General features: G+C 42.0%; 1 protein-coding gene across 2 annotated transcripts; it reads left to right on the top strand.

Annotated features, from left to right (window-relative positions):
• Nucleotides 1-32,046: 32,046 nt before the first annotated feature.
• Nucleotides 32,047-60,390, top strand: wash1 (WAS protein family homolog 1). 2 transcript variants are annotated; one of them, XM_060839846.1, is made up of 11 exons: nucleotides 32,047-32,190; nucleotides 34,731-34,890; nucleotides 37,133-37,244; nucleotides 45,401-45,547; nucleotides 46,707-46,840; nucleotides 52,670-52,805; nucleotides 53,414-53,618; nucleotides 54,123-54,278; nucleotides 56,404-56,568; nucleotides 57,513-57,581; nucleotides 58,298-60,390. In XM_060839846.1, exons 2-11 carry the CDS (start codon nucleotides 34,751-34,753, stop codon nucleotides 58,462-58,464), a joined length of 1,431 nt encoding a protein of 476 aa, XP_060695829.1. In that variant the 5' UTR covers nucleotides 32,047-32,190; nucleotides 34,731-34,750; the 3' UTR covers nucleotides 58,465-60,390. The 2 variants fall into 2 exon arrangements, with proteins under 2 accessions (XP_060695829.1, XP_060695830.1); XM_060839847.1 differs by lacking the exon at nucleotides 32,047-32,190 and adding an exon at nucleotides 33,384-33,480.
• The last annotated feature ends 6,626 nt before the right edge of the window (nucleotides 60,391-67,016 follow it).

Here is a 67,016-nt window from a genome sequence, read left to right on the forward strand (position 1 = left end):
ATAGACAAGAGGTGCAGGAGTAGGCCATTCAGCCCTTCGAGCCTGCACCGCCATTCAATATGATCATGGCTGATCATTCCTAATCAGTATCTGCTTCCTGCCTTATCTCCATAACCCTTGATTCCACTATCTTTGAGAGCTGTATCCAACTCTTTTTTTAAATGAATCCAGAGACTGGGCCTCCACTGCCCTCTGGGGCAGAGCATTCCACACAGCCACCACTCTCTGGGTGAAGAAGTTTCTCCTCATCTCTGTCCTAAATGGTCTACCCCGTATTTTTAAGCTGTGTCCTCTGGTTCGGCACTCACCCATCAGCGGAAACATGTTTCCTGCTGCCAGAGTGTCCAATCCTTTCATAATCATATATGTCTCAATCAGATCCCCTCTCAGTCTTCTAAACTCAAGGGTATACAAGTCCAGTCGCTTCAGTCTTTCAGTGTAAGGTAATCCCTCCATTCCAGGAATTGACCTCGTGAACCTACACTGCACTCCCTCAATAGCCAGAATGTCTTTCCTCAAATTTGGAGACCAGAACTGCACACAGTACTCCAGATGTGATCTCACCAGGGCCCTGTACAGCTGCAGAAGCACCTCTTTGTTTCTATACTCAATCCCTCTTGTTATGAAGGCCAGCATGCTATTAGCCTTCTTCACTACCTGCTGTACCTGCATGCTTGCCTTCATTGACTGGTGTACAAGAACACCCAGATCTCTCTGTACTGCCCCTTTACCTAAATTAATTCCATTGAGGTAGTAATCTGCCTTCCTGTTCTTGCCACCAAAGTGGATAGCCATACATTTATCCACATTAAACTGCATCTGCCATGCATCTGCCCACTCACCTAACTTGTCCAGGTCACCCTGTAATCTCCTAACATACTCATCACATTTCACCCTGCCACCCAGCTTTGTATCATCAGCAAATTTGCTAATGTTATTGCTGATACCATCTTCTATATCATTAACATATATTGTAAAAAGCTGCGGTCCCAGCACCGATCCCTGCGGTACCCCACTGGTCACTGCCTGCCATTCCAAAATGGAGCTGTTTATCACTGCCCTTTGTTTCCTATCAGCCAACCAATTTTCAATCCAATCTAGTACTTTGCCCCCAATACCATGCACCCTAAGTTTACTCACTAACCTCCTATGTGGAACTTTATCAAAAGCTTTCTGAAAGTCCAGGTACACTACATCTACTGGATCTCCCTCATCCATCTTCAGAGTTACATCCTCAAAAAATTCAAGAAGATTAGTCAAGCACAATTTCCCCTTCATAAATCCATGCTGACTCTGTCCTATCCTGTTACTACTATCCAGATGAGCCGTAATCTCATCCTTTATAATAGACTCCAGCATCTTTCCCACCACTGAGGTCAGACTAACTGGTCTATAATTTCCTGCTTTCTCTCTCCCACCTTTCTTAAAAAGTGGTATAACATTAGCCACTCTCCAATCCTCAGGTACCGATCCCGAATCTATCGAATTCTGGAAAATAATCACCAATGCATCCACGATTTCCCGAGCCACCTCCTTCAGTACCCTGGGATGTAGACCATCAGGCCCCGGAGACTTATCAACCTCCAGACCTAACAGTCTCTCCAAGACCAAATACTGGCAAATACAGATTCCCTTAAGTTCAGGTCCTTCAGTCACTGTTACCTCAGGGAGACTGCTTGTGTCTTCCCCAGTGAACACAGATCTGAAGTACCCATTTAATTCTTCTGCCATTTCTTTGTTCCCCGTAATATATTCCCCTGTTTCTGTCTTCAAGGGCCCAATTTTAGTCCTAACCATTTTTTTGCCTTGCACATACTTGAAAAAGCTTATACTATCCTCCTTTATATTATTGGCCAGTTTACCTTCGTACCTCATTTTTCCTCTGCGTATTTCCTTCTTAGTAATCCTCTGTTGTTCTTTAAAAGCTTCCTAGTCCTCTGTTTTCCCACCTATCTTTGCTATGTTATACTTTTTCTCTTTTAACTTTATATGTTTCTTAACTTCCCTCGTCAGCCACGGCCGCCCATGCCTTCTTCTGGGATCTTTCTTCCTTTTAGGAATGAACTGATCCTGCAACTTCTGCATTATACACAGAAATATCCGCCACTGTTCCACCACGGTCATCCCTGCTAAGGTATTGCACCATTGAATTTTGGCCAGCTCCTCCCTCATAGCTCCATAGTTCCCTTTATTCAACAGAAGTACTGTCACTTCCGACTGTACCCTCTTCTATAATATTCTTTAGTCCTTAATTTCTCAAATGAAATGTAAAAGAAAATAAAATTTCTTCCCAGACTCTTTGATAGGGTAATCGCTTTTGCCCAAAACATCAACTCACCTGCTCCTCAGATGCTGCCTAACCTGTTGTGCTTTTCCAGTACTACAATCTCAACTCTAATCTCCAGCATCTGCAGGCCTCACTTTCGCCTAATCAAAATCAATGCCTACCTCTGAAACTGCCACTTGGGATGGTATACCCTTTTGTCGTCAGTTGATTAAGCAATCTTCCTACCATACAAGTACAGGTCATGCTGTTATAACACATGTTTCGTTAATGTGAATTCACTACAACACGATTGCTGAACTCGGTATATTAAAGTGTGAACATTTAAAGCATGTATTGGTTATAACATGATTCTGGCCCCATTAGTTTAAATGGTGCTGCTATTACGTGATTTTCTTGTAACAAGAAAACAAGCATTGGAACAGAACTACTGCATTACAACAGAACCGACTGTCCTTGTGTAATTAAATACCATATATGATCATTAATGCCACTTTCTCAACATGAGAGTCATTTTGCCATGACTTTGTTAACGCACGTGAAACATGTGCTCCAGACTTCTTCATACTATCTTCCACTATTTGAGATGAAGATTGCAGGAAGGCACGCTAGGAGCAGCACCAGGCTTACCTAAAAATGAGATGCCAACCTGGTGAAGCTACAAAACAGAACTATGAGTGCATCAACAATGTAAGCTGAGTGATAGAGCTAAGTGACTTCACAACTAATGGATCAGATTTAAGGTCTTCAATACTGCCATAGTCAGTCACAAATGGTGGTGGACAATTAAACAATAGATGCTCCACAAACATCCCCATCCTCAATGATGAAAGAGCCCAACACATCAACACAAGAGATAAGGCTGAAGATTTGCAACAAGCTTCAGCCAGAAATGCCCAGTGGATGATTCATCTCAGCCTCCTCTGGAGGTCCCCAGCATCAGAGATGCTTGTCTCCTGCAAATTTGATTCATTCCACATGATACCATGAAGGCTATGCACCCTCGCCTGGCAATAGTCCCAAAGATGTTTTTTCTACATTTGTGACTGCCCTTGATATCAAGGCAACATTTGTCAGAGTATAGCATAAAGGAGCCCCAACAACATTAGAGCTAATGGGAATCAGGGGAAACTCTTAGCTGGTTGGAGTTATACCTGGCATGAAGGAAGGTATGTGTGGATATTGGAGGTCAGTCATCTCAGCTCCAGGACATTTCAGCTGGAATTCCTCAGAGTAGTGCACTGCACCCAACCATTTTCAGCAGTTTGGTCAATGACTTTCCCTATATTATAAGGACAGATGTGAGGATGTTTACTGTTAATTGCACAGTATTCAGCATCATTCTCAACTCTTCTGAAGAGTCCTTTTCCAAATAGAACAAGACCCGGACAATATCCAGGCTTAGGCTGAAAAGTAGCAAGAAGCATTCATGTCACACAAGTACTAGGCCAGAACATATCCAACAAGACAGAATCTAACCATCGTCCCTTGACACCCAATAACATTACCATCACTGAATTCCCTCCTATCCTGGGAATAACGTTGACCAGAAATGGAACTGGACTATCCATGTAAAAGGATCAGGTCAAAGCCTAGGAATCCTGCAACAAGAAACTCGCCTTCTGACTCCCAAAGCCACCATTTACAAAGCATACGTCAGGAACATCAGGAATACACTCCACTTGCCTTGATATACGCAGCAAATAACACTTAAGAGGCTTGATGCCACCCAAGACAAAGTAGCCCACTTGATTGGCACACATCACCAAGCATCCACTCCCTCCACCAATGATGCACCTCAGCAGCTGTGTGTGCCATCCACAAGATTAACAACAGATGTTCACTAAGGCTCTTTAGATAGCACCTTCCAAACCCATGATCATTCCATTTAGAAGGACAAAGGCAGCAGATACATAGGAACCTCGCCACCTTCAAGTTTCCTTCCAAGACACATTTCACCTGAAGTTGGAAATTTACTGCCTTCCATCAGTTTCCACTGAGTCAGAATTTTGAAACTCCGTTCCTAACAGCATTTTCTGTGATCCTCCACAAATTAACAACAACTCATGATGGCAGCTCACCATCACCTTTTTTGAGAGCAATTAGGGATGGGCAATAAACATTGCCCCAGCCCTCATAAATGAATAAGAGAAGCAGCATTCTTTTCACTTCACTCGGTGCCTGTTGCATGATGCTCTGGGATACAGAGGAACAAGTAGTCACCCCAAATGTTAAACACTTCATGCTGCCACAGCCTTTAATGTATGTTTGAATAGAAAGTTGTTCCTTGTTCTTGTCAGTTAATTCTTATTGCAAATCTTCATTGAACTAATCGATTTTACTGAACACCTTTCCAATTGCTAAATTAGAAATCAATCCTTCACATGAAAGCAATGGTATCGATTTCAATCATTTTATTTACCATTTGAATATAATCTCCATAAATGATTGCTGTCTCATCGACCTTTCTGAAGTCCATTCATTGCTCTCCAACATCTTAATTGTTCCCAATCTTTCTAAAATGTTTAGCTCTTAACTTACTGTTTCCAATTGTGCATCGGCACTGGCTTAACCTTGCAGAATATCAGCTGTACTTTATAGGACATAGAATGTAGAACATAGAACAGTACAGTGCAGTACAGCCACTTCGGCCCTTGCTGTTGTGCTGACCCTTTATCCTACTCTAAGATCAAACTAACCTACATATTCTTCATTTTACTACAATTCATGTACCTAACCAAGAGTCACTTAAATGTCCCTAATGTGTCTGACTCTACTGCCACTGCTGGCAGAGCATTCCATTCACCCACCACTCTCTGTGTAAAGAACCCACCTCTGACACCTTCCCTAAACCTTCTTCCAATTATGCCTCCTCGTGATAGCTATTTCTACACTGGGAAAAAGTCACTGGGAAAAAGTCACTCTACTTATGCCTCTCATCATCTTGTACAACTCAATCAAGCCACTCCTCATCCTCCTTCTCTCCAAAGAGAAAAGCCCTAGTTCCCTCAGCCTTTCTTCATAAGGCATGCCTACAGTCCAGGCAGCATTCCGGTATGTCTCCTCTGCACTGTCTCTAAAGCTTCCACATTCATCCTATAATGAGGTGACCAGAACTGAACACAATATTCCAAGTGTGGTCTAATCGGGACTTTATTGAGCTGAGCATAACCTCACAGCTCTTAAACTCAATTTGCCCTGCTCATGAAAACCAACACATCATATGCCTTCTTAACAACCCTAACAACTTAGGTGGCAACTTTGAGGCATCAATGGACATGGACCGCAAGATCCCTCTGCTTCTCCACACTGCCAAAAATCCTGCCTTTAATCCTATAATCCGCATTCAAATTCAACTTCAGAATTTTCCAGGTTGAATTCCATCTGCCACTTAACAGCCCAGTTCTGCATCCTATCAATGTCTCATTGCAAATTACAACAGCCCTCCACACTATCCATAATTCCACCAACATTTGTGTCATCAGTAAACTTACTAACCACACCCTTCCAGTTCTTCATTCAAGTTTTTTATAAATGTCACAAATAGCAGAGGTCCTAGAACAGATCCCTGCGGAGCACCACTTGTCACTGAGCTCTAGGCTGAATACTTTCCATCTACTACCACCCTCTGTATTCTACAGCCAACCAAGTCTGTATCCCACCACAACAGGATTTTGTATCAGATAGGCCAATGGGCCAAGGAGTGGCAGATGAAGTTTAATTTAGATAAATGTGCGGTGTTGCATTTTGGAAAGGCAAATCAGAGAGAACTTACACACATAATGGTAAGGTCTTGAGGATTGTTGCTGAACAGAGAGATCTTGGAATGCAGGTTCATATCATTGAAAGTGGGGTTGCAGAAGATACGGTAGTGAAGAAGGTGTTTGGTATGCTTTCCTTTATTGTCAGAGCACTGAATATAGGAGTTGGGAGGTCATGTTACGCTGTACAGGACATTGGTTCGGCCACTTTTGGAATATTGTGTACAATTTTGGTCTCCCTTCTATCGGAAGGATGTTGTGAAACTTTTAAGGGTTCAGAAAAGATTTACAAGGATGTTGCCAGGATTGGAGGATTTGAGCTATAGGGAGAGGCTGGGGCTAACCTTACAGAAATTCATAAAATCATGAGGGGCATAGATAGGGTGAATAGACAAGGCTTTTTCCCTGGGTTGGGGGGAGCCCAGAACTAGAGGGCATAGTTTTAGGGTGAGAGGGGAAAATTTTAAAAGGGATCTAAGAGGCAATTGTTTCATGCAGAGGATGGTGCATGCATGGAATGAGCTGCCAGATGAAGTGATGGAGGCTGGTACAATTATAACATTTAAAAGGCATCTGGGTGGATATGAATAGGAAGGGTTTAGAGAGATGTGGGCAAAATGCTGGCAAATGGGACTAGATTAGGTTAGGATATCTGGTCGGCATGGACGAGTTGGACTGAAGAGTTGGTTTCCATGCTGTATATCTCTATGATTCTATGATTCAGACAGCCAACTTTCCCTGCATCCTATGTCTTACTACTTTCTGAATGAGCATTCAATAGGGAACCTTATCAAATGCCTAGTTAAAATCCATGTACACCATATCCACTGATCTAACTTCATCACCCCACACAAAGCCATACTGACTATCTCCAATCAAACTATGGTTTTCTAAATAATCATAAATCCTGTCTCTCAGAATCATCTCCAGTAATTTGCTTAGCAACAATGTAAGACTGACTAGTCTGTAATTCTCAGAATCCATCCTATAGTGAGGTGACCAGAACTGAACACAATATTCCAAGTGTGGTCTAATCGGGACTTTATAGAACTGCTTTTTTGAAAAAGGGAATAATATTTGCCACCCTCCAATCATCTGGTACTACTCCAGTAGACAGTGAGGATGCAAAGACCATCACCAAAGGTGCAGCAATCTCTTCCCTTACTTCCTGTAGTAACCTTGGGTATAACCGGTCTGTGGGGAAATTGAGGACTGCAGATGTTGGAGATCAGAGTCAGGAGTGTGGTGCTAGAAAAGCACAGCAGATCAGGCAGCAGCCATGGAACAGGAGAATCGATGTTTCAGGCATAAGCCCTTCCTGATGAAGTCTGTTCCAGGGGATTTATCTATCCTCATGTTTTTCAAAATTTCCAACATATCCTCCTCCTTAACATCAACCCGTTCCAGCATATCAGCCTGTTTCACACTGTCCTCACAAACGACAAGGTCCCTCTCACTAGTAAATACTGAAAATATTCATTAAGAACCTCTCCTACTGCCTCCAATGCCAGGCACAAATTCCCTCCGCTATCCCTGATCAGCCCCACCCTTGCTCTGGCCAACCTCTTGTTCCTCACGTAAGTGGAGAATACCTTGGGGTTTTCCTTAATCCTACCTGCCAAGGCTTTTTCATGCCCCCTTCTAGCTCTCCTATGCCCATTCTTCAGTTCCTTCCTGGCTACCTTGTAATCCTGTAAAGCCCTGTCTGATCCTTGCCTCCACAACATTAAGTAAGCTTCCTTCTTTGTTCCTCTTGACTAGATGTTTCACATTTCTTGTCATCCAAGGTTCCTTCATCCTACCATCCCTTCCTTGCCTCATTAGGCCAAACCTATCTAGCACTTACAGCAAGTGTCCTTGAAACAACCTCCATATTTCTGTCGTGCATTTCCCTGAGAGTATCTCTTCCCAATTTATGCTCCACAGTTCCTGCATAATAGCATTGTAATTCCCCCTCCCCCAATTAAATACTTTCCATACTGTCTGCCCCAATCACTCTACATAGCTTTGGTTTTGTGATGCCTACACAGAAACCACACAGATGAAGGAACTGCATGGATTATGATCGCTTTTAGCTGACAACATTGCTCTCTGTCTTTTGTACTATGATAAAACTCAGCAGTCATCAACATGAAACAGTGTGACTGGAGAAATTCCCCTTCCACACTTTCTGCAATCATATTATTTAGCTCTGTCAAAATATATAACACAGGGCTATGCAAGAAGATGCAGAGAAAATTATGTGACCATTTCACGTGGAACTCTCCAAAACAGATTCATGAATTGTAATTCAAACTGTCATTGAAAGAGAATGAGAGACCTAAAAATAAGATGTGAGCAGATCATATAAAAGTAATTTATTGTTTTAAAAGCCTCTTGCTGCTAGCTTCCAGTGTTCAAGTTCAAGAACAACAATAGTTCCTGTGACAAAAACAGAACTTGCTGGAGAAACTCAACAGATCTGGCAGCTTCTGTGTAGAGAAAACACAGTTAACATTTCAAGTCCACTGACTCTTCTTCAGAAGTGGGGGGGGGGGGGGGTCACTGCATAACTAAGCATTGCTGCTCCTTTGGATTATACAGTTAATACTGGGTGATTACTGAAATAATTCCAAAGAGGCTACTATTCCGTCATCAAGTCACCCTTTATTTACACATGCATAGTATTTGACACAGGTCTGGCTTCCTCAGAGCCAGCTCTTATAGTGAAAAGAATCTCTGATACTCCTGTTTATATCTGTCAGCCAAGGCTCCCTGATTGCACCAGGTTAACAGCACCAATCAGGGAACTTGCATTATCTGAGGTCCACTTGGCTGACCTACAACTGCTGTACCTCCATGAGCTGAATACTATAAGTTCTGTTTCAACTGCTTTTTCTTAAAGTGTTTCATAGTTGAAATGACAGTCTGGTAGATCCCAATATTCTAACAATGCTGTTATTGCTTACAATTAGCTCAATATATTTCTGTGCTTTGTGCATCTACAGTTGAGCTAGGAAGGGAACTCTGTGTTGGAAGCTCTCTTACCCACAGAATCAACTGGTAAATCTCGTGAACCTTGTTAGAGTATTGCTCTCAAACGGAAATGTAAAACACAGTGACTTTCTTTCAGCAACTAAACAAGGTCATTCTCAGTCCATTTTTTTCATTCTCTTACTGATCAGCCATAAATTAGCATAGATAAAGATTTTGACTTGTGTCTAACCTCAACAATTGGAAGGAAAGAAAGCATTTGCATTTCCACAAAATATAATATGTATTACAACCACAAATGCTGCCATTCCACAACTGCTTTATGTGTCATTCCATGTATTTGAAAGGTGTGAAAGAAAACGAGTTTGAATAAAACAACTCAGGATACGTCTCTGGTGGAATATTTTGATGTCTTTGATATTTACCTTCCTCTCTCCTTCACTGCTCTCAATGCTCATCCTGATTAAGTCACTCACAAGAGTACACACTAACCGATGTAGATTGGTTTATACTGCTGCCAGAGAGCAATGCCTTACTTCTTTGCATGCTGCTGCCTACACCTTGTGTGAGCATGGCCAAAGTCAGATTTCACTACAAAAAGAATGCCATGTTCTGATGTTCTGCCTCTCCCACACACCCTCACCCTCAACAAAACCCAGTGCATTGCTGTGACAGTGCCACTTTAACAGAACAGAATATATTACCTTAATGACTATCCTGGTAAATATACTTGGAAATGTGATAATGAGTCACATCAATCAGGACAGTCTAAGCTGTGCATTCACTGATCTCAGCATGGGATGGGGTGAAGATGTTACTTTTTTTATTGCCAAAAGGTAAGGGAAGAGAATGATCCACCAAATTTTCCACTCCTATTGCTATCCAATGCCACCCGCTGGGACGTGTGTTCCTAGGGATCATATTTGATTGTGAAGTGATTTCATTGAATAATCTACATGAAGATTGACCTGTTGAATAAAGTATTACAGGACAGCTGACATCTTTGGAACAAAAGAGAAAATATGTTCCAAATGAAAAGATGTGGGTGTACATTTTGCTAATAATAACACAAATAAGCGACTGACTAAAAGTCAACCAATTTAAATGAATCCCTTCAGTGTCTAACTATTGTCATTGACAACACATGACCACACAAACCCATTCTCCACATTTCAATTAAACAAACTGGTGACGACAGTAGAATCCAATATCAACCAAACGCCTGCACCGTTCTGAGCTGAGAAGATATTGATGTTTTCTAATAAAGCTCTACACAAGGATTAATTTGCAGGGCTGAGGTATGAGTGAATCCCAATTACCTTTGAAGTAGAAACAAGCAGCTGATCACAGTCACAGTTTTTTCTGTTTCTCTCACATCCTTTCATTTTACATTGAGTCCTAGTTTTACCCTCCCCCGACTAACATCTTTAAGTCCCATCTCGTGGTGGGTCATGCTTTTAATCGAGTACATTAACGACTCAACTAATGAGAACATTAAATGCAAAACCATATCAATCATGACAAATTGTTCATGACAATTCTGCAATAGGCAAATTCTTGGTTCTAAATGAATTACATCATCGATCAGCCTTCTTGACCCAGATCCTTATTTTAGGTTATGAATTAGAGAGTATACTTATAAGAGGGAGGAAGCAAGATGGAAGCTGGATGTTTAAAAGATGGAAAAGGCAAATGAAAGGATGAGCTGTACTTCAGCACCATCTGTGTACAACTGGATCATAGCAACAAGACCTGGGACAGGTCATAGCCATCATCTCAGCAAGATGTGGAGACGCAACTGAAAAGGTGGAATTTAAAGAAATTCCAGAGAAGTGAGTAATGTACATTTGAAACAGTGACATTTCATAATCTGTTTATAGACCTCAGCTAATATTTCACAAGTAAATTCTTGCTACAAGTATTTCAGCTCCACGGTTTCTGGGCCTTTTTATCATTTTCTACATGTTGGGTATTACATTTCTGAGCAGCCTTGTAGGACATTCTCCTGTCAGCTACAGATCTATGTTGGGAATATTTACAGGCTTGATTTCTTTAATAGTGCGTTAATAAGTGAGTTGCAATGACATATGATGCAGGATCAGCATACAGAGCAGTTCCTCTGTTAGGAAGTGAGCCGCAACAAGGTACTTGAAATCTGTGAGAAAACATTTGTCCATTGGTGAAGAGACTGTATCAGAACATACTATCCAGGTATGTTATGCAAGTAAAAAGATAATGATTTGAACAAATATCTTTCACATCAACACAATTTCACAGAATTGTTCTGTCAATTCCTTCTGAGTCAATTTGCACAACTATAAGACCATAAGACCATAAGACATAGGAGTGGAAGTAAGGCCATTCGGCCCATCGAGTCCACTCCGCCATTCAATCATGGCTGATGGGCATTTCAACTCCACTTACCCGCATTCTCCCCGTAGCCCTTAATTCATCAAGAATTTATCAATCTCTGCCCTGAAGACATTTGGCATCCCGGCCTCCACTGCACTCTGAGGCAATGAATTCCACAGGCCCACCTGTGGCTGAAGAAATGTCTCCGCATTTCTGTTCTGTGGTCCTGCAGTCAAAAACTGAGATAAATAGCTAGTTAATTTGTTTGCAGGTATTTGTTGAGACACAAATATTGATCAGGAAAACTCAGTCCTTCTTTGAACAGTGCCATGAAATCTTTCACATCCACAAACGGATAAATCACAAATTAATTTCTGGTCTGAAAAACAGCACATTGAACAATCCAATGGTATCTCAGTATTTGACCTAGTTTTGCAGTATGTGCAACAATTTAAAGTCTTTTGTGGGTTGTGAGTGCTACTGGCTAGTCATCCCTAATAAATACACATGTGACCCAAAAACTTTGCGTTTTTTGGTGTACTCTTGCCATAATTGTTCATGTATATTTAACAGCTGGTGAATTAATCTGAGATTCACCTACGCCTGACTTCTGTTGTTAAATTACTACTGGAGCTGCTTGAAGCTGAATCTATAGTATTCCAAACATTGATCTCTATTATAACATTGGAGAGTCTCTTAGACTCCAATCTGGGATAAGGAAGACAGGATCCCAAGCACAAATGGTGAGGCACAATTCCAGCATGAGAAAGTCCCTTAGGAATTTTGTCCCTTTGGCTTTAAGATATAAATTGGCTAAATCCTTTTTTATTGTCTTGCCCTCTAGTAGTATGTATTCACTATGGTTACTCAAATAATGAACTTACACAGTCTCAAACAAAAATACAAAGTGCTGAAGAACCTCTGCAGGACTGGCAGCATCTGTGGAGAGAAAGCAGAGCCAACATTTCGAGTCCAGTAGCCTTCTTCAGAACTGAATCCAAAACATGAACTGTGCTTTCTGTCCACAGATATTGCTAGTCCTTCTGAGATTCTCCAGAACTTACTGTTTTTGTTTCAGATCTCCTGCATCCACAGTTCTTTGTTTTTGTTTCCCAGTCTCAATATGTTTTGACAGGTCAACAATGAAGTATCCTAGTTATCAGTTCTTTTTCTGCTGGTATCAAGTGCCCTCAGCTGTTCATGCCCGTGGTCCTTTTAAGGTCTGCTGTGTAACACTAAAGAATGATCTTTAATATAATGAATTGCATCACATGGTTATCCTGCATACTTGCCTTCTGCTGTAAAGAAATCTTCCAGTTAATGTTTGCTTTTAATTCTATTGACCTTTCATCATATCCATCATAGACATAGTGAGTTTACTAGCAAACTATAACATCATTATTCTGATTCTTGTTCAATTGCGAGCCTAAATCTTCTGCTCTTCAGATTATTGGAGATTGACTATAGATCCAAGAGGCCAGTCAGGATTCTGCAGAAGTCCTGATGCACTGACCTCCGCAGCAATTGCCTGAGAAGTTTAAACTTCTGCGGAGCAATTCCCTTACTCCCCAGGTCTCTCTGTAAATGTCTCTCACTCTGAGTTAGGTCTCAAGACTTCCCAGTTTGTAACGGGTACATCAATTGTGCCAAGAAAATATTTAATTCCACGGGAAGTACTCAACTGAGCACCCCTTCTCCAAATCATACACACTGACCCCCACAACTCAATGTCCAATCTCCCAAATACCCTCTAAACCTCAAATAGCCCTCTGCAACTACACATGACACTTAATAATTCCTAGTCCTCTGATTATCACCCTGACCACTTGCTATGATCACTGAACTACCCTCTTACTCCAATTACCCTCTGCCCTAACCTGACCCGACTACACCTAAAACCATCCAACTGTTCCTTCCAGTTCCCTCATTATGTCCAGCCCCTCAGACTATCCCATTACTTGAGTACACTTCCTAATGAATCAGTGATAGCCCTGACCCTAGCTTCATCCATATGACCAGATCTGACTGGGCCCTAAACAGAGTAACCTTTTGACCCGACTAACACAACCTATCTACCCACTTATCTCACCTGCTACCTCATCCACTGTTGCCTCACCTACCGTCACCTAATCTACTTATCACCTCAGCCACAAACAATCTCATCCACCTTACACTGATGATTTCACCCAATTATAATTTCACCTACCTACCACCTTATCCACCTACAATCTCACTCTCCCCACCCATCTACCCATAATTCACTGATATCACTTACTCACCTTATCCATTCATTCATCCATCCATTGACCTATTCACTAACATTCACACTAGACAAAGGGTAGGGGGGCATTATCCTCTTTCTCTACTCACTCTATAGTGCTGTTATGAAGCTTCCCATTCGCTGCCAAGCTCCATATTTCTCGTAAATCCAGGCTTGGACCAGTGGGTAGGTAGCAAGACAATGATTGCTGCTTCAATGTAGATCCGAGCTAATTTGCACAAGACCTTCCAGTTAGTCACATGTAAATCAGTCAGGTCTTCCTGATAAAACTGTACAATGCTGATTTATGCATGAATGATGAATGATTAAAAGTTGACAAGAGTCAGTCAAGGGAATAGTGTTATGTAAAGAATTGCTGACAAGCAGGACAGGTCAGATCATTAGATGACAGGGTAGACTAATCCAGGAAGCAAAAGAACAGTTTGTGTGGTTAAATGAAAATGATCGCGAGGAAACATTTTCTCTGTTTTCTGAAGAATGCTAGAGCATGTTTCTCAAGCAGAAGTCTTCAGTACTATTGCCAGAATGTTGGCATCTGTGATGCTAAAAACCCTGGGAAGAAGCTGAGATTTTTTTTAATTTCAAAAATGTACTTTATTCATAGAAATCTTTGGTACCTGTACAGTTGATGATGCTATTCAGATGTATATTGGCTTTACATTCAGAGAACAGACTGAGTCATTGGTATTTACAATTCTGTATGTTAACCATCCAGTCTCTTAGCATTTAGCTGAGGCGTCAGCGGAGTCCAATTACTGAGTGGAATCTCCCTTTATTCTTTGGCAGAAGGACCTTACATGGTGGTCTTTCCCCACCGAGCCTTGGCAGCAGCTGTCCCAAGCTTCAGCACATCCCTCAGCACATAAACCTGGACCTTGGAATGAGCCAGTCTGCAACACTCAGTTACGGTCAACTCCTTCAGCTGGAAGATCAGCAAGTTTCAGGCAGACCAAAGAGCGTCTTTGACCGAGTTGATGGTCCTCCAAGCACAGTTGATGTTCATCTCAGTGTGCATCCTGGGGAACAGACTGTACAGCACGGGACAAACCTCGACAAATACCACTGCACTCCTCTCCAGACTTCCTTTGCATAGGCACATTCCAGAAGGAGATGTGTGACAGTCTCATCCTCTCCACAGCCACTTGGAGGGCAGCGTGTGATGGTGCAGAAAGTCTGAGCAGACATAAAGGATCTCACCGGCAGAGCCCTTCTCACCACCAGCCAAACCATGTCTTGGTGATTGTTGGAAAGTTCTGGCGATGAGGTATTCTGTCAAATGACTTTGACCGTCTGCCCAGGGAACCACGGAATAGGATCGACCCTCTCCTTTTCCTGGAGCGTCTCAAGGAGAATACGTGCTGACCACTTCCTGATGAATTTGTAGTCAAAGGTGTTTTTCTTCACAAATTTCTCCATGAGGGCCAGGTGACATGGAACGGTTGAACTACTTGCAACACTGGGGATAGGTACAACCACAGTATGTAGTGATGCTTAGTGTTTGTGTACTGGGGTTCCAGGCACAGCTTGATGCAGCCACACACAAAGGTGGCCATCAGGGTGACGGTCGTATTGGGTGTGTTTTTGGTGTTTTTTCCCCCTTTCTCTAGCTCTTTCTACATTGTTTCCCTTTGGACATGGTCTTCTTTGATCTCCACATGAAGTGTAAGATGGCCTAGGTGACTGCAGTGGCGCAGGTTCGGGAAATAGGCCAGACCTGTGGTAAAACATAACAATACTGAGAGTACTGCACACCTGATGATCAGGCTTTTTCCCGCAAAGGAGAGCAACTGTTGCTCCTATCTACCCAGTTTCTGCCTCACTTTAGTGACATGGTTCCCTCAAGACATAATGCACGCCCCAGCCTCGCTGAACCAAATATCCAGCACCTTCAGGTGGTCTGTCCTGACGGTGAAGGGGCTAGAGATTGGTCAGCCCAGTTTCTGAAGAGCACTGGCCCCCGGGACCCTTCAAACTAGTCACAGATGCACATGAGTCTGTGCACTGACAGCAGATCTGAGCAGAAAACGGTGATGTCATCCATATACAGGGAGGTTTCCACCTGTAGGCCCTTGCTGCCAGGAATAGTCACTCCTCTCAGGCTTGCATCCTTCCTGATGACTCAGCAAATGGCTCTACACAGCACCCAAACAAGGCAGAAGAGAGAGAGCAGCCCTGCCTGACTCCAGATGTGACTGGAAAGCTTTCTGATTCCCACCTATTGATTGAGACTGCACTGACAATGTTGGTGTAGAGTAGTCGGATCCAATTGCTGATACCCTCCCCAAAGCCCATTTTGGAGAGAACATTTCTCATAACCTGTCAAAGGCTTTCTCCTGGTCCAGGCTCATGAGGTAAGTGTCCACCCACCTGTCCTGCACGATGGTGATCGTATCCCTGAGAAGCACGAGACTCTCAGCGATCTTCCTACCCAGTACAGCGTCGGTTTGGTTGGGGTGAATCATTGATGCCAGAGCAGACCTGACCTGGTTGGCAATGCCCTTTGACAAGATTTGTAGTCCACATTTAAGAGTGAGATTAGTCACCAATTTTTAATTTCCTCTTTCTCCCCCTACTGCCTCTAGATGTAGGTGATGATGTCTTTCCTCATGGATTCACTCATGGTACCTGCCTGAAGCACACTGTCATACACAGCCAGCTGGTCCTGACCAATCAAGTCCCATACAGCAGAATAGAATTCGACCGGTAAGCCATTGCTTCAGGAGTTTTATTCTTTTCAAAGTACTCGAGAGCCTTGATCCAGCTTCTCCTGTGTGCTGTCGTCTAAGACCTCCGTGATGGAGGACAGGAACGACTGGGAGGTTGCGCTATCTGTGGGCTTCATGTCCTAGGCTTGCATAGAAGGATTTACTGATCCTCATGATGTCAGCCTGAGATGATGTTACTGAGTCATCTTCCTTTCTTCAGGCTGCCGAGCACAGAGCTCACCTTGTGCATCTTCTGGAAGAAGAAACGTGAGTATGGGTCATCCTGCACCATGGAGTGGACCCTGGACCAAAGGCAAAGATCGAGGCTTGCTGGCACTTCACCACCTGGAGGTCCTCCGTGACCTTGACCTCCATCGTCTGCAGCTGGAGCAACTTCTGCATACTTCTGGAGTTTGGACAGTTTCCCCCACCTCTCTCTCACCTTCTGAACAGCTTTGAGGATGAAGAACCTCTTGATGTTCCCCTTTACCTTTTCCCAATCAGTCCACTGGAGACTCAAAGAGGGGTTTCACGGTTCTTCAACCTGCGTAATACCTCTTGAGCTCTTCAATGTTTTCTGGGGTCAACAATGTGTTCAGTTTCTACGTTCCCTCACCAGCCCGCTGCTCATCCTGTAGTGGTCAGAGAAGAACACCAGCTTGACATTGGTGGATCTGACCAAGCGTGCTCGGGACACAAACAGGTAATGTATCCTTAAGAGGATAGACCCATCTGCCCGCAACCAGGTGTATCTGTCTGCAGGGGTGCTGAAGATGTCATGCAGCTTGGTGTTTTTGATCGTTTCCATCAAGAACCTGTATGTGATGTCCTGTTTGCTGTCTCCCCACCGGATCATCTGTCTGCATCAGGGATACATTTGAGGTGTCTGGCCAAAATGACCAGCCTGGACATAGCCAGGAGCAGTGGATGCTGCTGCAGGACAGGCAACTGCTCCCTCTTTCCCACTGGAGCATAGACATTAATTAGTCTCAGGGGAGCGTTTATGATTATAACATCAGTCACAAGGAGGCTTCTGAACCTCAGAGATGATGAAGTTGCCTCCTCGCAGTTGGATACCCAGGCTGGAGGAGCAGTTATCATTGCCTCCTGATCAAACTGACAGTCCATGGGCCCAAAAACTCGACCACCTCCTGTAGGTGCTGAGGTGCAGCATCCCACACTCCTGTAGAAACTGCTTTGATGTTGACTAGGAAAGCCAATCTGGAAACACATTGAATAGCGGATTTAATGCTACGCATATTAATACTTGCAATTTTAACACCCATTTTTACAGTTTACGAGGTTATCATTGTCCATTCACCGATGCTCCTATCCCTGGGGCAGCTGCCGGCATCACCGTGGTGCAGGCAAACTGTTATACCCTCGCAGGGCTGAGGTAGCTGTCCAGCTCCTCACTGGAGTCATTTCCCCATTCTGGTGCCATTGGGCCAAGACCAGGGTATGCAGAGTCCAGGGAAAGACAGAGGGGCTGCCAGAGGATCGCAGCTCCCAGTTACCTGGAAATGTGGGACAGTAGGTTCTCACCAGGTAGGGGCTGGGCTTTACCAATCCCCTCGGAGGGTCAGTACTTTTCAGGTTGGGGACCACTCCCGTCCTTTCCCCCTCAACGTGCTCTGTCTCTTCTTTTGGTGATGACTATCCTGCCGCCCTCTTCGCCATCTGAGGAGTTTCTGGTGTCGTCCTCATGCAGCTATCACTTCCTCCTTTGCTGTGAGGCTTTGGGGCCTGGTGAGTTTTCCTTTTTCTGTATTTCACCAGAATCCATCCCCCCACCTCCTTGGTTTCCTCCTCCTCCATTGCCACCGTCTGTCTAGCTGGAGCTTGGGTCTGTTGTTGTGCCTCTACAATGGCTGCCCTCTGTTCCACTCCAACCTGTCCTTCCTTCTGAGTGCTGCCTGACTCCATTCCCTTGCGGGATGGTGGTGTCTTGCTGACCTTTGGGGGTCTCCGACTCACACTGCCACCTTCAGCCATCTGAGCGTATGTGCTCCCCCCTCCCCCCACCCCAATATTGGGCAGGTCTTGTACATGTGGCCCACTTCTCCACACAGATTACAGCTCTTGGATCCCTTACAGTTCTTGGCCAGGTGACCTACCTGTTTGAAATTCCTACAGATGGTCACCTTACAGTGTGCTGCCATGTATCCAGACCTCCCGCAGGTTCAGCACACTCTCAGCTGCCCTGCATACATCAGGTAGCCCCTGCTCCCTGAAGCTGGAAGGTGAGTGGAGGATGTTCCCACTGGCGTCCACTCTCAGGGCCACCTTGACCTGCCGCTTGCCAGTCCAGATTCCAAATGGGTCCACAACATTGGTACTGTCTCCCTCCACCTGCACATTACTTCCCAGGAAGGTCAGGACATCTCATTCACTCAGCAATGCTTCAGCCTTGTCTTTTCCACTTAAGAACTGGGTTCCCCCATCATAGACGATGTGGACATTTTTGGAGACACCACCTCCTGTTAGTATTTAATTGCATTTAATGTAGTGTTCAATCCATGATTCACATGGCAGGACTGCAGCTCTTAAGTCTTCACCAACGATTGTGGGATCACTAAGTTAGAGTCATAGAGATGTACAGCATGGAAACAGCCCCTTCGGTCCAACCCATCCATACCAACCAGATATCCCAACCCAATCTAGTCCCATCTGCCAGCACCTGGCCTATATCCCTCCAAACCCTTCCTATTCATATACCTATCCAAATGCCTCTTAAATGTTGCAATTGTACCAGCCTCCACTACATCCTCTGGCAGCTCATTCCATACACATACTACCATCTGCGTAAAAAAATTGCCCCTGAGATGTCTTTTATATCTTTCCCCTCTCACCCTAAACCTATGCCCTCTAGTTCTGGACTCCCCGATCCCAGGGAAAAGACTTTGCCTATTTATCCTATCCATGCCCCTCATAATTTTGTAAACCTCTATAAGATCAGCCCTCAGCCTCCAACGCTCCAGGGAAAACAGCCCCAGCCTGTTCAGCCTCTCCCTATAGCTCAAATCCTCCAACCCTGCAACATCCTTGTAAATCTTTTCTAAACCATTTCAAGTTTCACAACATCTTTCCAATAGGAAGGAGACCAGAATTGCACGCAATATTCCAACAGTAGCCTAACCAATGTTCTGTACAGTCACAACATGACCTCCCAACTCCTGTACTCAATACTCTGACCAATAAAGGAAAGCATACCAAATGCCTTCTACACTATCCTATCTACCTGCGACTCCACTTTCAAGGAGCTATGAACCTGCACTCCGAAGTCTCGTTGTTCAGCAACACTCCCTAGGACCTTACCATTAAGTGTATAAGTCCTGCTAAGATTTGCTTTCCCAAAATGCAGCACCTCGATTTATCTGAATTAAACTCCATCTGCCACTTCTCAGCCCATTGGCCCACCTGGTCCAGATCCTGTTGTAATCTGAGATAACCCTCTTTGCTGTCCACTACACCTCCAATTTTGGTGTCATCTGCAAACCTACTAACTGTTCCTCTTATGCTCACATCCAAATCATTTATGTAAATGACAAAAAGTAGATGGCCCAGCACCAATCCTTGTGGCACTCCACTGGTCACATACTGTTTCTGTCTTTTGCCATGCAGTTAGTCCTATTTGATAGCTTTACCAAGTTGAGCTCATTGTTAGGCTTGCCTGGTGCTGCTCCAGACTTGTCTTCCTGCACTCTTCATTAAATCAGGGGTTGATCTCATGGGTTGATTGTTATGTAGAGTGGGAGATGTGCCAGGCCATGAGGTTACAGGTTGTGGTTGAACACAATTCTAGAGATGCTCAGTGCCTTATAGGTGCTTGGCTTTGGGTTGCTGGATCAGTTCAAAATCTGTCCCATTTAGAGAGGTGATGCTGTCGTTCCCATTTAGGGATAATAGTTTGGAGCCTGCAAGGTTACTCATCTCGATGAGGTAGGTAGCCAAGTGGGATTTTATAGTTGGTCTCCAGTTTCCTGAGTTTGGTGTGTTGAGTTGGTGGGAGTATACAATGGGTGCGGTTTGATTATCAGGGGTGTCACTAGAGGCAGGTCAGTGGGCCACATTTCCCAGTAGGCTCAAGCTGCCCCTTTCCTCGCCCCTTCTTCCTAAACAAACCCCCCCCCCCCTCACTCTACCATCACAGCAGTGGGCTGGTTGCTCTTTCTATTTTTGATTCATTTAAAAACATTTGTTGAGAGGGCACCTTTTGTTGAGACACACCCTCAGTTACTTATCCCCTATACTATAGGTCAGTGTTCCTTTGAAACCGGGAAGCTGATGATTGAGCCTCCAAATTCAATAGCCCACCTACCAATCTAAATTGGACATGGAACTTGTCTCCATGCTCATTAAAGAAGCGCTCAGTCAAAATTGAAACTAGTTATTGTTTTTCCCCACTCCAAGGACGGGGTCTGGACTCAGAAACAGCTCATAATTCCTATTACAAAAACAGAAATAGCTGGAGAAACTCAGCAGGTCTGTGGAGAGAAAGCAGAGTTGATGTTTCAGATCCAGTGACTCTTCTTGAGAACAGGTGATGTCAGACCTGCTGAGTTACTCCAGCTATTCCTGTATTTCTTTAAGATTTCCAGCAGCCGCATTTCTTTTTTTTTTGATTTCCTTAATTCAAAAACCCCACGTTCTTGATGTGAACTGTAGCCCATTATGAGTGAGCGTTTTCAGGAAAGCAGAGGAAAATTCAGTAAGTACTATTCTTTTAAAATTATGTACGGTCAAGGCAGTGGGTGAAATGATGGTTCTTAATAACTGCATTGTGGTGTTTAACAAAATGCAAGAAACATACTGCATTAACCATAGTCTCCTTGATTTCAAGTAAATAAAAGTACCAGCCTGGAAAATATTCGAAATTGCTTTTATGGTACAGTTACTCTTAAGATAAAACTCACATACAGTGTTTAATGTAACTAATGGCATAGTTAAGTATGAGGCAGTGAACTGGATAATTCAAAGTCTCTAGAATTCTACAGTTTGCTTCCTCCTGAGGAGCAATGTTTGCTCTCTCAACAAAAAGAATTGAAAGCTTTTTTCTACAAATGGTCTTCAATATTTAATATTCAGGAAAGAAAAGATAGCAAGGGCAACTCAGCACAGCAAATGCATAATCTGCTGACTACATTCTTTAATTGGTCCTAGTCAGCAGGAAGGAAACAAGGGAAATGCATGGCATTGCCAGCTGGGCACTTAATTCATCACCGGCATCATTTTGACTTATGTCTTGAAAATATTTTTAGGAGCTGGTGGGCCATTGTTCTGTAGTTTATTAAAATAGTGAAAACCCAGTAGGATCAAAAAGTATACAAAGATAAATTAAGTGAGATCCTGATGTCCTTAAATACATGGATTGAGGTGCTACTAAGATGTATTGATTGCCCTATACAAATTTAGTTGAGCGTTCTTACACCTGCTAATTGCTAATGAAAGAGCAGTACATGGAGCACATCTATGTGTAAATGCTTCGCAGGCTTGGCTATATGGATTAGGAAAATCTCAAGTTTAATTACAGTGTGATAAGTTGATTAATTAAGGAATGGTTTTAGATTTGTATTTATATTTAGACTTTATTGTTAAGTTTACTCAAGTACAAAAGTACAGAAGGACAGTGAAAAGTTTTCAATGTCATTGCACACAGTGCTATCTTAGGTACAAAGACTTAGCTAAGAAAACTTAAGAACAAGGTGGAAAGAAATAAGGAACAAAGTTAAAAGTTAAACATTACAGTCACTCTTTTAAATAGATAATATCTTGCCATTTGCAGTTATTGGATCTAAAATACTGTTTTTTTTTACTGAAGTATCCCGAACCACCATCAAAACCAGTCATCTGCCTTCATCGGGATGAGGTGAATGAATTTTCTGATCACTTGGGCTTGTATTTTCACTTAGGGAAAACAAAATTCAAAGAAATGCAGATTCTGGAAATCTGAAACCAAAACAGAAACAGCTGGAGAAACACAGCAGATCTGGCAGCGTTTGTTCCCAAGAATGGTCACTGGACCTGAAATATTAACTCTGCTTTCTGCCTCCACAGATGCTGCCAGACATGCTCAATGTCTTCAGCTTTTTCTGTTTTCATAACAGGAATCATGATCGGTTCCTGAGTCCTGACCCTGGTTTTGGGAAGGAAAAAGTGACTGGTTTAATGTTTGTCCATGTACCTCCTAATGAGCATGGAGACAGGTTCCATATCCAACTTAGGTTGGTGGGTGGGTTATCAAATTTGGAGGTTCCAATCATCAGCTTCTCAGTTTCAAAAGAACATCGACCTATATTAAAGGTTATAAGTAACTGAAGCTGTGCTTCAACAAAGGGTGACCTCTCATCAATTGAATTAATGAAACATTTTTAAATGAATCAATAATAGAAAGAGCAACCAGTCCACCACTGTGGTGCTGGAGTGAAGGAGAGTTTGCTTTGGAGATGTGGCTGACTGTATTTTGACTGTGCTAGCGAGATTCCCAATAGTCAAACTGTATCCTTCCCACATTCCCACCAACTCCCCACCCCATTGTAACATGATTACTCACCCCTGTTTTCTGAAAGTGATTCCTATGATCAGAGAGATGATAAGATTACGATGTTGACCTTGGTTACTTTTTTTAAATCAAAGAGGAAACAAGGTTTGGTCTTAGCACTTTTGTTACCAGAAAAATGCAGGATAAGAGCAAAGTTTTCTTTGGAATTAGAGCCTATTGATTTGAATGTCGATGAAAATTTAGACAGATTGTTAACTTTTGATCTAAAAATTAATCTAAAAATGATTAACATTTAATCTAAAAATGATTTATTGACTGCTTATGAGGAGTTGTTGGATTTTGACAAATTTAGAAAGACTGAGGATAGTACCATGGAAGAGTATGTAACAAAACTGTTAGATACTGTAGAAATCTCATTGCAAATTTTCTAAGCAGTGCTGGAGCATTTAAGTTATTGGACTGTGCAAGAGACAAAATGGTTCATATAATTTTGGCATTTCAGCCAAGCTGCAAGTTATCAGGCAAACTAAGGCTGCACAAAAAGATGCAGCAGCTTCCAAAACAGAAATGAAGGAATTGTAACGTCTAATTGGACATCTGAATTGGTCAGGCAGAAGTCAATTTTGGAGTATTAGAGTGGAGTACAACTATGAAAAATCCCAAGGAGGAAGACATTTTTGACTGAACAAAACATTTTTAAAAATCTAAAATGGAGGATTGTGTTTTCAAATTTCCAACAGTGGAAGATGCCAGGAAGAAAAGGCTTCTTGTTTTGAGTGATGCTTCTTATGCAAATCTCTGTGATGGACACTCAAGTGTAGAAGGGATTATAATTGTTTTTTTTCAAGAAAAGGAGGTAAATTTTGCCTTTCTGCTTGGGCTGCTGAAAAGATCAGAGGACTAATAACAAGTACTTTAACAGCAGAAACTGTCATTCATGGTGAGGTGTTAGAAATCGCATTTTTCTTGGCAAAAACATTGGAAAAAATTCTAAAAAGGGCTTCAGCAGCAAAACCCATTGAGTGCTATGTTAATAAAAGGTCACTTTGGGAGAAGATACACTTAAAGAAATGAGAAAAGGATGGATATTGCAAGTTTAAAACAGAAGCTGGTGAACTAAGTAATCTCAAAATTGAAATTGGTAGATGGTATCAGCGATCTGATTCTTTTACAAATAAACAAGCTCCAAGAAACTGTTGAACATATTCAAAAATGATGCTTGAAGCTGTTATATACAAAGAAACCAAAAAAATATAAAATGTAATTTTGTACATTCCATTTTGTTTGTATTTTTATTATACATTTAAAAATGTAAAAAGGGAATCTCTTTGTCACATAATAAGATCTGAAGGAGAGCCTGAGCTGTAATGGGATGAAATAACTCATGATGAATATATTAATTAAGAGTTAATTGAGTGAGAATTTGTGTGAATTTAGGGAATTAATAATCAATGATACGTGAGTTTTATGGAGTGTAGTTAACTGAAATACAGCTCTCATTAAAAGTGTGCATTTGGACTCAAAATCACTGATCTCTTCATATACTGTATAACACATGATCCTCCCATGATGGACCCCTCAACAGTAGAGCTACTAGATCTTCAGTGAGCTTTCATTTGCCAGTTTTATTACTGGTAACTCACTATTTGGAATGCAATGATGCTCAACCATGAACATGGTTCAATCCTCCAAAACTTTAATCAAGTAACTGAAAGAGGGGAACAACGAAGCATACAGTGGCAGACAGGGAAGGAGTGGAAGAGGAGCATCAGAGACAAGGAGCTGGGAGGAACTGGAGGAGTGTTAGGGTAGTAGTGAATGGGAAGCAATGGAGGTGAGGTGTGGCATGGGAGGAGGTGCAGAGGTGTGGGGAGACACAAAGAAGTGGAGCACCGAGAGAGAGAGAGAGAGATGGAGGCACATACACAAAATTCACAGGTGACAGAGGAGAAACTAGGTAGGGCAGAGGATGTACAGGGAAAAAGTTGGATTTCTGAGCTTTTGTTAATAGCATTGTTTCAGTCACTTAGGTTTTTTCACCAGATAATGGTGGACGCTATCAGACAGGAGTTGGGAAGTATAGATTGGGAGCAATTGTTCTACAGAAAGGGCACAGCAGACATGTAGAGACTATTTAAGGAGCAGTAGTTGTGAGTGATGCACAAATTTGTTCCTCTGAGGCAGGTAAGAAGGGGTAAGATTAAGGAACCTTGGATGATGAGAACAGAGGAACTTCTTGTCAAAAGGAAGAAGATGTAAGGTGGAGGAGGCAAGGATCTAGCACAGCTTTAGAGGATTACAGGCTTGCTAGAAAGGAGCTCAGAAATGGACTGAGGAGGGCCAGGAGGGAGCATGAAAAAGGCTTGGCAAGAAGGATTAGGGAGAACCCAAAGGCATTTTACTCACACGTGAGAAATAAGAAAATGATCAGAGAGAAGGGTAGCGATTAGGGATAGTGGAGGGAACTTGTACGTGGAGTCTAAGCAGAAAGGGGTAGCCCTAAATGAGTTTTTTGCTTCGGTTTTCACTAAGGACAGGGAACTTATTATAAATAAAAACTTAGAGGAGCTGGGTTACAGTCTTGACCAGATCAAGATTGATGAAGCTAATGTGCTAGAAATTTTGGAAAACATTAAGATTGATAAGTCCCCAGAGCCAGACCGGATTTATCCTAGGCTGCTCCGGGAAGTGAGAAAGGAGGTTGCTAAGCCACTGCCGAGGATATTTGCCTCCTCATTCTCCACGAGAGCTGTACTGGAGGATTGGAAGGAGGCAAATGTTGTTCCTCTTTTCAAGAAGAGTAATAGGGAAATTCCTGGCAATTACAGACAAGTTAGTCTTATGTCTGTGGTCAGCAAAGTTTTGGAAAGAATTCTGAGGGATAGGATTTATGACTATTTGGCAAAACATAGTGTGATTAAAGCCAGTCAGCATGGCTTTGTGAGGGGCAGGTCATGCCTCACAAACCTTATTGAGTTCTTTGAGGAGGTGACAAGGCAGGTCGATAAAGGTCGAGCAGTGGGTGTGGTGTATATGGATTTCAGCAAGGCATTTGATAAGGTTCCCCCTGGTAGACTCATTCATAAAGTCAGGAAGTATGAGATATTGGGAGAGTTGGCTATCTGAATTCAGAATTGGTTGGCTGACAGAAGGCAGAGAGTGGTTGTAGATGGAAAGTATTCTGCCTGGAGGACGTGTTGAGTGGGGTCCCGCAGGGCTCTGTTCTTGGGCCTCTGCTCTTTGTAGTTTTTATAAATAACTTGGATGAGGAGGTTCAGGGGTGAGTTAGTAAACTTGCAGATGACACAAAGGTTGGAGGTGTCATCGATAGAACAGAGAGCTACCGCAGGCTGCAGTGTGACATAGACAGGATATAGAGCTGGGCTGAGAAATGGCAGATGGAGTTCAACCTGGATAAATGCGAAGTGATGCATTTTAGAAGGTCGAACTCGAATGCTGAATATAGAATTAAAGACAGGATTCTTGGCAGTGTGGAGGAACAGAGAGATCTGGGTGTGCAAGTACATAAATCCCTCAAAGTTGCCACCCAATTGGATAGGGTTGTTAAGAAAGCATATGGTGTTTTGGCTTTCATTAACAGGGGGATAACAGCCGCGAGGTTTTGCTGCAGCTCCACAAGTCCCTGGTGAGACCACACTTAGAATGTTGTGTCCAGTTCTGGTCAGCCAACTATAGAAAAAATACAGATGCTTTGGAGAGGGTGCAAAGAAGGTCTACGAGGATGCTGCCTGGACTGGAGGGCTTGTCTTATGAACAGAGATTGACTAAGCTCAGACTTTTCTCTCTGGAGAGAAGGAGGAAGAGAGGTGACCTGACCGAGGTATACAAGGGAATGAGACAAAGTTAAAAATCACACAACACCAGGTTATAGTCCAACAGGTTTAATTGGAAGCACATGAGCTTTCGGAGCTTAGTGTGCTTCCAATTAAACCTGTTGGACTATAACCCGGTGTTGTGTGATTTTTAACTTTGTACACCCCAGTCCAACACCAGCATCTCCAAATTAAGGGAATGAGAGGAATGGATAGAGTCAATAGCCAGAGACAGGACAGAATTGACTGGCACGAAGAGTCATAGTTTTAAGATATTAGGAGGAAGGGATAGAGGGGATGTCAGAGGAAGGTTCTTTACACAGAGAGTTGTGAATGCCTGGAATGTGTTACCAGCGGTGGTGGTGGAAGTCATTAGGGACATTTAAGCGACTGCTGGACATGCACATGGATAGCAGTGAATTGAGGGGTGCGTAGATTAAGTTATTTTATTTTACATTAGGATTAATCCTCAGCACAACATCGTGGGCCAAAGGGCCTGTTCTGTGCTGTACATTTCTATGTTCTATGTTCAGATTTTCAGCTGTGGCTGGTTTTCCTCAGGGCAGGGCCCTTAGCAACACTAATGGACTGCTGTCAGAAGCAATACTCATGAGGAATCATTTCACAAACCCAAATCTGCTGAATTACACGAGTCTTGTGAACAACCATCACTCGCATATGCCACCTCCTCCCCAACCAACACCCCCCCCCCACCCCCCACCCACACCCCTGTCAAATAATATGTTCTCTTTCACTATCAAACAAATCAATATATGACTTATGATTGAGCAATGAAAAATAGGCAAGCTAGTAAAGAGCCAAAAAGAAGAACAATATGTGAATGCTTTAACTAAAACTCCACAAAGTTAACCTCAGGAGTGGGGCTGATTTGACATCGAAATGGAGATTTATATAGTGAAGCAACAGCATAACTAAGAGTCTAAATTAAATATTCAATTAATATTTTCTATCTATCTTTACCAAGGAAGAAGATGCCACTGAGGCTATGATGACAGAGGAGGAAGTTCAGTCACCAGAGGGATTTTAAGTTGATAATAAAGTAGTATTGTGACAAAGCAACAGGACTGGATAAGATGCTTCCACGGATACTCACAGAAGTGAGAATGGAAATGTCAGATGTACTAATATTAATTTTTAAGTCTTCATCAGACCTAAGGATGTTACCAGAAGACTGCAGAATTGCAAACACTATTCTATTGTTCAAAAACAGACATAAGGATAATTCAAGTCATTACAGACTTGTCAGTTTGATTCCAGTGGTTAGGAACCTCCTGGAAACAATAATAATGGATAGAATTAACAGTCACATGGAAATATACAGGCTGATTGAGGAGTGCCAGCATGGATTTCTGATAAAAAGTTATGACTAACTTACATCCTGGAGTTTTTTGAAGAGGTAGCAGCACTAATGGACGACCATGTGATGCACATGAACTTCCAGAAACTAGTTGATACAATATCATACAACAGACTTGTGAGCAAAGTTGGAAATCATGGAATAGAAAGAACAGTAGCAACCTGATACAAATCAGCTGAGTGACAGGAAGAAAGAGTAATAGTTAACGGATGATAGTTGGGCGTGGAGATAGTTTGTAATGGAGATCCCCAAGCCTCAATGTTGGAATGCTGTAATTCCCAACATCTACAAATGATCTGGATCTTGATATGATGGGTGCAATTTGAAAACCTGCAGGCGATACAAACTGTGAGGTGGCCAGTAAGCAACTTCAAAAGAAGAGGGGCAAGTTGGTGGAGTAGGCAGAAGGAAGGCAGCTAATGTTCACTAAGGAGATCGGTGATGTGATACATTTTGGCAAAAAATCCTGTAGAAACAATATAAAGGGCATAACTCTAAAGTGGGAACAGAAGCAGGGGGACCTCTGTCTCAACACATAAATTATTAAAAGTGGCAAGATAGGCTGAAAGCATGGTTAACAATGCATACAGTACCTCTCATGTTATTTATAGGACATAGAGCACAACAGCAGCACAGTTACATTGAACTTATGTAAGATACTAAACATTGCTTAAAGGATATAGAAAGATGAAGTTCTTTGGCTTGCACTCATCAGAACCATGACACAGAAACAGACTTGAGCCATGGGACACTATGTTATACAGCATGCAATGAGGGTGCTGATTAGTTTTCTTGTAGATATGTGTGTCATTGCCCTTGAACCTCTTGTTTAAAAAAGGATAGAGTTATCTTTGGGTCCAGTCAATAGTTATCCTCCATTCCTGAAGAAAGGCTTATGCCCGAAACATCGATTCTCCTGTTCCTTTGATGCTGCCTTACCTGCTGCGCTTTTCCAGCAACACATTTTTAAGCTTTGATCTCCAACATCGGCAGTCCTCACTTTCTCCTAATAGTTATCCTCCAGTCAAAATCAAAATAAAAATAGCTTACATGGTCATTATCACATCACTGTTTGTAGCAGCTACCTGAGCGCATATTAACTACTGAATTTTCATTTAATAGTGACCTGTACTTCGAAGTTATAATGTGCTGTGAGATGACTACTGGTCATGACTGTCATCTACATGCAAGTAAATTGAAACATTGGCAGGAGTAGTCTATAGGAGAAAGTGAGGACTGCAGATGCTGGGGATCAGAGTTGAAACTGTGATGCTGGAAAAGCTGGCAGCATCCGAGGAGCAGGAGAATTGACGTTTCAGGCAAGAGCCCTGCATCAGTAGTCTATAGGCCTCTTAAAAGTAGCTATACATTGGCATACAGAATAACCCAGGAGATAATGAGGGCATATAAAAAAGGCAGTACATTAATCTTCATGTAGATTGGGATAGTCAGATTGGTAGAGATAATCACGAGGAAGAGTTTATATGGAATATTCAGGACAATCAGGCATTAGGCTTTTTGGATTGGTAATGTGCAAAGAAGTAGGTTTAATAAATGATGTCAGAGTAAACGCTCCCTTCTTTTATCATTAACCATATTGTGGTAGAATTTAACATTAAGTTTGAGAGAGAGGAACTTGGGTTAAAAACAACTGTGCTAAACTTAATAAGGGCAATTTAAAAAGAACAAGGGTAGAACTGGTTTGAATGGACTGGGAAAGGAGTCTAACAGCAAAGATGGATAAACTACAATAGATTAGATTACTTACAGTGTGGAAACAGGCCCTTCGGCCCAACAAGTACACACCGACCCACCGAAGCACAACCCACCCATACCCCTACATTTACCCTTTACCTAACACTACAGGCAATTTAGCATGGCCAATTCACCTGACCCGCACATCTTTGGACTGTGGGAGGAAACCGGAGCACTCGGAGGAAACCCACGCAGACACGGGGAGAACGTGCAAACTCCACACAGTCAGTTGCCTGAGTCGGGAATTGAACCCGGGTCTCAGGCGCTGTGAGACAGCAGTGCTAACCACTGTGCCACCGTGCCGCCCTCAGACATTAAAGAGAGTAGTTCAGGCTCACAACAAAGATGTATCTCAATGAGGGTAAAAGACTCTAGGAAGGGGATAAGCCAACCATGGTTAACCAGGAAGGTTAAGGAGAGCATTAACTTGAAAGTAAAATTTAAAATGTGGCAGTAAGCCAGGGGATTGGGAAAAACAACCAACAAAAGTAAAGAGGAAAAAGATAAACTTTGAATGTAAACTTGTTAGGAATATCAAGATGGGCAGCAAAAGCTTCTCTAAATATATAAAAAGGAAGAGAGATGCCAAAGTTAACATAGTGCCCTTGGAGAATGAGGCTGGGGAAATAATAATAGGGACCCAGGAGAGGTCAGAAGAGTTTAATAAGTATTTTGCATCAATCTTCATGATAGAAGGCACTAACAGCATTGCAAAATTACTAAATAGTCAAAGGAAAAAAAGTGGAGAGGAAATAAATACAGTAAATATGACTAGAGAAATAGTATGAAGGAAACTAATGGGATTAAATATTGACAAGTCACTTGGACCTGATGGGTGGCATCCTAGGATATTGAAAGAAATAGTGGATACACTAGTAGCAATCTTTAAAGAAACCTTACATTCTAGGAAAGTCCCAAGGATTATGAAACTGCCAACGTAACAGCTAAACTTAAAAAGGGAATGAGACACAAACAGCTAACTATAGGCTAGTTAGCTTGAAATATAACATGACTTCGGAAGGAAAAATAGTGGAGCTAAATATTAGTTAAATGGAGAGGCTAAAGGAAGCTACAGAACAAAGGAAATTGGATGTCCTTGGGCATAAATAAGAATAATATAGAATTCAAATTCAACAGGTAATCAGGAAAATAAGGGGAAAATGGTTTCTATTTCAAAGGAAATACAATCTAAAAACAGGGAATTCTTGTTAAAATAATAGGCCATTATCAGACAACAATTGGGGAATATTGTAAATCGTTTTGGGCTTCTTATCTAAGGAATTGGAGACTGTCCAGAGAAGGTTCACTAGGCCGATATCAGCTATAGAGGGCCTGTCTTATGAGGAGTGGTTGAGTAGGTTGGGCCTGTAGTGCTTGGAGTGTAGAAGAATGAAATTCTTAGGAGACTTGACAGGTAAAGTCACCGGAAGAATCTTAAAGTAGGGTTTCTCCCAGTTAGGACAAAGATGAGAAATGCATTCTGTCAAGGGATAGGGAATCTGTGGAATTCTTTACCTTTGGCTACTGAGGCTGGGTCATTAAGTATATTCAAAGCTTAGACAGTCAGCTTTTTAATCAGTAGAGGGAATCAAGGACGATAAGGAAAAGGCAGAAAAGTGGAATTGAGAGTGATCGGATCAGGTATGATCTCATTGAATGGCAAAGCAGATTACATCAGCTAAATGGCCCAATTCTGCTCCTCTATCTTTTGGCTTTACTGTTATTCTACACAGTTTGTAGTTGTGTACAATCACAGGGAGCAACTGAAAAGACAACCAGATAACTGAGAGAAAAATAGGGGCTAACTCCGTAAAGTGAAATGAAGGGCAGTTAGTACGCAGGAATGTAAACACACCGGGTTTTGACTTGTAGCACTGCCTGAGTCAAAGGGCCTGGGTTCAAGTCCATGTCTGAACAGGCTGATGACAAGTAATTACGAACACGCTGGGGGCGGGGCTTTGCGGTGGGCGTGGCGTGTTGTGATGGGTGCGGCTTGCTGTGGTGGGAGTGGCTTGTTGTGATGGGCGCGGCTTGCTGTGGTGGGCGTGGCTGGTTGTGATGGGAGCGGCTTGCTGTGGTGGGCGTGCCTGGTTGTGATGGGAGAGGCTTGCTGTGGTGGGCGTGGCTGGTTGTGATGGGAGCGGCTTGCTGTGGTGGGCGTGCCTGGTTGTGATGGGAGAGGCTTGCTGTGGCGGGCGTGGCCTACGTTGATGGGCGGGGTTGGTAGCGCTCGTGTGGAAATACGCATGTGCATATATCGTCGTTGATGCGCAAGCGCCAATGTCTGCCTGTAACTGTTAGGGCTTAAAACTTGTATCATGGAATAGGAGGTTTGTGTTTGAACAGTGAAGAATGAAAACATGAAGGTAGAGTATTAGAAGACGAAATTGGTGTTAATTAATTAGTTGCTTTATTCGGGAGTTTCGCAAACAGTGGTCAGTATGCACATGCGTAAATCACCGGTGTGCTGTGCGCATGCGTGGGCCGAGGTCCCCTGACAAGGGAAATGCAACAGTTTGTTTTTTAAGCTGGAAGCAGCTTCAGCCACCTACAGAGACTGGGAGACACAGCTTCAGCCACCTACAGAGACTGGGAGACACAGCTTCAGCCACCTACAGAGACTGGGAGACACAGCTTCACCCACCTACAGAGACTGGGAGACACAGCTTCAGCCACCTACAGAGACTGGGGGACACAGCTTCAGCCACCTACAGAGACTGGGGGACACAGCTTCAGCCACCTACAGAGACTGGGAGACACAGCTTCAGCCACCTACAGAGACTGGGAGACACCGCTTCAGCCACCTACAGAGACTGGGAGACACAGCTTCAGCCACCTACAGAGACCGGGGGACACCGCTTCAGCCACCTACAGAGACTGGGGGGACACCGCTTCAGCCACCTACAGAGACTGGGGGGACACCGCTTCAGCCACCTACAGGGACTGGGGGACACCGCTTCAGCCACCTACAGGGACTGGGGGACACCGCTTCAGCCACCTACAGGGACTGGGGGACACCGCTTCAGCCACCTACAGGGACTGGGGGGACACCGCTTCAGCCACCTACAGGGACTGGGGGACACCGCTTCAGCCACCTACAGGGACTGGGGGACACCGCTTCAGCCACCTACAGGGACTGGGGGACACCGCTTCAGCCACCTACAGGGACTGGGGGACACCGCTTCAGCCACCTACAGGGACTGGGGGACACCGCTTCAGCCACCTACAGGGACTGGGGGACACCGCTTCAGCCACCTACAGGGACTGGGGGACACCGCTTCAGCCACCTACAGGGACTGGGGGACACCGCTTCAGCCACCTACAGGGACTGGGGGACACCGCTTCAGCCACCTACAGGGACTGGGGGACACCGCTTCAGCCACCTACAGGGACTGGGGGACACCGCTTCAGCCACCTACAGGGACTGGGGGACACCGCTTCAGCCACCTACAGGGACTGGGGGACACCGCTTCAGCCACCTACAGGGACTGGGGGACACCGCTTCAGCCACCTACAGGGACTGGGGGACACCGCTTCAGCCACCTACAGGGACTGGGGGACACCGCTTCAGCCACCTACAGGGACTGGGGGACACCGCTTCAGCCACCTACAGGGACTGGGGGACACCGCTTCAATTGTTTATAGAGGCTGGGGAGGTGAGAGCTGGCTGGACATAGCTTCAGCTGTCTACAAGATACCAGTAAACCTTGGGGTTCATGGTTCTTGAGCATCTTTTCTTTATGGTCAACATAACCTTTATCTGTTTACTCATTCTCAGACATGATCAAAGTATGTCCAGTTAACCCATAAAGGTCAATACTAAGTGGTGTTCAAAGGGAAGTAACTTGCATTAATTAGAAATAGTTAATATATTGTTTTCAAAACAGTTAAGTATCTCTAATTCAATTAGAGATTCAGATCTCCTATAAAACATGGGTTGTAGTCTGATTGAGTTCATGTGGCCTTTTAAATTTGTACTCTGCATCTGTTTGCAAATGCATGATAAGAGCAAATTACTGCAGATGCTGGAATCTGTGCTGAAAACAACAAATGCTGGAGATCATAGCAGGTCAGGCAGCATCCATGAGGGAGAGCAAGCTAATGTTTTGAGTCTAGATGACTTTTCTTCAAAGCTGGAAGGGGCAGCATTTATGCTATAGTTGGTGGTGGCGTGTAATGTGCTGGTGGAGAAAATATGATGATGGTTCAGATGAATGGGAGAATGGCAGAACAATGGTAACTAACTGCCAGACTTGAAAGAGAAGACAGGCCTATTGGGGTGGGGGTAGGGGGAGAGAGGATATGGTGACAGATACAAAGTAAAGCTAAAAGGAAGGGAAGAAATGGGAGTTGAACTCTATATTAAGTCCAGAAGGCTGTAAAGTGCCTAGACTGAAGATGAGATGTTGTTCCTCCAACTTGTGTTGTGAGGAGCACTGCAGCATGCTGAGGAGAGGCAAGTGGGCATGCTAGCAGGACTCTGTGTTGAAATGACCAGCTATGGGAAGGTCAGGATCATGCTTGTGCACAGACTGGAGGTGTTCTCCAGTCACCCTGTCTGTGTTTGGTTTCTCAAATGTAGATTAGGCCAAATTGGGTGCAACAAGTACAATACACAAGATTGGGGGAGGTACAGGTAGAATGCTGCTTCACCCAGAAAGACTGTTTAGGCTCTCGGATGGTGAGCAGGGATGATCTGAAAGGGCAGGTGTTGCACCTTCTGCAGTTACGTTGGAAGGTGCTGTGGGAAATGCAGTTTGTGTTTTTAGTCGTGGAATGGACTAGGGTGTCCCGAGGGAGCAATCCCTGTGAAATGCCTTATATTCTGCTAATCAGTTTTTCAGTGAAAGATTGTCATTAGTTCCTGTGAAAAGTAAATTTTAATCATCGCTGCCTTTTTTTCCAGTTTACCCACATTGAATTAAAATGATGCAAAAGTACTTCACTGAAGGGCAGGTATACACCGTTCCAATCATCCAACCAGACTTGCGACGTGAAGAAGCCATTCACCAGATCAGTGATGCTCTTCTATATCTCCAGAAAATCTCCAATGATGTTTTCACTAGGTATGGAGCATAACGGACATGAATTTTGAGAAATTTAAATATTGAGCAGCAGTGTTTAATTCTGTAATTGTCTGAGTACTGTCATTCTCAAGAATTAACAAAAGTTTATAAGTTCAAAATGAAGCACAGAATACTTGAAAAAGGAAGTCCATATTAATCTATTTAATAACTTGCACATGTAAGCCCTTCTTCTTTCAAGATAATGTCTCGAAGCATGTGATAGGAAATGAATTGCAAAAACTAAAAATGGAAGTGATCAAAGTGAAGGGTTTAAGGAGGTTTTTAAAGACCAAGGAGGAGTAAGGCAGGTTTATTTATAGAGGGAGTTCCAGAGAATGAAGGAGAGTAGATTGTGCAGTCTTTACAGAGGTAGATCTAATGTGTGAAATGCGTGGGCAAAGTAAGCGATGAAGCCTAATATTGAGAAACAAGAGTAAGAGAACTGGAGTTATGCTTTTGATCCTCCTTTGGCTTGTTGCACATATTATGTTGCAAACTTCTCTAGAAGGCTGGAACTATAGTAAATGCAAATAAATCCATTAAATGAAAATGTGGATGTGCTGTGTAGTTGTTTGTCTTATGGTGTGCCTTCATCCTGAAAAAGATGGGAGCCACTGCGGTGGACTGATCCTGTATGGTACAACTGTCTTAGAGGTCGAATGGGTTGGACCTGTACTCATTGGAGTTTAAATAAATGAGGGGTGACCATATTGAAGCATACAAAATTCTTAGGACACTAACAGGTTAGATGCAGAAAGGTGTTTTTCCTGTTGAGAGATTCTGTGATTAGAGGGCATAATGGATATTAATGGAAATGTAGTCAAAGGTTTCATTCGTATCAGTGGACCAGTATAGGATTGGTTCCTATAGCTCTCAAGTACTGGCTTGGACAAATGTTGCCCACTGACCTACCTATATAACATGCAACTTGGATGTAACAATGATGCCATTGATTATGTAAATTAGACACTCTTACATTCTTCTAACATCACTGTATCAATCCTATTCCTAATCAGAATATAACTTTTACATTTTAGCAAAACAAAGTATCAGCTTACCATCAGCGTCACTGGCCCAGATCTTTGCTCTCTAGATTGCTGGAGACCAGATTTACAATCCAATGTGTGACAGTGACCTGTGGAAGTCTCCAGGTCTCTGCAAATGGCTTTGACTGTGTTAGTCTCCTTCAGGCCATTACTGGGTTCTTAACCAGAATACATAGGCAGATCAAACTGTAGTCTGACCTCTGGATAACTATAGGATACACTATAGTTATCCAGAGGCCCAACAGTTTGTCTACGCCCTTAACTTGACAACCTAATTCACCCTCCACCAAAACCATATCTGATGATATCCCACCATCTGACTATTCCCAAATTGATCCAACTGCCCCTCTTGACCACAATGACCCCTACAGCACTTTAGTCCCATCACCTTCGACATGACTAACCCCAAACCAATTATACACACTACTCATTCATGCACTTCCTTATTCACACTGGAACTTTAATTTGACCTTGTGGCAGCTTGTACCATGGACAAGGGACTGCCCTAGTGCTACAGTGAAGCTGTCATATTTATTTTGCATCTCTGGAGAGACTGGGCTCAAAAAACCCAGCCAGAGATGCAGAGCTACATCAGAGTGGGGATAGATTTGAGTGAAGTGGCAATCTGATGATTGTTATTCTGGAATGATGTAGGCTAATGTGTTTGGTCCATGTTTTATTATTTCATCTTGATAATATCACTTTATAGCTTCCATTTGGCCTTATAGACAATACTATTTAGTCTTGCACTAATTCCCATTCTAATTCTGTTCCATCAAACCAATGATGTTTGGAGCCACTTTCAAAGACTCTTAACCCTTACTCTGTTTTGCTCTTCTAACCAATAATGAATCTGTTTTCTACCCTCCCTTTTAATTGCATACACCCTAACTGAGTGGTGGCAAAAAGTAAAGAAGTGGAGACTGGTTAGCTCAGTTGGCTGGGGTGCCATGCAGGGTTCAATTCCCACACTGGCTGAGGTTAATATGATGAACTCTCTTTCTCAACTGCTTCCCCTCACCTGAGGCATGGTGACCCTCCAGTAAAACCACCACTGGTTATCTGTCTAATGAGATAGCAGCCTTATGGTCTGGTAAGACAGTGGTGACTCTACCTTTCATCTTCTTGGCAAAAGTATTTTTATATTAATGCTTCATCATTTAAACAAATTTTAACAGCGTAATATCTTGTTACAGGGTTTCCCAAAACGTAGCGAGCAATCAAACTCGCTTGCAGTCCATCAATGACCGGATCAACTTGGCACAGGCTAAAATCAAGAAAATCAAAGGCAGCAAGAAAGCTACTAAAGTAAGAGTTAACTTTCCAGGACTGTTTTGGTGTGTGCAGTTCTGGACCGTTTCTGCATAGTGTGTGAATTCAAAACAGAGTTCCTTCTTTGTGACACTGGCCCTGTTTTTTTCCAAGATTTGAAGTTAAGTGATCTGACTTTGTCAATGCCAAATAGTTGCACTTCAATTTCAGTTGACTCAGGTCTTTTTCCTTGCTTTCAGCCAAAAAGCTATTTAACCTTTTGATGATTGAGGGGGAGAATGGCAATTTTTGAATTAAGTGAGAGTTGGTCTTTGCTGTAAATGTGATAGCACATGCTTCCTTTTGCCTGTAATGTTCAAAGTAGATTCTGTAACCTTGATAGTAGAGCAACTGCTAAAACGTGAGTCTCTGTCTCTTGTAAAATTTGAGTGAACAGCCTGCACCAAACAAAAGGAGAAAAGCTCAATCACACAATGTCAGCATATGTTATGGAATGGTACAGCTTACATAGAACATATAACATTACAGCGCAGTACAGGGCTGTCGACCCTCTATGTTGCGCCGACCTGTGAAAATAATCTGCCCATTTAACCTATGCCCTTACATTATTATTCATATGTATGTCCAATGCCCATTTAAATGCCCTTAACATCAACGAGTTTACTACTATTGCAGGCAATGGAGAAACTACCCCTAATATCTGACCTAATATCACCCTTCAACTTAGCCATGTGCCCTCGTATTAGCCTTCGGCATCTGAGGAAAAAAAGGCTCTCACAGTCCACCCTATCTAACCTTCTGATTATCAAATACATCTTGATTAAGTCACCTCTTAACCTTCTTCTCTCCAACAAAATCAGCCTCAGTTCCCTCAGCCTTTCCTTGTAATACCTTCCCTTCATACCAGGCAACATCCTAGTAAATCTCCCCGAACCCTTTCCAAAGCTTCCACATTCTTATAATGCAGTGGCCAGAACTGCACACAATACCCCAGATGCGGCCTTACCAGTGTCTTGTATAGCTGAAGCATGACCTCATGGCTCTGAAACTCAATCTCCCTATCAAAAAACGCCAGCACACCATTTGCTTTCTTAACAACCCTATCAACCTGGGTGGCAACTTTCAGGGATTTATGCACCAGCTCAACAAGATCTCTCTGTTCATCTACACTGCCAAGAACTTTACTATTAGCCCAGTACCCTGCATTCTTGCTATTTCTTCCAAAGTGAACTACCTCTCACCTTTCTGCATTAAGCTCCATTTTCTACTTCTCAGCCCAGCTCAGTATCATATCTATGTCCCTCTGTAATCCACAACATCCTTTGGCACTATCCACAACATTGCCTACCTTAGTGTCATCTGCAAATTTACTAATCCATTCTTCAATGCCTATATCCAGATCATTTTATAAAAATGACAAACAACAGTGGCCCCCAAACAGATCCTTGCGACACACCACTGGTAACTGAGTTTCAGGATGAACGTTTACCTTCACCCACCACCCTCTGTCTTCTTTCAGCTAGCCAATTTCTGATCCAAACTGCTAAAACACTTTCAATCCTGAAACTTCTCATTTGTACAATAGCCTACCATGTGGAACCTTATCAAACGCCTTACTGAAGTCCATGTACACCACATCAACCTCTTTACCTTCATCCACCTGTTTTGGCACCTTCTCAACGAACTCAATAAAGTTAGTGAGGCACAACCTACCCTTAACAAAACCGTGTTGACTATCCTTAATCAAATTATTCCTGTCTAGATGATTATAAATCCTATCACTTGTAATCTTTTCCAAGATTTGGAGATGCTGGTGTTGGACTGGAATGATCAAAGTTAAAAATCACACAACACCAGATTATAGTCCAACAGGTTTATTGGAAGCACTAGCTTTTGGAGTGCTGCTCCTTCATCCTTGTGGAGTATAAGAATGTAAGATACTCTTAAATTGTGTCCTACGATTTTATACTCCACAACCCCACCTGATGAAGGAGCAGCGCTCTGAAAGCTAGTGCTTCTAATTAAATCTGTTGGATTATAAGCTGGTGTTGTATGTTTTATTTTCCAACACCTTACCAAAACCGAAGTAAGGCTCACTGGCTTATAATTGCTAGAGTTGTCCTGTCTCCCCTTCTTAAATGAGGGAATGACATTTGCTACCTCCAGTCTTCTGGCACTACTGTTGACAGTGATGACATAAAAATTGAAGCCAAAGGCTCTGCAGTCTCCTCCCTGGCTTGCCAGATAATCTGAGGATAAATACCATCCAGCCCCGGTGTCTTATCTGTATTCACATCTTCCAAAATTGCTAAAACCTCCTCTTTGTCAACCTCCATCCCATCTAATCTTGTAGCCTGTGTCTCCCTATTCTCACTAACATTTTCCAATGTGATTACTGAACAAAAATATTGATTAGGCACTACCTCTACGTCCTCAGATTCCCCACACAAATTTCCTCTACTATCTTAGATTAAAGGTTAATCATACACTAGTCATTCTTTTATTCCTGATATACTATAGAAGGCCTTGGGGTATTCCTTGATCCTATCCGCCAACAACTTCTCATGTCCCTTCCTGGCTCTTGCCCTCTCTTTAGATCTTTTCTGGCTAACTTATAACTCTCCAGCCTCCTATCTGAGCCTTCATGCCTCACCCTCACATAAGCCTCCTTCCTCCTCTTGTTAAGAGCTTCAACTTCTTTAGGAAACCATGGCTCTCTCTTGACAACTACTTCCCTGCCTGATGAGTATCTACTTATCAAGGACCCACAGTATCTGTTGCTTGAATGAGCTCCACGTTTCAAGTCTGTCCATCCCCTGCAATTTCCTTCCCCATCCTATGCATCTTAAATCTTGCCTAATCACATTATAATTGCCTTTCCCCAGCTATACTTTTTTCCCTGCAGTATATACCTATCCCTGCCCATTGCTATTGTAAATGTAACTGAATTATGGTCACTATCGCCAAAGTGCTTATCTATCTCCAAGTCTAACATCTGGCCTGGTTCATTCCCTAGTACCAAATCCAATATGGCATCGCCCCTTGTTACAGATTAATGTTAAATTTTTGTTTGCAGGGGCATTAACAATCTTTATTATTTAGAGTCATTGAGTCACAGATGTACAGCACGGAAACAGACCCTTTGGTGCAACCCTCCAAACCCTTTCTATTCATATACCCATCCAGTTAAATATGTTGCCTTATGACAATCTTGTGAAGCACGTTACATTCACATAGATCCATATCGAGTCATAGAGATATACAGCACAGAAACACTCTTTGGTCCAACTTGCCAACTTGTCCATGCCAACCAGATCTTCCATATTAATCTAGTCCCATTTGCCAGCTTTTGGTCCACATCCCTCTAAGCCTTTACTATTCATATACCCAGCCAGATGCCTTTTAAATGTTGTAATTGTACCAGCCTCTATCACTTCCTCTGGCAGCTCATTCCACACATGCACCACCCCCGCGTGAAAAAGTTGTCCTTTAAAATCTTGACCTTCTTACATTAAACCTATGCCTTCTAGTTTTGAATTCCCCTACCTTGGGCAAAAGACCTTGGTTATTCACCCTATCCATGCCCCTCATGATTTTATAAAGCTCTATAAGTCACCTCTCAGCCTTGAACGCTCAAGGGAGAACAGACCCAATCTTCTACTCATCTCTGTATAGCTCAAAATCTCTAACTCAAGCAATATTCTTAAATCTTTTCTGAACCCTTTCAAGTTTCACAACATTCATCCTATAACAGGGAGACCAGAATTGAATGCAGTATTCTAAAAGTAGCCTAACCAGTGTCCTGTACGTGACGTCCCAACTTCTATACTTAATGCACTGACCAATGAAGGCAAGCATATCAAACCCCGCCTTTGCAGCATAATAAACACAAGTCGTTGTTGCTGTGACTGAGCCATCCACTTTAGCATAAATACTGTCATTCTTAAACTACTTTTCTACATTTTCAAAGGTTATGCTGGATCCAGCGTCTCCCGCATTTCTGGATGGTTTCCATTAGAACTTGACCTTGCGTACGTCAATATTGAATCTGATTGAGGAAGACTGAACCAGCTGGGGCTCCTTTCTCTAGAAAAGGGAGGACTTTGGGGTGACCTGACATCACTTTAAAACTCTGAAAGGGCTTGACGGAATAGGTAATCATTGGGAGATCTCAAGGAGCCAGGAATTCCCCTCGCAACATTCCAAGGACACTGCTAGCAACAAGGATAGGTGGTCAGCTTTCAGAGACTGGGAATGCAGATGGATCTGCCTGAGATTGCCCATAACCACTAAACTCCACCCCTGGGTCGTCAGCACACTACATAGACCATTCAGCCCATCACATTGACTCTCTAGAGTGCTAGTATTATAATCGGTGGTACAGCAGGGAACAGACCCTTTGGTCCAATCAGTCCCTGCCAACCATAATCCCAAACTAATCAGTTCTATTTCCCTCATTTCCATGCCCTTGCTTCAATAAGCTTGCTTCTCTCAAATGACCATCCAACGTCCTTCTGAAATCATTCGTCAGCTCTGCTTGCATGCAAATTACTCAATGAAATGCTTACGTTAATCAGAGAATGAAAAACATATGAATGCAGTGCTGTGCAGAGGTGATGTGGCAAATAGCATCAGGGCAGCTGAATGAACATTAAAGGCTGAAAGTTGGGGATCCTGAAGCGAGTCACTCACCTCCTGACTCCTCAAAGCCTGTCCACCATCTACAGGGCACAACTCAGGAGTGTGATTGAATACTCCCCACTTGCCTGATGGGTGCAGATTTAATTACACTAAAGAAGCTCGACTCCGTCCAGGACAAAGCAGCCTTGGCACCACGTCCACAAGCATACACTCTCTCCATCACTAACGCTCAGTAGCAGCAGTGTGTGCTATCAACAAGATGAACTGCCAAAATTCACCAAAGATCCTTAGAAAGCATGTTCCAAACCCACAACCACCTTCGTCTAGAAGGACAAGGGCAGCAGAAATATGAGAACTGTAGCCCCTGCAAATTCTCCTCCAAAACATTCGCCATCCTGACTTGGAAATATATTTAGCCATTAACATTTGACTTTTTGATGCAAGCTAAATGATCAGTTTTAAGCTTAAAAACGATCTGAATTTTACATATAGTCAGAGATATACAGCGCAGAAACAATCCTTTGGTCCAACTTGTCCATGCCGACCAGATATCCTAAATAAATCTAGTCTCATTTGCAAGCGTTTGGCATTTATCCTTCTAAACCCTTCCTACCCAGATGCCTTGGAAATGTTGTAATTGTATCAGACTCCACCACTTCCTCTGGCAACTCATTCCATACACGCACTGCTCATTGTGTGAAGAAATTGCCCCTTCGGTCCCTTTAAATCCTTTCTTATCTCTCCTTAAAATTATGCCCTCTAGTTTTGGATTCTCTATAGCTGAAATCCTCCAACCCCAGCAACGTCCTTGTAAATCACTTTTTGAACCCTTTCAAATTTCTTAACATCCTTCCTATTCGCAAGGAGACCAGAATTGCACACAGTGTTCCAAAAGTGAACTCAATGTCCTATATAGCTGCAACAGGACCTCCCAACTCCTAATCGATGCACTGACCAATAAAGGCAAGTATACCAAACACCTTCACTATCCTATGTACCTGTGACTCCACTTTCAAGAAACTATGAGCCTTCACTCCAAGGTCTCTTTGTTCAGCAACACTCCCCAAGACCTTACCATTTTGTGTATAAGTTCTGCCCTGATTTACTTTTCCAAAATGCCTTTGCAACATATAAATACTTATGGTCTCAGATATAAAGAGCAGATTATGTCTAGACTGCATTTATGTGAAGGTTTGGACAATGTGATTCTCCAAGGAAAGCACTTCAGCTGGAAAGGAGGTTGGATACACTTCACATTAAGGAATGTGAGACATATTTGGATCATTTAGTCCACACTTAGTCGCAACTGTGTTAAAGTGACTGCTAGCATGCAGCTTATGGAGAACACAGGTTAGAAAGAGAACAGTGGGACAGAATTCACGTGCTTACTAACTGAAGGTAGGCTAAAAATAGGAATAGTAGAATCCTGACCCTGGGAACTTGGAGCAGGAGGCTGCCCAAATGAAGGAAGTGGGGAAATGTAATATGGTAGTTGTAGATTTAACATTTGAGGAAAATGATAGCCACCTCCTAAAGAGAAGTGAGAAGCTTATTGTGTTTACCTTGTCTCGGGTGACCAACATATTAAAGTAACATCAAAGGATATTGGAGCAGGAAGGTACATTTGTTGTATTTATTGGGATCAAAACATAGGAAAGAGCAGGTAAGAGGTTCTGTTCAGAGTGTGGCAATTAGCACCTCTAGGTTGGTTTATAATCATTACTTGAGCCCGATTTAAAACGGTGTTTAAATAGATTAAGGAACATGCATTTGAGAGTGGTATGTCAAAATAGTCTCTCATTATATGGGACACTGGCACCAGTATTGGAACAGGAAAGAACTGTTCCCATCAGACAAGTGCCAACTGAAGCAGGCTTGGATCAGTGTCCTAGCAGAAAGGATGAAAACAGTGACCACGTGTAAACCATAACGGAGAGTAGAGTAATAGCTTGAGATTGTGTGGTGAGCCTGAAATCTGAATGTTGTGAAGTGATTAAATCTGCAAACAGGAGTAGGGTACATGAGAAAATATTGAGAACAAATGGACAGATTTGGGTTACTGCCTTAAATTAAAATGAAATCACATGAATAGAAGCATCAAATTGAATCAATTGCACATGCACATATAATTTTATGGGTAGAACATAGCAGTCATTGCTGAATGCTGAATCTCAAATGGTCAAAATTGGACGTTGACTATTCTAGTTGTAACAAATATAAAAATGAAAGGGAATGCAACAACGGGGAAGGAATATCCTTCATAATCATAGACTTGCATCTGTGTCAATAGAAGAAGTAGATAGGCAGCGGAGATTGCATTGGTAAAAGTAGAAAACCATTTAAAACTAGGAGTTGTGAATTGGCCCCTTTTTAAAAGTTTATCTGTAAAAACGTGACTAAGAGTAAAGTGAACCTATTACACACAGACAACTGAGATAATAACATTATAATTTAATGTAAGTTGACGTAACTATTTTGCATAAATGTTTGCAGTTGAGAAATATAGTGCTTTCTTTGGATTCTTTAGCATTGGATCAAGAATGGACTTTGCCAAATAACAAGCAAATTAAGAGTAATTAAGAAAAAGATTGCACTGAGGAGTAAAAAATTCCTCAGGCCTGAATACTTGCTTCCCAGAGTTTTAAAGTTAGCAGATGGGGGAAAAAAAATTGATATCCTCATGAAGATCTTCCAAAATTACTAGAATCTTTTAGTTAAGGATGAGGTCCCAGATATTTCCAGCTCATGGTACCACTGGATGAGTCAGATCCCAAAATTAAACCTGGCCTGAGATTTTCTTTTCTTTTGTTGTCTTGTTTAAACATATTCAAATGAAGCAGCAAGTATTCTTTAACAAAAATAAGTTTTTTTTTAAAGTAAGTTATATGCATATATGTAGAAAGATCTTGTCACAAGCATTAAAACAATGTTTCACCCTAATTCCCAATACATCCATTGCTGGAGACACAAATCCAAAACAATTATACTTCTGTTGCAATTTTTCATGTTCCTGCTTATCCGACTTCTTCCAGTCTCTCTCTTTCTCTCACTCTCGTTTGAAATATGAAGATGATTTTGATTCCTCAACTTGGATGGCGTGAACATTTCACTGCTCTAATGACCTTTACTACTTCAATGCTGTGATTTCTATCCCAAATCTTCTGATTTGGTAATTAATTATCATGACACACATGTGGCTGAGTTTCTCCAGCATTTTCTGTGAGACTTTTCAAACAGACTTCGTGGAGTCAAGCCTTGTCTTTTTTATATTAAAAAATTCTAATTCCGCAGTGAACTTTAAAAGAGGTCAAAGAAACCGATCCAGATAAATCCATAAAACTGGAAATATATTTCTTTTTTCACAATCCTTCAAAGCTGATATCCTTCAAGCATTATTAAATGGAAGCTATTTCTGTTGATTTGGAGAATCTAGGGCTCAGGGGTATCTGCTAAAAGTAAGAGAAATCATTCAAGAATGAATTTAGGAAACTCATTTACATGCAATGTATGATTGACCTGTTATTTGATTCCGTGATTCTCTTTCTGTGCAGGTTTTTTCCAGTGCAAAATACCCTGCGCCTGACAAACTTCAGGATTATGTTTCCATTTTCAGTGGGGTCGATGATGCTGCTTTACAGAAACGCCCACGCTATAAGATTCACAGCAAACTGAAACCACTGGATGAAAAGGCAGTGCAGGTATGCGACCATCATAGCCTTGCCATCAGCCCACAGGATTTTCCTTGTGAATTGTGACATTGAATTAAACACATTATAAGCAGCTGATTTTCTCCTTCAGTTTTGTTTTTGCCATGATTTTTGATCCTGTTGCAAGCTGTATAAATATCAAAAGCTGTTCAAATAGAAATGGCTAAGAAAAAATACTGAAATGCATTTTGGGTTAGCCCACTACAAATATCAATCTATTTGTGCAGTAGGGTATTTATTTACAATGCAAGGTGCATTGTTCAATTAGTTTTCTTGCCTATTCATGATACATTGTTCAATCAGCTCCGAGTTTTGTCCTTCACCTTCTTTGAAAATAGTGTTTGCGTTGGACTTTCCATCCCTTTCCCTGGAGACCACATTTTGCAGCAATGCACAGCCTGTTTGTATTGCTTCTGCTTTATATTTAAACTGAAAATTGTTCTGAAAACATAAGTATTCTATACATCTTGTTGAATAGAAAAGGTAGCAGGTGATCCACACATTCTTTACCTTGTGTAGAAAAGTAATCTGCAGAACACATTCTTCATTTCTGCTCCATCCAAGTCTTTATATTTTAACTTGGTCTCTGCGTGCCTATGTTATTTCCATCGTATAAATAATACTTCTAATTGAATATATCTATTTGCTTATATATTTCCTCTTCTACATTTCTTTGCCCCCCCCCCCCCAACCCCCTTTCTCTCAACACCTAATTATTTTATTTTTGATTATTGACATGGTCCCTGATGAATCACTAACTGTATTTTCAGATGTTTGTTTCAGTGCTATTATTACAGTCTTATGATATCCAATATCTAATCTTAGCTGGGATTTCAGTGAAGCTTTAATGTGTTAGAGTCAGGGAGGAGAAATCTGGCTAGATTCTGTTCCTGATCACTGTCTAGCGAACCTCCTTCATTTTGAAAGAACATGTGGACTGATGGTCTGGTATATGTCCTCTGTCACTCTGCTGAAATTCATTGGCAGGATTAACCATGGATACTGGGCAGATTGTTCATGTGATTCCTTCTTTGCATTCGGGATACATTTCTTGTAAAATATACATCTGGAGTTAAAGACATTTCTATGACAAACATTTCCTGGCTGAGATTTTCAAACTGAACCAGTTGAGATTTTTCTTTTCCTCCAGGAAAAGGCAAAGCATTATCCTGTATGTCTGAACACCAAGTCACGTGAGGAGAATGAGACAGAAGGATTGGGAAGCCTTCCCCGAAATATCACCTCTATCAGTTCTCTACTACTTTTCAACACCACTGAAAACCCGTAAGTATCATTAAGAGGAATGAATTTTGTATATTTTTCTTGTTTATGTCGAAGTTATATATAGACGTACCATTTGCCAGTGTGGTCTGTTTATGAAGTGAATGCAAGATGACGTTTACAGAAGATAATGAACTGTAACCTCATACCAACATTTGTAGAATTACATCTTGCAGTTTGTCTGGAAAAAGATGTTCTTGGTGTTTTCAGATTCTGTACGTGAATTATAAATATCATAGGTTTATATGTAATATCACTTTTTAATCCAAGGAGAAATATCTCAAACATGTATGCTTTAAATGAGGTAAGTAAATTTTAATTGAAAAGGACTCCAAAACTACTTTTACACTACCACACAGCATCATGAAAGAATGAAATATTTATCCTGTAAATTTGATTGAGAAGGCAGTTGGAAACATGGTTTTCATGATATGAACTTCTGAGTTAACTAACTGGAAAAATATGAAAATACTGTTAGCAAGTTAGATATTAGGGGATCATGACATTTTAAAAAGGAGGAAAATGTGGTCTGTTGTGCCTCCCATACTGTAGAATATTCAAAGCTAATCTTGGTCTTCAAATTAATTTTCCTGCTTACTCCCCATATTCCTTGATTCCCTAATAGATTAAATTTATGGTGGGCGGCACGGTGGCACAGTGGTTAGCACTGCTGCCTCTCAGTGCCAGAGACCCGGGTTCAATTCCCACCTCAGGTGACTGACTGACTGACTGTGTGGAGTTTGCACATTCTCTGCGTGGATTTCCTCCGGGTGCTCTGGTTTCCTCCCACAGTCCCCCCACAGTCCAAAGATGTGTAGGTCAGGTGAATTGGCCATGCTAAATTGCCCGTAGTAAATGTAGGGGTATGGGTGGGTTGCGCTTCGGCGGGTCGGTGTGGACTTGGGCCGAAGGGCCTGTTTCCACACTGTAAGTAATCTAATCTGAATATTAGATTAGATTACTTACAATGATGACAACATCCATAATGGTCAGGTACTGAATTTCAAAGACTTGCAACCCTTTAAGTGAAAAAGATCTCTTCTTTATTCGGTCGTGTTTTAGATGAGGTCATTTTCAAAACACTTTAACGAAGTAGCCCAGACATAACATTTTTCTTATTTTAAAGGCAGATGTAAAGTAGACATTCCAGGAGTGGGCAAACCACTCTGCTTAGAATCATAGAGATGTACAGCACGGAAACAGGCCTTTCAGTCCAACTCGTCCATGCTGACCAGATATCCCAACCCAATCTAGTCCCATCTGCCAGCACCTGCCCCGTATCCCTCCAAACCCATTCTTTTCATATACCCATCCATATGCCTTTTAAATGTTGCAGTTGTACTAGCCTCCACCACTTCCTCTGGTAGGTAATTCTGTGCAGTTACTGGGCGTGAAAAAGTTGCCCCTTTCTTTCTCCTCCTAACCTAAACCTATGCCCTCTAGTTCTGGATTCCCCCACTGCAGGGAAGGGACTTTGTCTATTTATCCTATCCATACCCCTCACGATTTTATAAATCTCTATAAAGTCACCCCTCTGCCTCCGACGCTCCAGGGTAAACAGTCACAGTCTATTCAACCTCTCCCAGTAGCTCTCATCCTCTAACCCTGGCAACATCCTTGTAAATCTTTTCTGAACCCTTTCAAGTTTCACAACATCCTTCCAATAGGAAGGAGACTTGAATTGCATGCAATATTCCAATAGTGGCCTAACCAATGTCCTGTGCAGCTGCAAGATGACCTCCAACTCCTGTACTCAATGCCTTGGCCAATAAAGGAAAACATAGAATGCCTTCTTGACTATCCTATCTACCTGCGACTCAACTTTCAATGAGCTATGAACCTGCACTCCAAAGTCTCTCTGTTCAGAAACCCTCTTTAGAGCCTTGCCATTAGCAAATCCTGCTAAGATTTGCTTTCCCAAAATGCAGCACCTTGCATTTATCTAAATTAAACTCCATCTGCCACTTCTCAGCCCATTGCCCCATCTGATCAAGATCCCACTAATCTGAGGTAACTTTCTTTGCTGTCCACTACGCCTCCAATTTTGGTGTCATCTGCAAACTAACTAACTAACTATACCTCTTATGCTCACATCCAAATCATTTATATAAATGACGAAAAATAGAGGACCCAGCACCGATTCTTGTGGCACTCCGGTCACACGCCTCCAGTCTGAAAAACAACCCTCCTTAACCCCCTCTGTCTTCTATCTTTTGAGTATTCAAATGGCTAATTCTCCCTATATTCCAGAAGGTTTAACCTTGTTAACCAGTCTCCTATGGGGGATCCTGGTCGAACACCTTACTGGAGTCCATATAGATCACATCCAAAGAGCAGGAGAATCGACCTTTCGGGCATGAGCCCTTCTTCGGGTCACTTTCCTCATTCCTGAAGAAGGGCTCATGCCCGAAACATTGATTCTCCTGCTCTTTGGATGCTGCCTGACCTGCTGCACTTTTCCAGCAACACATTTTCAGCTCTGATCTCCAGCATCTGCAGTCCTCAATTTCTCCTCTATATAGATCACGACCACCGCTCTACCCTCCTCAATCCTCTTTGTTACTTCAAAAAAACTTTGAGAGACTTGGTTTCCCATGCACAATGCCATGCTGATTATCCCGAATCAGTCCTTGCCTTTCTAAATACATGGGCAATCTGTCGCCAGGATTCTCTCCAGCAACTTGCCCACCACCGACATAAGGCTCACTAGTCTATAGTTTCCTAGATCTATCTTAAATATTGGCGCCAACCTCCAGGCTTCCGGCACCTCACCTGTGCAAATATCTCAGGAAGGGGTCCAGCAATCACTTCTCTAGCTTCCCACCGAAGTCTAGGATACACCTGATCAGGTCCTGGGGAATTATCCACTTTTATGCATTTCAAGACGTCCAGCACTTCCTCCTCTGTAATATGGACATTTTTCAAGATGTCACCATCTGTTTCTCTACATTCTAGATCTCCCATGTCCTTTTCCACAATAAACACAGATGCAAAATACTCGCCTAGTATTTCCCCCATCTCCTGCAACTCCACACAAAGGCCACCTTGCTGATCTTTGAGGGGCCCTGTTCTCTTCCTAGTTACCCTTTTGTCCTTAATATATTTGTAAAAACCCTTTGGATTCTCCTTAATTCTATTTGCCAAAGCTATCTTAAGTCCCCTTTTTGGCTGCCTGATTTCCCTCTTAAGTATACACCCACTTCTTTTACTCTTCTAAAGATTCACACAATCTATCCTGTCTATATCTGAAAAATTCTCCCTTTTTCTTAATCAAACCCTCAATTTCTCTAGACATCCAAAATTCTTTATACTTACCAGCCTTTCCTTTCACCCTGACAGGAATATACTGTCACTAGACTCTTGTTATCTCACTTCTGAAGCCTTCCCATTTTCCAGCCCCCTTTACCTGTGGACATCTGACCCCGATCAGCTTTTGAAAGTTCCTGCCTAATACTGTCAAAATTAGCCTTTCTCCAATTTAGAACTTCAACCGTTAAATCTGGTCTATCCTTTTCCATTAGTATTTTAAAACTAATAGAATTATGGTCGTTGGCCCCAAAGTGCTCCCCCACTGACACCTCAGTAACCTGCCCTGCCTTATTTCCCAAGAGTAGGTCAAGTTTTGCACCTTCTCTAGTAGGTACATCCACATACTGAATGAGAGCATTTTTCTTGTGCACACTAACAGATCCGTCTAAACTCTTAACACTACGGCAGTCCCATTCTATGTTTGGAAAGTTAAAATCCCCTACCATAACCACCCTATTATTCTTTTAGATAATGGAGAACTCCTTACAAATTTTTTTTCTCAATTTCCCTCTGACTATTAGGGGCCTATAATACAATCCCTGTAAGGTGATCATCCCTTTCTTATTTCTCAGTTCCACCCAAATAACTTCCCTGGATATATTTCCAGGAATATCCTCCCTCGATACAGCTGTAATGCTATCCCTTATCAAAACTGCCACTCCCTGTCCTCTCTTGCCTCCCTTTCTGTCCTTCCTGTAGCATTCGTATCCTGGTACATTAAACTGCCAGTCTTGTCCATCCCTGAGCCACGTTTCTGTAATTGCTATGAAATCCCACTCACATGTTCCTAACCATGCCCTGAGTTCATCTGCCGTCCCTGTTAAGCCTCTTGCACTGAAATAAATACTATTTAATTTAACAGTCCCTTCTTGTTCTCTGCTTTGTCCCTGCCTGCCCTGACTGTTTGACTTGTTTCTTTTCTCAACTGTACAAGCTTCTGGTCTCTTTCCTCACTATCTCCCTGGGTCCCACTCCCCCACCTTTAAATTCTGCCAAGCAACTCTAGCAAATTTCCTTGCCACAATATTGGTCCTTGAAGCAAAACCAATTTTCTTTACACAGTATGGTTGAAACAGTAACAAAAAATAGAATTTAGAATACCTTACAATTTGGAAATCCAACCAACTTGAAATCACAGCTTAACGAAGGAGCTGTTCCAATATCCACAACATCCCAAAAACACACCCCTTGGCAAATGGTAAATTCAAACTCTGGTTCTTACAGACAGGAGAGATTGCAGAGAGGAGTCTGGCAAGAAACATCTGTTGAAGCGTGGACCCTTTTTTTTCACAGTAGCAACTTACTGCTACCAGCAGTTCCTGGCTGCCTGTAAATCAAACTAAAGTAGAAAAAAAACCTGAACTGGGAGAACTGGCCACTCCCCTGCCATTGTTTAAAGTAGCCACTTCCGGTTATATTGGCACCTCTGCCTTTTAGATGTCTCTTGGGGGGGAATAAAAGGACAAAATAACCTTGTTAAAGGAGCAGCATCGTCACAGCCCAAACTGTTAAATCATGCTTGTATTTTAGCTTGCCTACCTAGTGAAATCAATCTCTTCATATCAGCTCCTTTACAGTATTGAATGCCTCAATAAAATCTTTTTTTTTGAAACACCAAAGAATATTGACCTAGTTTATTCACCTTGTTGTCATAACTGACAAACTTGTCATCCTCCGAATCAATATAGTGATCCTTTACTATTTTGTATCTCGTCAAATATATCATGAAATGTGGACACCGAAATTTACTCAGTACTTTAGCTGGGTCTCACAAAAACCATACAATTGTAGCAGCATTTATTTATTCCTGAACCTGTCACCTTTTCAGTGAAGGCCAATATACCATTTTCTAATTGTTTGCTTTAATGGCATGCTAACCTTTTATGTTCCTGCTGGGTCCCTTGCACAGTCAAGTCTCTGTGACATTAACATTTACAAGTTTCACGTCCTTTTTAAAAGAATTGTTTTTCAATTCTTGGGAATAATCTCATATTTTACTCCATCTGCCAACTTTTTGCCCACTTGCTTGATCAATCCTTTAAAATGTCTTTGTTTTCTAATTGCACTCCCACTTGGCTTTCTGTTATCACCAAACTTAGATACATTTCTCTCTGTTCAACTAAATCCTTAATATTAGTTGGATGATTACATGATCCTTATGGTGCTCTTCTCATACAACCTGTCAACTTGAAAATGTTTGATTATATGTCTATTCTTTGCTTCTGATTGGTTAACATATCATCTATCCGAGTTAATTTATTATCTCTAATTCCATGAGCACTTGGATTTTAAATTTGTGTAGCTTGTTGTCAGATGCATTTGTGAAATATCAGGATAGAGTAAGTGTTCAAAAAGATACTGAGACAGGGACAGGCCCATGTTCCCTTTTTAGGGTGAAGTGCAGGAGCAACAAGCCCAAACAACCCTGTATGTCTAAAAATATTCAGGACTGGATTTTTAAAAAAAAGGAAAAGAGGGAGATCTAACATTTTCAAAGAACAATGTTTAACCTTTTCCCCACAGCTATAAGAAGTATGTTCTATTGGATCCATTAGCTGGAGCAGTGACACAAACTCACCCTGCTCTGGAGACTGAAAAAGATGAGAAACCATTTGATGCACCACTTTCTATCACCAAGAGGGAGCAACTTGAACGACAGGTAATTTAGAGAATGGCATAGCTGAAGTCTGCGAAGGCCATGTTCCATCAATGATACGACATCGTTTTTTTTTAAAAAATGCATATATAAAATGCTAATACTGAAGTGTGATGGTGCCAGATTTCTATAATTTATAAGTGCATTTAATATCGCATTTAGATTAAGTTTTGGAAAGCACTGGTGTGTGCATGGGTGTGATGAAGGCAGATTCAAATAAAGCATTCAAAAGGAAATAGATAGTTAACTGATTAATGAAAAATGGGCATTTCTGGAGAGGCCAAATACAATCCATTCTCAAGAGAAATCACAGACACTTTGTTATTGGGTTAAACTAAAGTTCAATCACTAATACGTTTTGGAACTTGAGCCAAGTCAGTTTGCCTCCCTTGTTGAGTTTTGACGTGTCAAACATTGGTTGAATCAATCTGAAAGAAAATGCAATTAGTGCGGTTATGATCTGCTATAAAAGCTAATGAGAATCAAGTGGTGCGTTTTGTTATCAAATTCACTGTAGGCTGACTCAACTAAAGAGAAGATATTTGCAATAGCTGTTTATTTTGAGCTGTTTTGTATAGTCATATGAACATTGCCATCTTTTGGTTTTTCAGACAACTGAAAATTATTTCTATGTGCCAGACCTGGGACAGGTGCCAGAGATTGATGTCCCATCCTATCTACCAGATCTACCTGGCATTGCTGATGACCTCATGTATAGTGCGGATCTGGGTCCGGGTATCGCACCCTCTGCACCAGGAAGTAATATGCCTGAACTGCCCAGTTTCAACACAGAACCTGCTTATGCAAATGGACCAGGTACTGTAAGACAATGTACAAATTATTTGGCGGTTTGTAGAAGTAGCCATTGAGTTCTGCACCCTCCTCCTCATTCTCTTGCAACTGTTTCCACCCTTGTCTCATCACGCCACCATCTGCACCCTGCTGTTCTCTTCCCCCAACTCCTCCACCTTTCCTGCCATGCTCTGTACATGTGGGCTACACTGGTTTAATATGCAATGAAACCGCTTTAAAGCATGGGGTTTTGTGGAGAGGGAAGATGAGAGCCAGGGAAGGTATGCTTGATGTTACCAAATGTAACTTGTTTAATGTAGGCCTACATTAAACAAGGGTTTGGCCAACATTAATGTCACCTCTTTAGTCACCAAACATTTGGAAGTAGTTTTATGTCATAATGTATCTCCATTGGGACAATAATTTGTCAGTTGCAGACAAGTAGTCATCGTTTCATCAAGCATTTATTTCAGTAGTTATTCTGGAAATTCCACAAAGTCTTAACTTTGCTGTTCATGTGTTTTTCAGATCAACAGAATACAAATTTACCACTGCCGCCTGTTGGACTTAGTACTCCAGAACTGCTGACACCAGTTAGTGCTCCTCCTCCTCCACCCCCACCACCACCACCACCTCCACCTCCACCATCTCTGCAAACTGATGTTGCTAATAGTCAACCACCAGGTTTGTTTGTTCATTAATGTATCTCCTCCATCATATGTTCTGAATTTTGTGTTAGTCACAATGGACTCTTAACTTTGTGCACAGAAACTATAAGTTTCTAGTCCATGATTACGTATCATCAGAACAGTTTATCTGTGCAAATGATTTCTGACCTGTTGAATATTTCAACTTTTTTTGTTTTTGTCAGGTATCCAGCATTTGCACGTTTTTGCTTTTGCATAAATTTGATTCATTAGTCTCTCATGACAAGGAACGCTTGGAATAATTAAACATCAACTGCACTAGTGCACAGCTAGTGGTATTTTCCTATAGATCTCTTCTACCATCAGCAGGATTGTCCCGGGACTGCAGGTCGTTGCTGGGGTAGGATGAGGGGTTTGTGGTCACATGTACAACTCTAAATATATTCTGAGCTGCTGTGACCTCTTTTTAAAATGCCCTTAATCTCACGAATGTAAAGGGGCAGTAACATTTCTGACAAAATTGCTTTTCTAAGGTATTGCCCAACCACTTCCACAAGTTGTATTTTTAACAAAACTTTTTAGATGGAATGTCTGGCTTTTATTAAAATGATTCTTCCCTGATATAGGAATTCCGTTTAAGGTTCAGATTAAGTGGGCAAAAACTTGGCAAATGGAATTCTAATATGGGAAAATATTAGGTCATGCACTTTGGCAGGAAGAATAACAACTAAATATTATTTAAGTAAGTAGAGAGAAACTGCAGGAAGTGACAACACAGGAAGTTGAAGATCTTAGTGCATGAATCACGAAAAGCTATCGTCCTAGTTCAGTAGGTAATGGGAAGGCACATGGATTGTTGGCATTTACTTCAAAAGAAATGGAGCATAAAAACAAATCTTGCTAAAACTTTACACAGCACTGATAAAACCATGCCTAGAAAACTTAATAGTTATAGTCCTTATATCAAAGGAAAAAGGTATACTGGCATTGGAGGTAGTTCAAAGAATGTTCACTAGGTTGATTCCAGGTATGGAGGGATTTTCTGATGAGGCATTGTTGTATAGGTTGGACATGTACTCATTGGTGTGAAAAGAATGAGAATGACCTCATTGAAACACATAAAAGCCTTAAGTGGTTTGAAAGGGGTAAATGTGGAAATGTTTCCCCATCTGGGAGATTATAAGGTCAAAGGACATAACCTCAGAGTAAGCAGGTTATGTATTTAAGACAAATGAGGAATTCTTTTGAGGATAATGGAATCTGTGGAATTCCTTACTGCAGAAGGCTGTCGAGGCTAGGTGATGGAGAATATTCAAGACTGAGTTGGATTTTTAATCAGTAAGGGAATTGAGAGGTGTGAGGTAAAGGCAGGAAAAACAGGAAATAGACAGAAAATTAAAAATCTGGTCATGACTAATTTCCCTTTCCAAGGGTGTGGCATTCCCGCCTTCTGGAAAGCAACCGAATGGCTTGCTCCACCTTTTTCAGAGGGCATTTTAAAAATCGGCAACATTTCTGTGGATCTGGAGTCACATACAAACCAAAATTACCTTCCTAAAGGACAATGGTGAATTGCATAGACCTTTTATGACAATCTGGTTTAGTGGGCAACATTACTTTTATTTATTTAATCTCAGATTTTATTTGTCATTGCATTTAAAAATCCCAACTGCTGTTGTGGGATTTGAACTTGTCTATTGTTGCATAATAGCTTCTGCTGCCATAGTCCTAGAATGTGTTGATTATGAAATCATTAGCTATATGGGTGATTTCAAAAAATAGTTATTGATTGGATGTGAAATGCTTTGTGATACCATTGAGACATGGGTAGCAAAATACAACTGCAACCAGGATGTAAGACTAACATGGTTTTTATGGTTACTTATTTGAAGAGGAAACATTTGCAGACGTACAGGACAAAGGGAGGATTGTACCAACAGGTTCATGGCTCTTGCAGAGACACAAAGACAAGATGAATCAAAAGGTTTCATCCTGTTCTGTAACCATTCTGTGATTGTGTCTGCCGTGTTTCCTTCCATGGAAGACTGTGTTTTTGTTCTCTGCAAAGTTCAATTATACTCATAAAATTTCTCTTTGAAATGAATGGAACTCTAATTGTGAAAAACTTTAATTGACATCTACTTTCACAAATTGTCCCTCAGAAGGTGGCTGTGTTCATGGAGCACCACAAGAAGTTGTGAAACCCTCAAATGGAAGAGCCAGTCTGCTGGAATCAATCCGTCGGGCTGGAGGAATCGGGAAAGCTAAACTGCGGAATGCGAAGACCATTAAAATGGAAAAGAAGAAACAGAAAGAACAGGAACAAGGTATTCTCTATTTAATGTCCCTTCTTTGTTTCAGAAGGTATATAAAACTGTTTTACATTTAAATGCTGTTATGAAGTTATTGAAGGGGTTGAGTGGTGATATTGATTTTTCACTTTCCCAGATACTGGGTTACAATGAAATCCTTTGTGTAATCTTTACCTGAATTATCTACCTGCGAAAGAGGCAGCTTTTAACCCTTGAGATTCAAGAACACTAAGTTGATGAAAATCCACACTGTCAATAGAAAAAAAAGTAAGCCATTTGGTCCATCAAGCTTCTGCACTGTTGTGATTGTGGTTGATCCTGAATCTCAACACCATACTCCCACTCTCTTCCCCTCCTTCTAGAACCCCACTCCTCCATTATCATCCCCACCACTCCCCCATCCAGTCGGTGCAGTTGTATCAGAATTTATACTCTTCATTGGATCTCTTATCATTCATTTTAACACGACAAAGAGCAGTCCACTCAACCCAATCTCTCCTTGTAAGTAATCCTCACATTCCAGGATTCAGTCTGGTGAACCTTCACTGCACTCATTCTATGATAAGTTTATATTTCAGTTTGAGAAATGGTTTTATCCAAGCGCAGGTAAAATATCTTGCCAGATGTGTGTGCAATTATGATGAAAGTCATTGACCTGAAACATTTATCCATACTGACTTATTTACTCTATGTATTTCCATGTTTTTGTATTCTTATCGCACGTTTGGAGCTTCCTATTACCACAAATGGCAATGATTGTAAATTCTCAGTTGTTTCAAATCAAAATAGCAGAATTAGTTGACTTTTTTGTGTTTTTTAAATTTTCTTTGCTTATACTGTCAGTTTGTTAATTGGAGGATAAATAGAAATTTACATGTGTAATGTATTCTCTCTCTTGATGTGACTAAACAGTGGAAGAAGTAGAAGCCTTATTGATCTTGACCTGTATTGTGTTCCAGGTGGAACAATGAAAGGTGGTGGGGATCTGATGTCTGATCTCTTCAACAAGCTCGCAATGAGGAGAAAAGGTACAAATACAGTGCTGACACATGCAGTTATTGTATGGTCTACATTATCTAAAGATTGCACTTCTTGATATTTTTTGTTTCTTGAACTTTGTGCCTCTTGAACGAAAGATTAAGGTAACTTTCACTTTCACTTTGTCCTAATCAGGTATAGTAGTCTTCATTATACTCAGATTTCCAGAGTGGCTGTTCTTGTCAGACCAAATTTTTTTTTTACCAACCTATTTCCTGGTTTATTAACCAACTTGTGTGTCGGGGGATGCAAAGTTGGAGGAAAATTTTATCAGGCTGGGCCTGTTTCTAATGGAGTTTAGAAAGACGGGAGATAATATTATTGAGACTCTTAATTCTGAGAGGATTTTCTGGGCAGATTATGAAAGGATGTTCTCCCTTTTTATGGGAGAGACTGGAACTGGGTGGTACTGTTTATGAATAAGATCAATGAGGTGAACTTTTTCCTACAAGGCTTGTGGACCCTAAAACTTTGAAACTTGGGAAGTGTTCCCAGAGACTGGTGAGGCAGAGATTCTTGGCTAACTGGGGAATCAATGGATATTGGGTAGGCAGCAATATGCAGAGTTGAGTCCACAATCAGATCAGTTATGGTCTTGGTCTACTCCTGTTCCTAATTCACACATTCCTTTGCTATTATATTTTCTGATGCCTGTTATCATTCTGTATATCTGACTAGAATTACAAGTTGTTCATCTGATTCACAGGTATTTCTGGTAAAGGTCCTCAACAAGGTGAAGGAGGCAGTGGTGGAGCAGTTGCTGGTAGTGATCCTGTACCAGGTGGAGCTTTTGCCAGAATGTCTGATGCCATTCCACCCCTCCCACCTCCACAACAGCAAACTACTGAAGATGAGGACGAATGGGATGCGTGAAATTTGCTTGATTGTCGAAGCTGTCTGTGTTAGGTGTCTGGTCCCTGTGAAACATTGAAGTTTTCATTTAGTTGTGTTAAGTTTCTGTCAATTCAGCTCGAGCTGAGAAATCTAGCTAATATGGCTAGCCAAAGACCTTAGCAATTAAGCAGTAGAATTTCCTTCATAACATTATTTCATATTCTTTCAATGAAACAGAAACACCAATATTAATTAGGCAAGAGTGTACTGATGCTGTAAACTGAACAGCAATGCAAAATCCCCAAATAAAATCACTATTATTGGCTATTGTTTTATGCAAATATGTTCTAATATTTAATATTTTAATAATCCAATTTAAAAGAAGAGAAATGTATAGCTTTGGTATGACCATATATTTTTGTTTGGCCGGTTTGTTTCCGGGTTGTCTCTAGCGTTGTTTATCCACATAATCAGGTGACAGTGGCCCACATTTCCTTGAATGAGCGGCATGTTTTACAAAAATAAAACAACTGCAGATGCTGGAGATCTGAAACAAAAACAAATTGTTGAAACGTTAACTCTTTCTCCCTGCAGACGCTGCCAGGCCTGCTGAGTTTCTTCAAGTCCAATAACTCTTCTTCAGAATTCGGTTCATCAGTTCTGATGTGTTGCCAGACTGTTAAGTGTTTTCTCCTCACAGATTTTGCCAGATCTGCTGACTTTCTCCAATTTGTTTATGTATGTTTCACTACTCAGATGCTATAGTCTACTGCATTCCTTGAGGGGCTATTAATTATTATCCAGAATCAGTAATGTTTAGAGTTTAGCAAAATGATGAAACAGTGTATATAATTCAAGTTCAAATTAACAATAACTGAAGCTTAGTAATATCTGTAGAACACTTGTACAGTTATAGCAGACCAGTGAAGTTTAATCTTATTGAATAGAAGAGAAAAATTGAAATATGAATGGCTGTTACAGTTGTCTGGTAATACAATTAATTTGCATAACAATTCTCTGCTTAAAAGTTTAAAGTGTGACATTGGAGTATCCCTGGTGCATAAGTCATGTTGAATTGGAATGAAGAGCATGTTAGGAAAAATCCAATCTATTGTCTAAATGAATTGTTTAATATAGGAGCAAAATCAATATAGAATTATCAAATTTGCATTTTATGTATAGCCAAAATGTTTCCTTTGCAATTTTTTTGTACCAACAGATTATTTGCAAATTGGCCATGTGCAGTGAAGGTTGTTTGCTGTATATTACCAGATTGTGTACAATGAGGAAAATCTATTTCAATGCAAACATTCCTGGAAACATTGAAGATTTTAGAGAACAGTTTGGCTCCAACCATATGTCATTGCACATGAGAAAATTTCCATTGTAGCACTTGCATTGAAACTATTTGATAACCTACATCAGTCTAAAACCAAAATTACTTCAACTTTTGGAGACAGCCCTGCTGATGAAAAATCCTTAAATACATTTTAACACAGCTCATCACATTGGAATGTATCCAATCTACCTGTTAAGAGCTTCCACTGGATGTTGGGAAAGGCCACAGGAGTCATGAAAGTAACATCATGCCCAATCTACATTGCGGTGGCTTCATTGCACAAGTATTAAATCAGTTGCACTTTACTATTTAACAGGAAGCTGATCAAAGTGACTGTGGGGAAAAGCTAATATCTTGTCCTAAACTGTGTAGATTATTTGTGAATCAAAATAAATGCATTCACTAGTTCCTATGTTGAGTGGAGTTTTACCTTTAACTACTATTGTAACTTAGGACAGATGTCATAGGACAAACATTTTTTAAATTTGCTTTCACACTCCCTATCCTACAGATTCCCTGGCATGGCAGGGAGTCACGAACTATGCGATCTGCCTGTTTTGCTTGCAAGACAAAGCTTTTCACTGTGCCTCGGTACACGTGATAATAAATTCAATTCAATGGCATTAGACTTTGTGCTGTTTCATGTGCCTATTTGCTGCTTCTCCAGTTCATACATATGCTCTCTCTGATTTGTTGCTGATAGATTCACTGGTGAGATGTGGCATCTGATTAGCAGAGCAGTTCCCCTCAAGGTCCTGTAGTCATGTATTTGATACAGCAGTATGTGGGCCACAGATCTTCCCAGTTAGCAGCATTACGGCCTTCAGGCCACCTGCTAGGCAAGTTGGAGTTACCTAGAAACATCCAAACCAGTTCATGTGAAATATATAGCATTACTCTGCAGCCATGTTAAAATGCCAATGAAATTCACACTCCAATATTACTTGTCATTGTGTAATCTTGGTTTGTTCAGACATACTACTTGCTTAGTAGTAAAGCTGGAATTTTTCTTAAACAGGAGTTACTGAAATTGTATCTTCACAGGTAGCTTACTAAGTCTAAGGTGCTATGATCATAGAAATAGGAGTGGATGGACCCTTATGCAATTTGAACCTGTTTTATATTCAGTCAAGTCATAGTTGATCAGTCCCTCAACACCATTGATCTGAAGGTCAGGCAGCATTTTGTGACAAAAGAAGAGTTTGTGACAATATGTGTAGCTTGGGTGCTCATTGTTGTGGTTCTGTTTGCCGAGCTGGGAATTTGTATTGCAGATGTTTTGTCCCCTCCTAGGTGACGTGCTTAGGAGCCTCCTGTGAAGCGCTTCTGTGATGTTTCCTCCAGCATTTATAGTGGTTTGAATCTGCCACTTCTGGTCGTCAGTTCCAGCTGTCTGCTGCAGTGGCCAGTATATTGGTCTAATATACCGACCGCTGCAGGAGACAGCTGGAACTGACAACTGGAAGCAGCAGAGACAAACCACTACAAATGCTGGAGGAAACGTCAGAGAAGCGCTTCACAGAAGGCTTCCAAACACCGAGGATGTCACCTAGACGGGACGAAACGTCTGCAACACGTTTAACAATTCTGGTTAACTTTTCATTGGAATTATCATTTCAAGGATAATCTCTCACTTGTGCACTCGTGTGCTCTCCCTCTCTCTAATGTCAGAAATGCTGAAGTCTATCACTTTCTGCCTTAATTTAACTTTCCAATATCCTGCAGTATTTTGGCTTTTCCTCAATTCCATTTTATTAAACTTTGGTACAAATTCCAAAGTGAACTTGTTGAGCAAACAGCCACTGATCTTAGGTTTGGATTATCCCTGCTTTTTGAGGAAAGATATCTACTACCCACCTTTAACACTTGATTATCAATGTTCACACACAAAAAAATCACAAGTCTTTATTCTGAATAATCTTGATTTATGGATGTAGGTTTGTTTGGTAAGCTGGAAGGTTTGTTTTCAGACGTTTCATCACCCTAGTAGGTAACACCTTCAGTGAGCCTCCAAATGAAACACAGGTGGTGTAGCCTGCTTTCTATTTGTATGTTTGAGTTTCCTGGAGTTGATGTCATTTCCTGTTCTTTTTCTCAGGGTGGTAAATGGGATCCAAGTCAATGTGTTTGTTGATGAGAGTTCTGGTTGGAATGCTATGCTTGTAGGAATTCTCGTGTGTGTTTATATTTGGCTTGTTGTAGGATGATGGTGTTGTCCTTCCTCATCCATATGTAAAGATACTAGCAGGGAAACAGACCTGACCAGATATCCCAACCCAATCTAGTCCCACTGCCAGCACCTGGCCCATATCCCTCCAAACCCTTCCTATTCATATACATATCCAGATGTCTTTTTAAACATTGCAATTGTACTAGCCTCCACCACTTCCTCTGGTAGATCATTCCGTATATGTACCACCCTCTGAGTGAAAAAGTTGCCCCTTAGGTCTCATGTCTTTTCCCCCTCACCCTCCACCTCTGCCCTCTAGTTTTGGACTCCTCTACCCCAGGGAAAACAGCCCTATCCTATTCACTCTCTCCCTATAGCTCAAATCCTCCACCTAGGCAATATCCTTGTAAATAAATAAATATTTTCTGAATCCTTTCAAGTTTCACAACATCTATCCAATAGGAAGAGCAGAATTGCACGCAATATTCCAACAGTGGTTTAACCAATGTCCTGTACAGCCGCAACATGACCTCCCAACTCCTGTAGTCAATACTCTGAATCATAAAAGAAAGCATACCAAATGCCTCCTTCACTATCCTATCTACCTGCGACTCCACTTTCAAGGAGCTATGAAGCTGCATTCCAAGGTCTCCGTTCAGCAACACTTCCTAGGACTTTACCATTAAGTGTATAAGTCCTGCTAAGATTTGCTTTCCCAAATGCAGCACCTCACATTTATCTAAATTAAACTCCATCAGCCCATTGCCCCATCTGATCAAGATCCTGTTGTAATCTGAGGTAACCTTCTTCGTTGTGCACTACACCTCCAATTTTGGTGTCATCTGCAAACTTACTAACTACACCTCTTATGCTCACATCCAAATCATTTATGTAAATGACAAAAAGTAGAGGACCCAGCACCTATCCTTGTGGCACTCCCCTGGTCACAGGCCTTCAGTCTGAAAAACAACCCTCCACCACCACCACCCTCTGTCTACCTTTGAGCCAATTCTGTATGCAAATGGCTAGTTCTCCCTATAATCCACGAGCTCTAACCTTGCTCACTACTCTCCCTTGTTGAACCGTCTACCGCTCTGCCCTTATCGAGCCTTTTGTGGCGAGTTGATGTTCATGGATCCTGGTGGCTAGTTTCGTGCCTGTTTGTCCAATGTAGGTGTTCGTTACAGTTCTTGCAAGGTATTTTGTAAATGACAAGTTTGCTTATCTGTATAGGGTCTTTCAAGTTCATTAGCTGCTGTTTTAGTGTTTGGTGGGTTTATGGGCTACCACGAAACCAAGGGGTCAGAGTAGTCTGGCAGTCATGTCTGAGATGTCTTTGATGGAAGGGAGAGTGGTTAGGGTTTCTGGATGTATTTTGTCTGCTTGTGTGAGGTGGTTGTTCAGAAATCAGTGCACTGTGTTCATTGGGTACATGTTCTTTTTGAATACACCGTAGAGCTGTTTTTCCTCTGCTCTGCAAAGTTCTTCTGTACTGCAGTGTAGGGTGGCTCATTAGAACATTTCAATGCAGCTTTATTTGTGGATGTTGGGATGATTTGCTTCTGTAGTTTAATATTTGTCCATGTGTTGTTTTCATGTACACACCGGTTTGAAGTTCCCTATTGGCTGTTCATTCTAATGCAACATCTAGGAATGGCAGTTTGTTGTTATTTTCCTCTTTAGTGAACTTTATACCAGTAAAGGATATTATTGATGGTCTTGAAGGTTTCCTCCAATTTGTTTCGTTTAGTGATGAGAAAGGTGTTATCCACGATGGGTACCTAATGAACACAGTCTGCCAATTTCTTAGCAAAAACCTAAACAAGCAGACAACACTTTCAAAAACCCTAGCCACCTCTCCCCTACATCAAAGACATCTCAAATGACTGCCAGGCTACTCAGACCCTTTGGCATCATGGTAGCCCACAAACCAAATCAACACACTAAAACAGCAGCTAATGAACTTGAAAGACCCTACACAAACAAGCAAAATGAATGTTATTTCCAAAATACCTTGTAAGAACTGTTACTTGGATAAACGGGCAGAAAGCTGGCCACAAAACATGACCCACTCTCACTAATATCCTTTCATATGGATGACGAAGGAGAACACATCCATCCTAGGACATGCAAAATAGACATGAAGGAGAATTCCTAGAAGCATGGCATTCTAACCAGAACTCTTAAACACATTGACTTGGATTCCATTTACCACTCCGAGGAAAAAAAACAGGAAATGTCACCACAGGAAATGACATTACCAACCATAGGAAACTCAAACATATAAATAGAAAGCAGGCTGCACCTGTAGTGCTTCATTAAGGCTCACTGGAGAGGTTATCTAGTATGGTGACAAAATGTCTGAAACTGAACCTTCCAGCTCAGTGAGCAAACCTACATCCAGAACCTCAACCTGAGCTACAAGTCTTCTCAAAACTCACTAATCTTGATTATGCTCACTTGTGCACCAGCCATAACTCAGATGGTTGCTTTTGCCACCCTTCAGAAGCTTCAAATTCCACTTGAGGACTTAATCAGGGTCACTCAGCTCCTGACTTCATCACAGCCTCAGTTCAAACAGACGTGTTTGATATAGTGAGAGTCACAATCCTGGAATGCCCTCCCTAACAACTTTGTGGGGTGAACCTACAGCAAATGGACTACAATAGTTTGAGAAAGCCCCCCTCACCCCCATCCTTCACCAGCTGCTATCACTAAACTCCCATGTTCCAGCACAGTGATTGTATAAATACTGATTAATGAGGAGTGATGTGATGTTTCTCAAAGTACATGAACAGTAGGAACAAATAATTGCAGAACCTAAAACACATCCCATTCCTGCTGCAGCCAAAATGTTTATTAATCAATCTAGCATTGTATTGTGAACAAGACACACAGTAGACAAGAGCCTTTCACAGTTCTTCTTCCCAGGTTACTGGCTCCTGGGAGGTAGTGGGTCGATTTGAGAAGAGCTTTTGTTTTGATTGTTCAGTTGTCTAATCCACAGAAAATGTAACCATACAGTTTCAAAGTGTACACCACATCATGACAGTGGCTATCTTGCATTCACAAGTTTATCCGTCTTGTCCTATGAACATATAGGTAGTGCTATCTTTGATAGGCATTTAGCAGTTGCTTTGCAGTGACATTCCACTGCAACACTGATTCTGCATGTGCAGAGTCATTGCACATTGAGAATAAGCACAACCATCTGCTTATGAGGAGTAGAGGGAAGTTCTTACCCAGTTGAAAAGAGATTATCTGTTCATTATCACATTGCTTTTTTGGAACTTCACCTCATACAAATAGACTAACACATTTCCTACATCACAACTCAAGAAATTTAAACAAATGTTTTGTTTCAGTTCCAGCACATACAGGAGTAGACTATACCCCTTGCAGCTATGTTTCTGCAATTCAATAAAGATCATACCTGCTCTGAAATTTGAAGGGGAATTGGTCATGTAATGGTAATATCATTAAACTCATTATACAGAGGAAAGTGAGGACTGTAGATGCTGGAGATCAGGGCTGAAAATGTGTTGCTGGAAAAGCGCAGCAGGGCAGGCAGCATCCAAGGAGCAGGAGAATCGACATTTCGGACATGAGCCCTTCTTCAGGAATGAGGAAAGTGTGTCCAGCAGGCTAAGATAAAAGGTTGAGAGGAGGGACTTGGGGGATGGGGATGGGCATTGGAAATGCGATAGGTGGAAGGAGGTCAAGGTGAGGGTGATAGGCCAAAGTGGGGGTGGGAGGGGGAGAGGTCAGGAAGAAGATTGCAGGTTAGGAAGGCAGTGCTGAGTTCGAGGGATTTGACTGAGACAAGGTGGGGGGGGGGGGGGGGAGGAGAAATGAGGAAATTGGAGAAACCTAGGTCCATCGCTTGTGGTTTGAGGGTTCCTAACGGAAGATGAGGCGCTCTTCCTCCAGCCATCGTGTTGCTATGGTCTGGCGATGGAGGAGCTCAAGGACCTGCATGTCCTTGGTGGAGTGGGAGGGGGAGTTAGTGTTGAGCCATGGGGTGGTTGGGTTGGTTGGTCCAGGTGTCCCAATGGTGTTCCCTGAAATGTTCCGCAAGTAGGCGGCCTGTCTCCCCAATATAGAGGAGGCCACATCGGGTGCAGTAAATGATGTGGGTGCAAATTTTGCATTTCTTGCGGTTGCAGGGGAAGGTACCGGGAGTGGAGGTTGGGTTGGTGGGGGGTGTGGACCTGACGAGGGAGTCACGGAGGGAGTGGTCTTTTCGGAACGCGGATGGGGAAGGGGAGGGAAATATATCTCTGGTGATGGGGTCCGTTTGGAGGTGGCGGAAATGACACGATGTATGGGGATGTTGGTGGGGTGGTAGGTGAGGAGCAGTGGGGTTCTGTCCTGGTGGCGATTGGAGGTGTGGGTCTCAAGGGCAGAGGAGCGGGAAGTGGAGGAGATGTAGTGGAGGGCATCGTCGATCACATCTGTGGGGAAAATTGCAGTCTTTGAAGGAGGCCATTTGGGTTGTACGGTATTGGAACTGGTCCTCCTGGGAGCAGATACGGCAGAGACGAAGGAATTGGGAGTATGGGATAGCATTTTTACAGGGGTGGTGGGAGGAGGTGTAGTCTAGGTAGCTGTGGGAGTTGGTTGATTTGGTCACCCACGATAGAAATGGAAAGGTCTAGGAAGGGGAAGGAGGAGCCAGAGTTGGTCCAGGTAAATTTGAGGTCGGGGTGGAAGGTGTTGGTAAAGTGGATGAACTGTTCAACCTCCTCGTGGGAGCACAAGACAGCACTGATACAGTCATCGATGTAGCGGAGGAAAAGTTTTGGGGGGGGGGGGGGGGGGGGGGTTGTTTCAGTGTAGCTGCAGAAGATGGACTGTTCCACATATCCTACGAAGAAGCAGGCATAGCTGGGGCCCATGCGGGTGCCCATGGCTATTCATTATACAGAGGGCAAAGTTCAAATCCCAACAGATAAAATCTGAAATAGAAAGCCACTCTCTGCAACAGTAAAAAAGTAAAATTAGCATTGTCATACAAATAAATTGGGTTCCTGAAGTTTATGCAGGATCCAATAGCAGAGCATTTAAAAATGCATAATATGA

This window comes from Hemiscyllium ocellatum, chromosome 19 (assembly GCF_020745735.1).
Source record: "Hemiscyllium ocellatum isolate sHemOce1 chromosome 19, sHemOce1.pat.X.cur, whole genome shotgun sequence".
Lineage (NCBI taxonomy): Eukaryota > Metazoa > Chordata > Chondrichthyes > Orectolobiformes > Hemiscylliidae > Hemiscyllium > Hemiscyllium ocellatum.

What these genes read in the sequence shown, in the direction of transcription:
- wash1 (XM_060839846.1), top strand. Translation starts at nt 34,751, where the DNA reads ATGATGCAAAAGTACTTCACTGAAGGGCAGGTATACACCGTTCCAATC. An exon ending in TCCAATGATGTTTTCACTAG is followed by an intron (nt 34,891 to 37,132) that starts GTATGGAGCATA and finishes ATCTTGTTACAG; the next exon opens with GGTTTCCCAAAACGTAGCGA. An exon ending in GCTCGCAATGAGGAGAAAAG is followed by an intron (nt 57,582 to 58,297) that starts GTACAAATACAG and finishes TCTGATTCACAG; the next exon opens with GTATTTCTGGTAAAGGTCCT.